The sequence below is a fragment of the Miscanthus floridulus genome, chromosome 9 (assembly GCF_019320115.1).
Source record: "Miscanthus floridulus cultivar M001 chromosome 9, ASM1932011v1, whole genome shotgun sequence".
Lineage (NCBI taxonomy): Eukaryota > Viridiplantae > Streptophyta > Magnoliopsida > Poales > Poaceae > Miscanthus > Miscanthus floridulus.
In genome coordinates this window covers 63,920,476-63,991,313 of record NC_089588.1, presented here as the reverse complement: position 1 = coordinate 63,991,313, position 70,838 = coordinate 63,920,476, and the positions used below count along the sequence as shown (strand labels likewise).

The window sequence follows — 70,838 nt, the reverse complement described above, 5'->3', positions numbered from 1 at the left end:
GGGTGCGGCACGACTTCGCCAGCAATGGCGGAAAAAAACTACCCAGCAGCCAGCCATGGAGGAACCTATGGAAGAAAATCCACCGGCACCTCAGCAGACGAGTGGCCAGACGATAGTCCCCGAGCAGCTGGTCGAGAAGAGAGCCGAGCCAAGTACAAGTGCTCCGAGCACTAACCCTGCTGAGGGGGACACTTTGGCGCCAAGGGGACCAGACCAAGCCGAGGAACAGCAGCTGGAGGTGGCACAGAACACGCTTGTCGACGCTACGGCTCGTGGGAAGGCCATAGTGGTCGTAGAGACTATAGACTCTAGACCAGCGCCACCTCCTGGACAAGAGGCCGAAGAGGACGAAGTAGAAGAGGTCCTGGGCCGTCCCCAAGACAGGCGACAACATGTATATGTGTCGTGCTGGCGGAACGACGAGTGGGTCATGCATGAGGAAATCCCAAAGGTCGAAGAGACCCTAAAAGTTGAACGAGCGGCAAAACGTTTGGTGACAGAAGTCCAGGTATGTTTTGCTTGACCACTTGACTCTACTATGTAGTCGAACTGTCTGACTTAGCTTGTTTATATGCAGGACTTGATGAAGACCGCAAAGTACCGAAAGAGGTGCTTCGACCAGATTGAGGGAATTACGGCCAACAATAGAGAACTAGCGGCCGAGGTGGAACGCTTGCGCCGCCAACTTGAAGCCGTCGACCAGGAGAGGACGGAGCAAGAGGCACAGAACTAGAACCTGGTCGGCCAGCTCAGTAACAAAGAGCAGGAAAAAACAAGTAAGTTTTCATTTTATCATAGCAATTGCATGACACGTGTTGTTGCATTGTTGGTAGTGACAGCTGTAGTGCAGGTTTAGAAGCCGAAGTAACCCGCCTCCAAGAGGAGAATAGTCGTGTGACTGCCGAGTGTGGTCGGCTGAAGGAGGACAATGAAAAACTGGCGCGCAACTAGTCTCAACTTCAGGACCGCACAACCAAGATGAAGGAGGAACTGAAAAGTGAGTATTCCAGACCACCTTTCTCATTCTGTTGCTCACCTTACCTTGTCGTGCCGTCACATTTTGATGTCTTGTATGATTTGCAGTTTTAAAAGTCAATGCCTAGAAACATCTAGAAGCCATGATGAAAGAGCGTGACGGCTGGAAGGCACGATGCCTAGAGACCACCGAGGATCGGGACACATAGAAGAACCGGTGCCAGGAAGTGGCAACTGGCATTTTGCCCGTCCTCGACCTTATCGACCCGGCGCTCACAGAGGAAGAGCCAAGGACGCCCCAGCTCGGGCTGGTCGAGAGATGCAGAAAAGCATGGGGATGGTTCCAAGAGTTCGTGAAGGAGGCGGGTGAGTACACGGGTGCACATGTGCTAAGCATGGTGCGTGCCCACTACCCCCTGATCGATCTCAAGCGCCTGGAGGGTGGATACCCAAAAGAGGTAGACCCAGACAAGGCTGAGGAACTTTGGATGACCCAGCTGGACCTGTCGTCAAAGATAATTGGCGACATTAACCTGTGCGGAGGCGGGACAGCACCTGTACAGGGTACGCCATCGACACGTCAGCTGGGAACGCCATCAATTGCAAGCCAACCAACGAAGCCTGTGGTCTCGACCAGCCAGGCATCGGCGGGGCCATCCCCTTCAGCTCGACCAACACAAGAGTCCCCGAGACTCGAGTAGGATATCGGAAGCAGCGAGCAGTAGGTGCCGCGTGCCCCGACCAGCCAATGTAATAGGCTTAGAGCTGTAGAAGGAGGACATAGTTGTGTTATTGTAAACTTGGACCTCTTCAGGCAAGCTTGTAATAACGTAACTGTATATCATCATAAGCTTGTTTGCTTTGTATAAAACGTATTTAAGCTTGAAACTCATGTTGCTGTAACTAAGTGAGAACATGTTAACGTTATGTTTAGTTGTACCATTTTGCTCGACACATCATCCTGAAAAGTTTGTGCGGCCCTAGTTTGCCATGTGGTCGAAGTGTGAGGTGCGTGACCTGTGCACACGTAGACGCGGACAAGTCAAACCAAGGGAGACCTGCCGATCACCCGTAACGTAGAGAGCGGATCCCATGCACGTGTTGGGAGGAACTGGAGACAGGGCCTGCTTTGAAAACCTTAGAAGTAGTGGTGGTTGGCTTTTACTGGCTAAGTTAGAATAACCATAAAATTCGAAGTGACACATTAGAGTTGTCTGAGGAATCATAATAGCTTTATTGAAGTAAATCGAAAGTACAAGAGGAGTACATATCTTAGTAGTTAAGCATAGAAACGTCTAAGCTTGTCGATGTGCCACGAGTTTGGTACGTCCGTACCGTCCAGGTGAGCTAACCTGTAAGACGTTGGTCGTGTGACTTCCTTGATCATGAAGGGCCCCTCCCATGGGGTTGCGAGTTTATGGACACCAGCCTGGTTCGTCTTCCACTTTAGGACCAGGTCTCCGACCACAAAGAATCGCTCTTTAACGTTCTTGTTGTAGTACCTACGCAAAACAGCAAGGTATTTGGCCGTACGTACACAAGAATCAAGCCGCTTCTCTTCTGCGCTATTCACTTGTAGCTCTCGTACTTCATTGACCTTGCCTTCGTCGAAATTCTCTACCCATGCTGATCTGAAAGCTATATCTGCTGGGAGGACTGCCTCAGCGCCGTAAACCATAAAGTATGGTGAGACGTCGGTGTTACGACTGGGCTGAGTTCTGAGGCCCCAGACCACGGCTGGTAACTCTTTGAGCCATCTTTCGAGAGCTTTGCCATTTTCTCGATACATCCTCTTCTTCAATGCGTCCAAGATCATGCCATTTGCCCGCTTGACTTGTCCATTAGCTCTAGGGTGCGCCACCGAGACGTATTTTACTACTATGCTCCTTTCATCGCAGAAGTCCCAAAAAGCGTTCCCGGTGAACTGAGTACCCAGATCAGTGATGATGCTGTTGGGTATGTCGAAACGGTGGATGACCTGGTCAAGGAACATGACATCCTTTTTTGAGGATGCCTGTACCAAAGGCATGTATTCTATCCACTTAGAAAATTTGTCGATCAGCACAAAGACGCATGTAAATTTCCCTAGAGCCGGTTTGAAGGGCCCGATCATATCCAGTCCCCAGCATGCAAAGGGCCAAGAGGCTGGTATTGTCTAGATCTCATGTGCTGGTACATGGATTCTCTTGGCGAAGAACTGACAACCCTCATAGTTGTGGACTAGCTTCTCTGCGTCGGCTACTGCTGATGGCCAATAGAACCCTGCTCGGAAAGCCTTACCGACCAGCGTTCTTGAGGTCGCGTGGTTGCCGCAGGAGCCAGAGTGGATTTGGTCCAGGAGATGTTTGCCATCCTCCTGGGTTATACATTTCATCAAGATTTCCTCCTTTGCGTTCTTGCGCCATAGCTTGCCATCGACGAGCAGGTATTGCTTACTGCGACGCATCAGGCGCTGGTTTTCTGTCCGATCAGTGTAACCGCTGCCATCTATTAGGTATTTGATGAAAGGTATTCTCCAGTCGGGCTCATGAGTGGTCGGAGGCGGCTCGGTGGTGCTCGACGCCGGAACCGTAGCCACCAATTGCTGGTCTGGAGGCTTGTCTGCCATGGAATCTTCCTCTTCGATGGAAGGCGTGAGCAGGTCTTGGACGAATACGCCATGTGGGATTTTGGCTCGGGATGATCCTAACTTGGACAGCGCATCCGCTGCTTGATTCTTGTCCCGGACCACGTGTATGTACTCGATGCCATAGAACCTGCCTTCTAGCTTTCTGATAGACTTGCAATATGCATCCATCTTTTCGCTGGTCGTGTCCCAGTCCTTATTAAGTTGGTTGATGACCAGAGCCGAGTCTCCGTAGACATAGAGACGCTTAACGCCAAGCTCAACCACAAAGCGCAGACCATGTAGGCATGCTTCGTACTCGGCGGCATTATTAGATGCTGGGAAATAAATCCTGACAGCGTACCAGAGCTGCTCCTTGGATGGTGAAACGAAAAGGACTCCTCCTCCTGCACCATCAATGTTGAGAGAGCCATCGAAGTACATCATCCAATACTCGTCGGATCCCGGAGAGGTAGGCGTGCTTAAGTCTATCCACTCGACGATGAAGTCGACAAGTGCCTGAGACTTGATTGTAGTACGGCTTGCAAATTCCAAGGAGAAGGGGCATAGCTCCATTTCCCATTTAACGATGCGCCCGTTCGCATCCTTGTTGCTAATGATGTCTCGCAGCGGGTACTCAGTCATGACCACCACACGATATCCGTCGAAGTAGTGTTTCAACTTTCGGGATGTTATCAGTATGGCGTATATCAACTTCTGAATCTGTGGGTACCTGGTCTTGGACTCATTGAGTACCTCACTGATGAAATAGATTGGCCGCTGTACCCTGTAGAGGTAGCCGGGCTCGTCGCACTCGACCACCATGGCCGTGGAGACCACTCGATTAGTAGCCGCAATGTAAAGCAGGAGTGTTTTGTCTTCTCTTGGAGCAGTGAGGACCGGAGGTGACGTAAGGTATTGTTTCAGCTGTGTGAAGGCAGCGTCTGCTTCCTCCGACCACTAAAACTTTTCAGATGCTTTGAGTAGTTTAAAGAACGGTAATCCTTTTTCGCCTAATCTTGATATGAAACGGCTGAGGGCGGCCATGCATCCGGTAAGCTTCTGAACATCCTTCACCTTTTTGGGCGGCTTCATGTCCAAGACAGCTTTGACTTTCTCCGGGTTAAGGCGTATGCCGTCGTGACTAACGACGTTGCCTAGTAGTATTGCCAGAAGGAACACCAAAGATGCACTTCTTTGGGTTTAACTTCCACTGAAATGTGTTAAGGGCTGCAAAGGTGCGTTCCAGGTTGTCAACAAGGGTATGTGCTTCCTTGGTTTTGACAACTATATCATCAACATAAGCCTCGACGAGGTCGTCTTTTATCTCGTCTTTGAGGCAAGCTTGTATAGCGCGTTGGTAGGTAGCCCCGGCGTTCTTGAGCCCGAACGACATGGTCTTGTAGCAGTAGGCGCCGAAGGGCGTGATAAAAGATGTCTTGATCTAGTCATCCTTTTTTAGAGCGATCTGGTGATAACCAGAGTAACAATCGAGAAAGGAAAGCAGCTCGCAACCGGCGGTTGAATCTACGACCTCGTCTATGCGAGGTAAGCCGAAGGGGTCCTTAGGGCAGTGTTTGTTGAGATCAGTGTAATCAACACACATTCTCCATTCATTATTCTTTTTGCGTACAAGAACCAGGTTGGCTAACCACTCCGGATGATACACTTCTTTGATAAATCCGGCTGCCAAAAGCCGTGTAACTTCTACCCTAATCGCCTCCTTTTTGTCACGAGCGAAACGTCGTAGCTTCTGCTTGATAGGTTTGGCCTTGCCGTTGACATTCAAGGAGTGCTCGATCAAGTTCCGAGGTACACCGGGCATGTCAGCAGGTTTCCATGCGAACACATTCACGTTGCTCCTCAAGAACCTGATGAGCGCGTCTTCCTATTTGGGATCCAGGTTGTGATGAGGACATCATCAAGATGGAGTCGAGGACGACTCCAATTCGAGAAGGGGAGGATGATGAGGACATCGCCACGCTGGACACACCGATGCCATGGTCTTCCCCAAGTTGCAATTCGTTCCCAACTCAGCTGCCACGTCGCCCTCGGATTCAGCAGACACGTCGTCACTGTTTCGGTCATAACTTTCTCATACGACATCGAAACGGGCCGTTCTTGGATGCGTTGGAAAGGGGACGACGACGCCGTCGTTTTGGATCTAGTCCCAGCTCCAGAAGGTCTGTGGATCATTCTGTGTGACCACGGCAAGGTGCTGCATCACCTATTTGGGCCAACTTGGCCATGTATCGTGTCGGGCCTTAAGCCCAAGTTGTGGGCGCCCAACCCCTGGCCGTCCCCAACCCTAGGTCGAGTCTTAGACTATAAACACAGCCGCCGCCGTTGCTACACAATTGGGTTTTATTTAGAGTTTAGTTTTCCATCGAGAAACTAAATCGTTCATTGTAACTGTGGTGACAAATCCTTTTACAGTGATCCAGGGCCCCCGTTCTTGATCTCCTCCACTGTGTCGATTAGTCCTTTGGAACCGAGTTCTTGAATCCTCTATTGATATTCGTGTCATTCATATTTGCAATTTCAGATTGCGTGTTTTACCTTCTTGCTTGTGCTCTTCGATTCGCTTGCAGGAAAAGCCTTCTTGGCGAGGTCAATCAAGTTGTGCTTGGTTGATAACCAACGGAGCAGTGGTGTAACGGTTGCAGGGTTCGAATCGCGTCTGATTTGAAGCCGGATCGCCAACGTCGAGATCTCCACAAATTGAACTTACCGGCTACCTCTCGGAAGATCGGGCCTGTACTTATCAATTGGTATCAGATATTTTAGGTTTACCGCGAGGTATAATCTTGTTTGCCTTAGATTCATATTTGTTCATTACCTAGAGTCCACAAAAAGCCCAAAAATATTTCAATTTCCGCTGTCCTATCGCCCTTTGTGCCTTTGCAATTTCGTTTCAGATTCGTGTTGTTGAGTTTGTGTCCGTGGTCGAGTCTTGTTGCTGGTTTAGGATTGTGTTCGTGGTCGTAGTTCAATCGCCCGTTGCTGTGATTTTTGTTTTCCACCGCTATCCCATCCACCGTTCCCAAACAACAAGTCGAAGCCACCACATTACTCGAATTGTCCCGCTAGCCGCCTTGTGTAACTTCTCGCCGCCGCGCAAACCCTAGATAGGTTGCCAGCCGCTCTTATTTTGCCTACGTCGCAGCCCTCCTTACTAACCACTCCGGATGATACACTTCTTTGATAAATCCGGCTGCCAAAAGCCGTGTAACTTCTACCCTAATCGCCTCCTTTTTGTCACGAGCGAAACGTCGTAGCTTCTGCTTGATAGGTTTGGCCTTGCCGTTGACATTCAAGGAGTGCTCGATCAAGTTCCGAGGTACACCGGGCATGTCAGCAGGTTTCCATGCGAACACATTCACGTTGCTCCTCAAGAACCTGATGAGCGCGTCTTCCTATTTGGGATCCAGGTTGTGATGAGGACATCATCAAGATGGAGTCGAGGACGACTCCAATTCGAGAAGGGGAGGATGATGAGGACATCGCCACGCTGGACACACCGATGCCATGGTCTTCCCCAAGTTGCAATTCGTTCCCAACTCAGCTGCCACGTCGCCCTCGGATTCAGCAGACACGTCGTCACTGTTTCGGTCATAACTTTCTCATACGACATCGAAACGGGCCGTTCTTGGATGCGTTGGAAAGGGGACGACGACGCCGTCGTTTTGGATCTAGTCCCAGCTCCAGAAGGTCTGTGGATCATTCTGTGTGACCACGGCAAGGTGCTGCATCACCTATTTGGGCCAACTTGGCCATGTATCGTGTCGGGCCTTAAGCCCAAGTTGTGGGCGCCCAACCCCTGGCCGTCCCCAACCCTAGGTCGAGTCTTAGACTATAAACACAGCCGCCGCCGTTGCTACACAATTGGGTTTTATTTAGAGTTTAGTTTTCCATCGAGAAACTAAATCGTTCATTGTAACTGTGGTGACAAATCCTTTTACAGTGATCCAGGGCCCCCGTTCTTGATCTCCTCCACTGTGTCGATTAGTCCTTTGGAACCGAGTTCTTGAATCCTCTATTGATATTCGTGTCATTCATATTTGCAATTTCAGATTGCGTGTTTTACCTTCTTGCTTGTGCTCTTCGATTCGCTTGCAGGAAAAGCCTTCTTGGCGAGGTCAATCAAGTTGTGCTTGGTTGATAACCAACGGAGCAGTGGTGTAACGGTTGCAGGGTTCGAATCGCGTCTGATTTGAAGCCGGATCGCCAACGTCGAGATCTCCACAAATTGAACTTACCGGCTACCTCTCGGAAGATCGGGCCTGTACTTATCAATTGGTATCAGATATTTTAGGTTTACCGCGAGGTATAATCTTGTTTGCCTTAGATTCATATTTGTTCATTACCTAGAGTCCACAAAAAGCCCAAAAATATTTCAATTTCCGCTGTCCTATCGCCCTTTGTGCCTTTGCAATTTCGTTTCAGATTCGTGTTGTTGAGTTTGTGTCCGTGGTCGAGTCTTGTTGCTGGTTTAGGATTGTGTTCGTGGTCGTAGTTCAATCGCCCGTTGCTGTGATTTTTGTTTTCCACCGCTATCCCATCCACCGTTCCCAAACAACAAGTCGAAGCCACCACATTACTCGAATTGTCCCGCTAGCCGCCTTGTGTAACTTCTCGCCGCCGCGCAAACCCTAGATAGGTTGCCAGCCGCTCTTATTTTGCCTACGTCGCAGCCCTCCTTACATCATCAGGCGAATACCTACTGCTGTTAGTCACAGTGACGATCCTGTGATCGGTGTTAGAGTTTAGGGACGCTTTGCCCTAACTGCAGCCGCCGTGTTGTGCCTTCCGGAAAACATACCTTGAGATACCTTCGGTAAAACAGGCATAACTTTTCGCTCGTTTATCAGAAAAATCTGAAATTTTTTTAGCAGCTTCTTGACATCATTTGGAGCCGACCCAAACTCGGCTACGCCCTATTTGGTTTCATCAGAATTGCCAAAAAAATTCGGGAAAATATAGAAAAAAAATTGTCAAAGTTTTTGCACGCTTTTCAAAGAACGTGCTGAATTTCTGTAGACCACATCCCACCTCAGTTGTAGGTGCTAATTTTTGTGGTTGCATCTTTTGTGATCCTTGTTCAGAGAAAAGTATATAAAAAAATAGTGAAAAAAATAAAAAAGTTTGTTTCCTACTAGTGCCTTTTGGAAAAATCCGGAAAAAAAATTCAGGAAAAAAGGAGAAGTCCAGGCTATTTGCTTGTTCTGTGAGTTCTTTCGATCGTCCTTTGTTTTCACCTTGTTGCACTACGTCTCGACACATCTTAGCTAGCACCTGTGATTTGTACTTTGGATCCGGATTGAACAATCGTTACTCTGCACTCGTTAATAGCTAATCCTTGTTGTCATATTGTGTGCCTACCCATAGCTCCACATATTCTTCTGTCAGCACAGGTTCATCTTGCAACTGTTACCCACGCTCAACAACAGATTGCTTCGCCACTTTGGTTTTGCTCCTGTTTGGCGTTGGTAAGAATACAGGCAAGACGGTGGTAAGCCGCTTGTGATTTTGCATTCCACTTTCACCACCACCACCACTTATTTCCTTTTAGTTGATAGGGATAATACTTTGGTGTTGTCTTTTTCTATCTTCTAACCATGGCAGGAACTCCGACGGACTTCAATGAGTGCGTGTCCAAGGGCGAGCATACAACGTTCATGACTGAACAACGCAATCTTATGACCGAGCTAACGCGCAACGTGAACAATCTAGTCACCCGCATTGAACAGCTTGAGCAATGCCCTCCACCTTATCGTGCTGATGATGAAGATATGGATGCTTTTGGTGATGAAGATGCGTATGCTGACGGTGGTGCCCGTCGCCGCCTCAACTTCAATCGTCGCGGTATGGAAAGCAATAATCATGGTAATAATGATCCTTTTGCTAAAATTAAATTTAGTCTACCTCCTTTTGCTGGTAATGTTGATCCAGAGGCATATTTAGATTGGGAGCTTGCTGTTCAAAAAAAATTTGATTCTCATAATGTTCCTGCTGAGCATAGAGTTAGACTTGCTACTAGTGAGTTTACTAATTTTGCTTTGTTCTGGTGGAGTGATCTTTGCAATGCCAATAATGCTGCTGCTGTGCCTCAAACTTGGAATGTTTTAAAGCAACGTATGAAATCTCATTTTGTTCCTCCTTATTACCAACGTGATTTACGTTTGAAACTACAAACTTTAAAACAAGGTGATAAAGGAGTAGAAGCATACTATCAAGAATTGCTTATTAGTTTAGCACGTTGTGGTATAAATGAAGATGATCATGATGCTAGTGCTAGATTTTTTGGTGGTTTAAACCATGATATATAGAACATACTTGATTACAAAGAATGGCGCAATTTTTCCCAATTGTATCATCTTGCTATTAAGGCAGAACGAGAAGTACAGGGACGCAAACAACACCAGCCTTTCAGGTCTAACAATGGGAGGAATTTTCAGCAGCGTTCCGAGCCGGAGACGCCCAAGCTTCCTGTTGCACCACAGCCATCTACACCTTCATTTTCTTCCGGGGTAAGTAAATTGTCTAATGTGCAGTTTCCACAGCTGAAGAAAGGTGGCACTCCGGGTGCTTCTACTAGCTCCTCCTCGTCCAGCTCTAAAATCATTTGCCACCGATGCAAAGGCATGGGACATGTCATGAAGGATTGCCCCAGTCGTCGCGCTTTTATTGCTACCGAGGATGGATATGTAAGTGCTAGTGATGTTGAAGATGATTTAGCCCTTGTTTCTAACATTGATGCAGATCCCACCGAGGGCGATCAAGACAAGGAGGCCATCACCATTGACTCCGTGGCTGCTGCCACGGACTACCCTAGCCTTCTTGTGCAGCGTGTGTTGAGTACACATGTGGGACATGAAGAAGAGATGAAGATCCAACGCCACAATTTGTTCCACATGTATCTCATTGTGCAGGGTTGTCGTGTTCTCACTATCATTGATAGCGGGAGTTGCAACAACTTGGTGAGTTCAAATTTGGTTGACAAGCTTGGCTTGACCACACGACAACATTCGTATCCATATAAACTTCAATGGTTCAATAATAGTGGTAAGACTAAGGTAACTAAATCAGCACGCATTAGCTTTTTCACAGGTTCTTATCATGATACTGCTGATTTTGATGTTGTCCCTATGCAAGCTTGTTCCATTTTGTTAGGTCGCCCATGGGAATTTGATAATGATGCTTTACACCATGGTAGAACTAATACATACACTATCATACATAAGGACAAGAAAATTATATTGCTGCCTTTGTCTCCTACGGATATTATTAAACATGCTAATGAGATTAAAAATAAACCTCCAACAGACATTGCTAAAAATAATGGGATTAAGTTAAAAGGAGGTGCTTTTCTTGCTACAACTTCTGCTACTACTGAGTTATGTGATAATCCTGATGCACCATGTTATACTATGTTTTGTCAACCTTTTATGTCTGGTGCATTGCCTGCTGTCACTAACCTTTTGCAGGAGTTCGCTGATGATGGGATGGAGTCGAGGACGACTCCAATTCTAGAAGGAGGGGATGATGAGGACATCGCCAACATGGAGTTGAGGACGACTCCAATTCGAGATGGGGAGGATGATGAGGACATCGCCACGCTGGACACACCGATGCCATGGTCTTCCCCAAGTTGCAATTCGTTCCCAACTCAGCTGCCACGTCGCCCTCGGATTCAGCAGACACGTCGTCACTGTTTCGGTCATAACTTTCTCATACGACATCGAAACGGGCCGTTCTTGGATGCGTTGGAAAGGGGACGACGACACCGTCGTTTTGGATCTGGTCCCAGCTCCAGAAGGTCCGTGGATCATTCTGTGTGACCACGGCAAGGTGCTGCATCACCTATTTGGGCCAACTTGGCCATGTATCGTGTCGGGCCTTAAGCCCAAGTTGTGGGCGCCCAACCCCTGGCCGTCCCCAACCCTAGGTCGAGTCTTAGACTATAAACACAGCCGCCGCCGCTGCTACACAATTGGGTTTTGTTTAGAGTTTAGTTTTCCATCAAGAAACTGAATCGTTCATTGTAACTGTGGTGACATCCTTTTACAGTGATCCAGGGCCCCCGTTCTTGATCTCCTCCACTGTGTCGATTAGTCCTTTGGAACCAAGTTCTTGAATCCTCTATTGATATTCGCGTCATTCATATTTGCAATTTCAGATTGCGTGTTTTACCTTCTTGCTTGTGCTCTTCGATTCGCTTGCAGGAAAAGCCTTCTTGGCGAGGTCAATCAAGTTGTGCTTGGTTGATAACCAATGGAGCAGTGGTGTAACGGTTGCAGGGTTCGAATCGTGTCTGATTTGAAGCCGGATCGCCAACGTCGAGATCTCCACAAATCGAACTTACCGGCTACCTCTCGGAAGATTGGGCCTGTACTTATCAGGTTGGCCTCGATAAGGGCCGTTTTGCTGGGATCACCGTCGACCAGCTAGATCACCTTGTGCTCCTTGGACTTGATGTTCTTGCGTAGAGCCTCGAGCTCTGGGATCTCTAGGTGGTCGGTCGAGGTCTTATTGGCATCAAGCATGGTCTCGGTCATGCGAATAGAGAGGTCGTGAGCCTCTGCTATTTTGAAACTATCGTCTTCGCAGGTATAAGCTGCGTACACGTTGCCTCGGAGGGTTAGAATTCCTTTCTCGGTAGGCATCTTGATTACCAGATACCTGTAATGAGGTATGGCCATGAACTTGGTGAGCGACGGTCGACCAAGAATAGCATGGTTAGTGCCGTCAAAGTCAGCGACCACGAAGTTGACGTAGTCGGTGCGGAAGTGGTTCGGGGTCCCAAACTGCACAGGTAGCGTGATCTGCTCGAGAGATGTAGAGCTCTGTCCGAGGAGAACACCCTAGAACTATGCCTCGTACGGCTTGAGGTCCGCCTGAGCTATCTTTAGGGTGGGCAGACTGTTCTTGAACAGTATATCGATGGAGCTGCCGCTGTCGATCAGTACTCTGTCGAACTGAACCTTGTTGATACAAGGATCGAGGACCAGGGGAAAACGTCCTGGCTCAGGTATTGCGGCCCATTGGTCCTTTCTGCTGAAGGAGATTTTGCGGTGAGACCACGGAGGGAGCCAGGGATCAGCGAGGAGGTTGTTGGTGTTGGCCACGTTCAAGCAAGCGCGGGCGAGCAGCTTGCGTTCTCGTTTGGTCTCGATGGACACTTTGCCACCGATGATGGTGTGTATGTGATCGGTTGGCTTGACGTACTTGTGACGAGGGTCTGCATCGTCATCGTCGTTATCCTCGTTGTGCTGTTCCCCTGCGTCGTTAGGCTTGTCGGATGTATCCGGGGCCTGTTGGCGCGTGTAGATAGACTTGAGAACGCGACAATTCTCCATGGTATGGTTTGACTTAGGATAGAGCTGGCAGGGCCCTTTCAATGCTTTGGCGTAGTCATCTTCGTAGTTACGACGTCCGCCACCCTTTTTAATGGTGTTGACCTCGCCGTCGTCTTCCCGAGCACGCTTGCTCCTGTAATCATCACGGCGGTTACACCGCTGATTACGTTGGTCGCGGTGGTCGCGGGAGTCGTTGCGCTGGTTGCGGCGGTCAAAATTGTCGTTCCGACCACGGTTGTCGCGGTAGTCGTCGCGGTGTGGGGGGTGGTCGGAGCGTGGAACCCTTGCTGCTTCTTCAATAATTATCTTTTTAGTGTCGTCGGTGTCCGCATATTTCTTAGCGGTGGCCAGGAGCGCTGTGACCGATTCAGGTCTCTTGCGGAGGAGCTTGTCCCTTAGGGCGTCATGGAAGCAGAGGCCAGTGATGAAAGCCTCGATTGCCTCGTTGTCGGAGATTGATGGGACCTTGATGTGCATCTCCGAGAAACGCCGGACGTACTCGCACAGTGGCTCATCTTTTCGATCTCGAATCCGTTGCAGATTGTATTTGTTGCCTGGTTGTTCACAAGTAGCAATGAAGTTGTCGATGAAGGCTTGCTTGAGCTCCTGCCAAGAGTCAAAATAGTTCGCCGGCAAGCTGACCAGCCATTGGTGACCTACATGACCAACAGCGACTGGGAAATAGTTAGACATGATGTGCTCGTCAGCCATGGCTGATCTGCACGCAGTTTCGTAGAGCATGGCCCATAATTTGGGGTTTCCTTGCCGTCGTACTTCTAAAGTTTCTCGAGCTTGAAATTCTTGGGCCATATGACTTGGTGAAGGTGTGGAGTAAACTGCTTCAAACCCGGTGGGCCGTGGGCAGTGTCATATTCCATACGGCGATAACTTTCGTGGGATGCTCGATTGTCGGCTCTCTGGTTGATGCGAGCGCAGAGATCGCGTCCACCGAGGTAATGGTGGAGATCGTTATTGCCATCGCAGTGATCTCGATTGCCATCTGGATTAGCCCTGCGACCGTGGTTATCGTGGCGATTGTCGTGGTTGTCTCGGTAGTTATCATCCCGGACATCGCGGCGGTTGTCGTCCCGATGGCGGTTGTCATACTGTCCACCATCATGGCCACCGTTTCTGCCTTGACGGTTGTCTGATGGGTCGTTGTTGCGCGAGCCACGTTGGTTGAGTGGCTGTGAGTGACTTGGGTGCTAGCGGCTGTGGCTTGACTCGACTGAGACGGATGGAGCCCGGGCTTGGTTTATAATCTCTGCGGTCTGGGCCATAGCAGCCGTTAGATAGGCTTGTATTTCATCACGAACTGCTTGGGTTCTCGGGGTGTTGGGTAGCCGTTGCATTATCGCCATAGCGACGGCTATGTTGGCGCTTGGAGTCCTGAAGACCTGTTTGTCCCCCACCCTGTCGAAAGCATCGTTGAGGTCACGTGGCTGGACCCTTATGCGTCGTGCCTCCTGGTCTGCTTCGGCTTCGATTTGTCGGCGATTAAACCGGTCAATATTGCGTGCTTCACGTGCAGTCCTTTCTTGTTCTGTTTCGCCAACTGCTGGCGGCTCGTCATTGCTGACAACATGGATCAAATCCCCTCGTCTTGGCGGGAAAGATGGGAATTGTGAGAACCCTGGGGCGTGGTCTGGGATATCCAGATCGTATTTGATGCCTTCATCTTTTTGATGCTGAAGCTCGGTGTGGATAGATGCATTAGATGCGATGCCAGACGAGGAGCTGGAGTCGCCCTCTTGGACTGTGTGGATGGATCCTTCTTGATAATCTTCAATCCGGATCATGTTGATGAAGTTGCGTGGCTTCGGCCGAGGTCGGTGCATAACACACAGATCCAAGCGGCGTTGTAGGTTATACGCGTAGCTGGAGGCAGCGTTTCGCAGGCCGTAGGGCTAGACCTGGTGGTTCTTCGTCGAGGCTTCATACTCGGAGAGCCGAAGACCCGTCGCGAAGGCTGGCCGGCGACGAGCGAAGCGCCTTTCAGGAGTAGATATGACCACGAGATCTGTACCAAGTCGTGCAGGATGACTGGTCCGAGCTGGTCGGATAGATCTGTTGTGGGGAGCGGTTACCTGCTCATTAGGTTGACTTTGAATCGTACTTACCAGAGCTAGGGTTTTAGCGAGTTTGGTGCCGACCTGATCGATGGAGTCGAGCAGGTCGGTGTTGTCGATCTGCTGCCCTTTGTAGCGGGGAAGCGGATGATGAGTTGTCGGCGTGGCTGAAGATGATGCAGGCGTGGTCGGAGCTAGATGTACCATGGTCGGAGCCGTATCCATCGTGGTCGAAGCCGTATCCACCGTGGTCGGAGCCATATCTGCCATGGTCGGAGCCGTAGCCAATGCAGGTGAAGCAGTGGTCGGCGCAGACTGAATCCATGCCTCCTCCGAGGTCATGGCGATGAAGTCATCGGAGCCGGTGGTCCAGGTGATCTGGCCAGCGGTGAACGTGAGGTCGTTCGGCGTAGCCATGGAGCCGGAGATGATGACCATCTTGTTTGCTTGGAGAGCAGTACGCACACCCCCTACCTGGCGCGCCACTATCGATGAAATATGGTCGGCAGTCTACCTAGGGGTATGCCCAAGGTAGTAGATTGTCGGCAGACAGATGTGCAAGCCACAAACAAGATGATGACGCAAGACAGACACGAGGTTTTATCCAGGTTCGGCCGCCAAGAAGGCGTAATACCTACGTCCTGCGTCTGATTTGTATTGCTGTATGTCAATGAGAGGTGTTTTTTAGAGGGGTCCGCTGCCCGCCTTATATAATTCGGAGGGCAGGGTTACAGATCTGGAAACTAATCCTAGCCAGTTACAATTGCCATATGTGGCCGGATAAGGATTCCTATTCTAACCGACCAGGATCTTGCTTGATCGCCAAATTTGCCTTGACTCCTTGCGCGGGACTCCGATCAGGTTGGCCGGGCCGCGCGTCGTCTTTTGGTGGACCGGACCCACTGATCCGGGCCAGCCCAAGCCCAGCCGTAAGGGTATAGGGGTTAATACCCCCACAGCCGTGAAGACATGGCCAGAAGTGTGCGTCGAGAGGACGTTCCCTAGCCCGTGGATGGCACAGAGCCTAGGTTGGAGGTGGACATCGCCCCGGCTTCGACCGAGCCGAATGTCATCCCGCCGGTGAGTGAGTCGCCCGTGCCTTCGCCGGTCACACCGACAGCAGATGCCGCCGAGTCGACCCAATAGCTTATAAAATATAAGTAGTTTAGTAAACGTAAAAAATTTAAGTTTGTGGGGGAGCCCCATGTAAATGTTCTTGTGTACTTAATGACTACAATTGGTTTTGTTTTTGTGGTGGAGTCACTCCGTTCGGGGAAGCTTGTCCCTTTCATTCCTTAGTTTTTTCCTTAGCATAATTTTGTTTGTTATTCTTTATTTCTTGTACTTACCCGTTTGTCCTGTAGGCTACAACCTTAGGAGCCCAGGGCGTGGCCTGAAAGGCTTAGCTGCTCGTAACCGTAGGTAGAGGCGAGGTGCGATCGGTCGGAACGTTTTAAAGCAAAGCTACGGAAGGCAAATTAAAGGAATGAACTACCCTTTTGTTTGGGTAAGAAGGAGCTTCACCATGTGATAGTAAACGAAAAAGAGAGGTAGTAGTGCATCCTCATGGAGGCAACGAGTGACCCCTGCCGAAAAGTGTTCGGGTCGGGGTGCACTTATAGGAGCAAATGCTAAGTAAACAATGGTAAGACTGAAAATTAGGGGAAGAAAAAATGACATAGTTGTTCCAAGCTTTCGGTGAGAATGTCGTCATTGTTGTCCTTCAGTCGGTAGGCGTCCCATCAGATCACTTCAACCTTTAGCCGTCCGGATCCTTGCCCGCTACGCCCCCTTTCTCAGTCGCTGCTTCTTCATATTTTTCTTCCTTTGGCCCGTCGGCCTACCGCAGAAGGTGCTTGAGGAGCTCATAGTCCTTGTAGAGGTGTTTGACGGGGTAGTCATGGTTGGTGCATGGGCTCTCCATGAGCTCATGGAAGTGGCCTAAAGGGTCCTGCTGGGGCTGCTTGCCCGTGTGATCAGCCGTGGTGACCAACGCAGAGTTGGCCGGTCAGTGGTGATCTTTTTGGTTCTTTTTCCCCTTCTGCATGGAGGGGCCCTCGTCCTGATCCTAGTGCTTGGCCTTGCCTTTGCCTCGGCCTCCGTTGGAGCATGGTGGGAGCGGCTCTCGCTGGAGGCATTGGACAAAGTTCTATGGTCCTAGGATATCAGGGCTGAGACTGGTCGCCGCTGCGCATGTCTTGGTTCGACCTGAGCCACGTGTATGCAGGCGGTCAGTGCGGAGCATTCGTCAAGTCAAGACGAGGTGCGAGTGCGACCTCTTGTGCCACACTCGGCAGTTGTAGTGGTGAGCTGGTGGAGCGACTCATCTGTTGTGTCCCTATTCCCTGGTGGGGAGAGAGGCCGTGAGTCGGTGTCGCGATACGGAGCTCTCCGCCTGTTGAACGGTGGCGGTCTCCACTAGTGCCCGGAGGTTTCGGTGGATCGCCTGTTCCTGAGGGTCATTTGGCTTAGGGAGGCCGCGCAGAAGCATTGCTGCGGTGGCGATGTTCTGATTGGCCCGAGCGAACTGTGGGGGATCGTTCCACCTGTCCATGGTGTTGCGCTGGACCCGACGGGCATGACCCTAGGCGTCGCTCGCCGGTCTATGCGCACGGGGCGCCATGTGGTGCGCCGAGCACGCTGGCGCAGTCGGTGGCTGGTGTAGCCACAGTTGTCGTGGTTCCTCACCGTGCTCCCGTGCGAGCTCGGGGGTCTCCGCATGAGGATCCGAAGGGCCGTGAGTCTACAAGGACTACGTTACCACCGGTGGCTGTCCTGGAGCGTCCGCCATAGCGCACTCCCGGGGCGAATGGTGGCTAGGCACCATGTCGCTGATGCTAGAGCCGTCACTCTCAACATCGTCATCCATGAGGTCGAGGAAACAAGTGGGAGCATAGCTCGCCATCCCCACGAATTTGGACGTGAGAGGGGGTGGTGCCGGCATCCTTTGGAGCCCCCGGGCGTATGTGTCCACGAGAGACGTGAGGCCGTAGGGGAACCAGTCATATGGCGGTCGTGACGAGGACAACAGCGTCCCTCTGGGTAATTGGCGGAAAATTGAAAATAGCAAGTAAATAACAGCATGTAAATTACTCATAGCGGGGATTGAGCAGAGAGTTTGCTTGGAATGAAGCGTGGAATCCGCGTCGTCGAAGTCGTGCATCCCAGAGTCGATGGCGGGAGCCCCTCCGATGGGTGCCGGAACGAGTGGCTCCTTGCGGAGGTGTAGTACGCCGAGCCGGTCGGCGATGAAGTCCAAGCTTCTGAGGAGGAAGGCCTAGGATGGCTCAAAGACAGGCAGAACCCACGTCCCAATAGGTGGGAGCACGGGAAACTCTAGTGAGCCGAAGTGAATCGCATTGTCAGAGCCCTCTATGGTGAAGGTGGTGGAAAAGTGGGCCATCCGATGACCAAAAAGTGTTGAACGTACAGCGTCCTCCCCATGGACGGCGTCAACTATCGATGCAAAAAATGACCAACAAGTAAATATTTGTAGTTTTTCCGTACGTTGTGATCGGAGGTGGCCTAGCACTCAATGACACATGGTTTATACTAGTTCAGGCAACGTGCCCTACGTCCAGTTTGAGTCGGTCGGTGACTTTATTTCTGAGCCCAAATACTCGAAGTTTGCAGTGGTGTTACAAACGAGAAGGAGAAAGATGGGATGTACAAGAGGTCCGGTCGGCTCTGGTCGGAATGGCCGAGAGCGACAGGGGCTCCGCTATGAGCTAAGTGTTCAAGCGAGTGTTTGAGGTCTGAACCTGGCGGTTCTGTGGTTGTGAGCTAGTGAACTTGATCGATCTGGATTAACTTTTCTAAACTGGCTTAACCCTCAATGTTGGGACAGAGCACATCCCCTTTTATAGATGAAGGGTATGGCCTTACAAGTGAGAGAGAGAGAGTACGTATGCTTCTAAACCTTGTTGCCCACGCCGGTAGGTACATGATGATGGTAGGTGCCCACAACACTGTTGAATGTCAGATGCACGTGAGAGGCTGTGTCATTTAGTTTGGGTATGGCAGATGTCGGTACCTGCTATACTGTTGATGCCCAGAGGCATGTGAGGAGTTTCACCATGTTCACTCGGTACGGTAAATGCCGGTGCCCACAACACTGTCGATGCCCAGAGGCATGTGGGGGCCTTACCGTATGGGAGTTAATGGCGCCCACAATACTATAGAGTAAAATGTCGGCGCCTACAACACTGTTTGTGTCAGGGAGGTTGCAGAATATAGTTTTTGCAGGTGTACAGGGTACAGTCCCTGGTATTGTGGTTTGACTTGTGCGCCTTGCCTTGCTTTCTCCGTCTGTTCCCTAGTCTTTTCTGAGCGGGCATCCCCGGTCGGTTGGTCCCAGTCGGCTCTGGTTGCGCCAGTCGGAGAAGAGCAGTGAGCAGGGTCTTTGCATACCCCTCGGTCGGAGACATGGGGTCGGAGTCAGAGGTAGTGCTTTGCCAGGCCTTTCGGTCAGAGAGACCGTCCGGAGGCAGGCTGGAGACTGAAATGGGCGCTCTGGTCAGAGAGGTGGGCCGGAGTCGAAAGGCAGGTGCTGTTCCTCCTTGGCCAGACCTTTTGGTCGGTGATTTGGATTGCCCTTCTAGCCTATCATTCAAATACTTGGGCCAGCCCATGAGTTGCACATTTGTCTCTTGGGCCGAGCCTTTGTTAGGAAGCCAGTCCGTAAGGGACCTTGGGTTTATGAACCCAACAGTTTGCCTAGGAGAAAGGAGCCTATAGCCATTTTGCCACGACCATGATGAAATTCGGTTGGAAGGACACAGGGCTTAATGAAGGAATTAAAGATTGCAGCCGCCGTCTCGTCCAAACAACCTGATTCAAATCAAAATTTGAATGGGAAAATCAACTCATTGTTCTCATCCTCATCATATGGTAGCCAAGTCAGGATATCTGCATCAAACCCTCTGTAAAACTTTTTGAAGAGATGGCCAACATCAATATCGATTGTTATGGCCGATGCAGCCTCACCATAGCTTATACACTGATGGGTTCTTCCTTCTTCGCCTCTATATTCCTTATCAAAGTTGGAGGAAGGGAAACTCAAGTTTCTGAGATCAAGCCTTACAATCTTGTGCATGTACAGGTTAAGCCACAGTTGTATCAGCCACCAAGTGCTACTAATAGTATGCATTGGTTCATTCTTCAGTAATTGGGCGGCTACTTGGTACATCAGATAATAAGTAGATCCTAACAGATACTTTCCAAGAGGGATATCCTTGCCTAATGCTAAATGCTCTGCCATGAGTTTATGATTGTATGTCGGACCACAAGATGACTCACATAAAATGAATCTTTCTAACCACATGTTCAGAAAGGCCACATATTCTCTTTCGCTGATAGCTAATCCATCTCCAATGTGGTTTAGAATGTAACTAGCCCATCCTGTGCAGTCTGATATTTTGGCTAATTTCTTGGAACCGGCAGTCAAATACTCATAAGACTGCATTAATCCAGCAATTCTAAGGCCGGTCAACATGTAAACATCGGCCAGAGTGATGGTCATTGGACCGTGACCAAATACAAAGGCATTCAGGGCATTGGACCAAAAATAAGATGCGGAAATCAGGAGTGAATCAATCCTCTCTATCCCGGACAATGAGAGTGTCAGTCAAGCACTGATTCAAAGCATAAAGCTTCCAATCTCCACCCTTTTTCTCAGACACCCTATGGAACCAATTTCTCCATCCCTTAGGCATTTTGGGCCAATTTCTGAAGGGAGTTTTGTTATTCTAAGAGGACAAATCCACTGTAGACTATTTAAAGGGGATTTGGTTGGTTTCTTGATGGATGAAATCAGATGGATCAGGATCACCAATAGGCCCAAGAAAATAAACATTGGAAGTAACAGCTGATGGAATCAAGATTTGGAGAGAAGAACACGGGAACTCGAAGCTTCCAAAATTATGTCGATCAAGGACTTGATTGCATGAAGATTGATATCAACTGATTCAGAGGAGACACTGGAATTGGCTTTCTTTGAATGGCGTCAGCAAGTAACGATAAAAGGCTATGGTTGGCGTCGGGAGATGCATATCGGACTCTACAAAAAGGAAAAGATTAGGGTCTAAGTTATCTTAAGATTAGGAATATTCTCTTTTATACCAAAGATTGTAATGAGTCGTACTCGAATAGGATTCAAGTTTAGGCTCCGGGTATAAATATTGGACCCCGACTATTATAAAGGACACACAATCAATCAAATACAAGTTACTTACTTTTTTTGCTCCGGCCACCCCTTAGGAGCAGGAGTAGAGTAGATCTCGACGAGTTCTTTAGCGAGCAGGGCTGCATCGGTCCGGCCAACCTTTGGCTTGTCTGTAAGTACCGTCATGGTTTATACTTCTATTCGTACGGCTGCATCGATCCGGTCGACCTCCACTGCGACTTTGGTATAGGCTAGTTATCGACTCTTGTCTAGTTCAAGTATGGCTGCATCGATCCGGTCGACCTCCACTGCTCAAACTAGATTAAGGTCAAGTTATCGGCTCTATCTAAGGGTGGCGTCCTTCAGGTAGATTCATTAAGTTACCGATATTGCTTATTGCTTTCATTATTTATTTAATTACAGCAATATCACTTCGCCCGATTGGGATTGATCTAGATCGGCTTTATATCCTATTTAATCCATCGTTTATTAATCTAAACTGATCTAATATGTACCTTAAACGACGAGTTATGTTTTATTGGTTGTTTTATGTCAATCTTGATCGTGCATAGTGTGCGATTAAGGCATGTCGGGTCTTGAATAGATCTATCAGCTACCGAAAACCATTCCATGGCCCGTTATCTCAGTGAAGTGAAAAGCTTCAGTAATGTGTGGCACCCTATTGAGGGTTAGACATGTGATGCCTATTAGCGTGTGAACCTCTAAGTGGGTGAATCACTACAACAGGGACTAGCTTGCCGATAAGCAAGTGAACCTTGGAGAAAATCATTGTGTCACATTATCTTTGTGGATTTCATTAGCATTCATTGATTAATCTCATGCCCGACTTGATATATTCATTCCTACCACTTGTATCTATAGAAGTTCAAAACAAGCAAACAAGAAACGTCTACTTTAGATCTAGCCATTAAGACTCAACTAAACAATTACTCACTCCGTCTGTCGGGTTTGTAAACCCAAGGTCCCCAATGGACCCACTTCCCTATAAAAAAACTCAGCATAGCAGATGGCGTTGCGACAACGCATGCTTCTTGGGCCGGCCCAGATATATAATGATAGGCTAGGGCAATGATCCGGTCCCCAACTAGAAGGCCTGGCCAAGGTGGGGACACAGTCTGGCTCCGACCTCCTTTCTCGACCGGGGATACACTAGACCTCTGCTCATGATTCTTCCCCAACCAACATGGTCGGGGCCAACTAGGGACGCCCGCTCAGTGACGGCCCAGGGATCAGGCACTGACCGACTAAAACTGGACATAGGGCATGTTGCCTAAACTGGTATAAATCATATGTCATTGAGTGCTAGGCCACATCCGATCATAGCGCATGGCAAAACTATAAATATTTACTTGTTGGTCACTTTTCACACTGACAGTTGGCGCCGTCCATGGGGAGGACGCCATGCGTTCATGCTTTTGGTCATCGGATGACCCACATTTCCACCATCTTCAGCATGGCGGGCTCAAGTGATACGATTCACTTTGGCTCACTGGAGTTTCCTGGGCTCTCACCTATTGGGATGTGGGTTCCTCCCATCTTCCAGTCGCTCTAGACTTTTCTCTTTGGGAGTCTAGACTTCGTCGTCGACCGGCTTAGCGTACTGCGCCTCCACGAAGAGGCGCTCATCTCGGCATCCACTAGAGGAGGAGCGCTCTCCACCGGCCTCGGGCCACTTGATGACCCCAACGTCGAGACACTCGCGCTTCGCCTTGAGCCCATACCGGGCTCAAACTCCACGGTGAGTAATGTACATGTTGTTCTTTCCTCGTTGTTTAATACCGTTCGCCGACCCTCTAGAGGGACCCCATTATCCCCACCGCGATCGTTGTGCGACCAGTTCCCCAATGGCTTCGTGTCGCCCGTGGATGCATACGCGTGGGGGCTCCGAAGGATGCTGACACCGCCCCCTCTCACATCCGAATTCATGGGGATGGCGGGCTACGCTCCCGCCTCCTTTCATCACCTCGTGGATGACGAGGTCAAAAGCGACGGCTCTAGCACCGGTGACGTCGTGGCACCTGGCCACCCTCTATCTTGGGAGTGCACTATGGCGGATGCTCTAGGATAGGCACTGGTGGTAGCAGAGTCTCTATAGACTCACACCCCTCTGGACCCTCGTGCGGAGGCCCCCGCACATGCACAGAAGCATGGCAATGAGTTATGACAAAGACGGTAGAGCCAGCCGCAACTTGCACTAGTGCGCTTGGCGCAGCACGCTGCGCCACGAGCGCGTGACCCAGCGAGCGGCTCCTAGGGTCATGCCCATCAGGTGCAACGCAACATCCTAGATGGAGGGAACAACCCCCCTTAGTTCGCTCGAGCTGGCCAGAACATCGCTGCTGCGGCGATGCTTCTACGCGGCCTCCCTGAGCCGACCGACCCCTAGGAACAAGCAATCCACCAGAACCTCTGGGCGCTGGTGGAGACCGCCACCGTTCAATAGGCGGAGAGCTCCACGTCATGACACCGGCTCATGGCCTCTTGCCCAACCGGAGGACTAGGGCCGCACCAGTCGAATCACTCCATCCACTCACCACTGTTGTTGCTGGGGGTGGGGCAGGAGGCCGTGGCTACACCATAGCCTGACCCGGCACCTGCTCCACACCAACCACCTGTGCGCAAATGCCTCGGGCCAAACCGTGATGCTCGCAACGTCATCAATAATCAACACCATGCCTGGCACGATGATGACGCCTATCGAGTGGCGGCGAGAGTAGGCAATACAGGCCCCGACCAGACCATCGAGGAGTGCGAGGACACGCACCCTAGGTATGGTGGCCGACCAAACGACCAGAGTCCTAGTCTGGATGGCTCGGGACCATGGGCCTTTGGTCATCGTATCTAGAAAGCACTGTTCCCACACCGCTTCCGACCACCCACCAACATCACCAGATACATCAGGGAAACGAACCCCAGTATATGGCTTGAAGACTTCCAGCTCGCCTGTCAAGCCGGAGAAGTGGATGATGACCATTTCATCATCTAGTATCTTCTAATCTACGTGGGGGAGCATGTTCGAGCATGGCTCGAATTCCTTCTGCCTGATAGCATCCGTGACTAGGCAGATCTCAAGAGGGTCTTCATTGGGATTTTCTAGGGGACATATGTTCGTCCTGGGAATTCCTAGGACCTCAAAAGCTACTAGCAGGAGCCCAGCGAGTCCCTACGGGATTACATCCGTAGGTTCTCCAAGCGGTGCAACTCCCTTCCTGATGTCGTTGATGTAGACATCATCAGCGCGTTCGTCTCTAGGACAACCTGTGAGTCCTTGATACACAAGCTTGGTTGTGTGAAGCCCCGTACTACCCACGACCTGCTCGACATCGCCACGAACCATACCTCCAACGTGGAGGTGGTCAGAGCGGTCTTTGGCAGCGGCCGGGATAGGGGCAAGGCCAAGCGCGAGAACCAAGGCGAAGGCCCCTCCACACAAAAGGCCAAGAAGAATAAGAAGGATCGGCGACGACCGGCTAACCCAGCCTTGGTCACCACGACTAATCGTGCGGGCAAGCAGCCCCAATAGGGCCAGCCCGACCACTTCAACAAGCTCATGGAGAGTCCATCCACTAACCATGCCTACCTCGTCAAGCACCTCTACAAGGACTACGAGCTCCTCAAGCACTTTCTGTGGCACGCCAGCAAGCCGAAGGAAGGGAAAGGCAAGGAGGAGGAGGCCAAGAAAGGAGGCATGGTGGGAAAGGATGATGATGGCTTCCCCGACCCTGAGGAATGCCTCATGATCTTTGGGGGATCCGATGCCATCCACTCCAAGCGCCAGCACAAGGTACGCTATAGAGAGGCATGCGCTGCTGAGTCGGCCATCCCCTCTTTCCTTAGCTAGTCGGACTCCCCGATCACTTTTGATCAGAGAGACCATCCTTCCCACGTCGCACGACCGGGCCGCTACCTGCTTGTTGTCGACCCCATCATCCGTAAGAAGCACCTCACCAAGGTGCTGATGGACGGAGGCAGCGACCTCAACATTCTCTACGTCGACACCCTCGACGCCATGCGCATCCCCAGTCAGAGCTCCACCCAGTGAGCTCTCCCTTCCACGGCGTGATTCTGGGGACGTAGGCGTACCCACTCAGGCAAATCGACCTGCCCGTCACATTTGGCGACCGAGCCAACTTCCGCTCGGAGGTCCTCACCTTTGAGGTGGTGGACTTTCTAGGGTCCTACCATGCCATCTTGGGGCAGCCATGCGACGCCAAGTTCATGGCAATCCTCAACTACACCTACCTCAAGTTGAAGATGCCGAGACCGAACGGCGCCATCAATGTGGGTAGCACCTTTTCGCACGCCTACACGTGCGACCACGAGCATTACGAGCTTGCCACTACCGTCATCAACTCCGCCGAGCTCCCAGAGCTCGGGAATCGTCGACTCCAACAGTACTAGACTGCAATGAGCCAACCTCATCGAGTGCCTTCCACTTGATCAAGGAAACCAAGGTGGTGGGGATCGACCCCACTGACCCAACTAAGATGGTGCGGATTAGGACCAAGCTCCTGGCCAAATAGGAGAGCAAGCTCGCCGACTTCCTACGCGTCAATCACGATGTCTTCGTGTGGAAACCTTCTGACATGCCGGGCGTACCAAGGGAGGTCACCTAGCATGCATTACGTCTCATCCTGGGCTCAAAGCCTACCAAGCAACGCCTATGTGGGTACCATAGGTGAGGAGATCGTCAAACTCTTGGCAGCCAGATTCATCAAAGAGGTATACCACTCTGACTAGCTAGCTAATCATGTTCTTGTGAAAAAAGAAGACTGGGAAATAGTGAATGTGTGTTGATTATACTAGCCTCAATAAGCATGTCCAAAGGACCATTTTCCTTTGCCATGCATAGACCTAATAGTCGACTCCACCTCAGGATGTGACATCCTCTCCTTTAAGGATGCCTACTCAGGCTATCACCAGATCGTATGGTTTGTACTACTATGTAATCATGCCTTTCAGTCTAAAGAACGCTGGCGCCACCTATCCATGGTGCGTGCAGTGATGCTTCGCTGACCAAATCGACCCGCCTAACTAGCCTGACCAAGTTGAGCGGCTGAAACCAACAATCGCCGTCTATGTAGATGACATAGTGGTGAAAACGGCTCAAGCTAGCGACCTGATCGCAAACTTGGCCGCGACATTCGCAAACCTCCGAAGGTTCAGCATCAAATTGAATCTTGAAAAATGTGTTTTTGGGGTTCCAAAGGAGAAGCTGCTTAGATACATCATGTCCAAACATGGCATTGAAGCTAACCCTAAAAAAATCATGGCCATCTCCAACATGGGCCCCATACGCAATGTCAAGGGCGTACAGAGGCTCACCGGCTGTTTGGCCACCCTGAGCTGGTTCTTCTCTCGACTAGGCGAGCGGGGGATGCCTCTCTATAAACTTCTCAAGAAGACAGACACATTCATCTGGACTGAGGAGGCACAGTAGACTTTGGAAAGCCTCAAAGCATCACTGACATCAGCCCCAATCCTCATCGCTCCTGAATAGGAAGAACCCCTCCTCCTCTACACCATGGCAAACAACCACGTTGTGAGCGCCACCCTAGTCGTCAAAAGGGAGGAGCTAGGACACCCTCTGAAGGTCCAATGACCAGTGTACTTCATTGGTGAGGTACTCACCGACGCCAAGGTTCGATACCCCCAGGTTTTGAAGCTTCTATACACCGTGCTAATGGCGACCCGAAAGCTCCTGCACTACTTCACCGACCACAAAGTCATGGTTGTCACTTCATACCCACTGGGAGACATCATCCATAATCGTGATGCCATGGGATGGATCTCTAAGTGGGCTCTCGAGCTCATGGGCCACGACATCAGGTATATCCCCCGCACTACTATTAAGTCTCAGGCTCTTGCCGAATTCATCACCGAATGGACGAAAGTCTAGCTCCTGACCCCAGACGTCACCTACGAGTACTGGATGATGTACTTCGACGGGTTGGTCATGGCGCTCGGCTTGGGGCATGGAGTGGTTCTGATCTCCACGGATGAGAGCAGGCTCTGCTACGCGACCTGTCTCCATTTTTAGCCTCAAACAACGCCGTGGAATATGAGGCCCTCACCAACAGACTGTGCGTCGCCGTCGAGCTCGGCGCCACGCGGCTATATGTCTGCGGTGACTCAGAGTTGGTCATCGACCAAGTCATGAAGGAGTCCTCCTGTAAGAGCCCTCTCATGGCAGCATATTGCCAGGAGGTGCGCAAGCTCGAGGACAAATTCCAAGGGATTGAACTGCATCATGTCCCCCGAAAGGACAACGATGCCGCCGATTTCCTCACAAAATTGGCTACTAGGCGGGTGTCGTCTCTAGATGGGGTCTTCATCAATGATCTCCATGAGCCATCTACCCACGTTCTGGAGGATCCGACCTCCCGACGTGCCCTGACCCTGACCAAGTGCTCGGTGGCTCTGACTTGGGTGCCTTCATGGCAACATCACCCACCGACATCGCCATAATGACGCTCGATCCGGTTGACTGGAGAGCACCACTGCTCACCTACCTCCTCGAGGAGGTTCTCCCACCAGAAAGGACTAAAGCGCGATGAATCGCTTGACACGCCAAGATGTTCGTCGCCATTGATGACAAACTTACAAGCGGAGCCCGTCGGGAATACTCATGAAGTGCTTCCCGACCAACCAAGGGAAATAGCTTCTCCTCGATGCCAAAATTTGCGAACATCACGTAGCCCCGAGGTCGTTGGTCGGGAAAGCCTTTCGCCAAGGTTTTTACAGGCCCACCGCGCTGCGAGATGCATAGGAGGTTGTCCGCAGGTGTGAAGGATGCAGTTCTATGCTCAGCAAACTCATCTACTGGCACAGGAGCTTCAGACCATCTCCATCACCTGGCCATTCATGGTCTGGGGCCTCGACATGGTCGGACCCCTCAAAAAGGCCCTAGGTGGCTTCACTCACCTACTCGTAGCAGTGGACAAATTCACCAAGTGGATAGAGGTGAAGCCCATCACCAACATCCGCTCGGTAGAGGCGGTTAAGTTCTTCCTTGACATCATCTATCGTTTTGGTGTTCCTAACTGTATCATCATCGACCACAGAACAAACTTCACCGAGAAGAAGATCCTGGACTTCTATGATGGATACGGCATCAGGATCGACTGGGCCTCGGTCGGACATTCGCGTACTAATGGTCAGGTCGAGCGAGCCAATGGCATGGTCCTCCAAGGAATCAAGCCCTGCATCTTTGACCAACTTAATAAGTATGTCATGCGATGGGTTGTAGAAGTCCTAGCGATCCTCTGGAGCCTGAGAATGACCCCGAGCCAATCCACAGGGTTCACACCTTTTTCCTAGCCTACAGAGCTGAAGCAGTGTTGCCCTCCGACCTTGATCACGGTGGCCCAAGAGTGAAGGCCTTTGACCGAGACCGAGCCATAGAGGCTCAGAAGGACGCGGTCAACCTACTCGAGGAGGCTCGTGAGATGACCATCATTCCCTTCGCTTGCTACCAGCAAACTCTCCATAGGTACCATGAAAGAAAAATCATGGGGAGTATCCTCGAGGTCAGTGATCTCGTACTTAGGAGGACCCAGTCCACCAAGGATAAACATAAGCTCTCTCCACCATGGGAAGGACCCTACATGGTGACCGAGGTGATCCGACCAGGTGCCTACCGGCTAAACAACGACAATGGCAATGTTCTCACCAACACATGGAACATCAAAAGTTATGTCGTTTCTTTTCCTAAAGCTCGGTCTTTCCGTTTCTTTTCATTTAACGTTTGCTCCTACAGCACCCCAGCCCAAGCACTCTCGCCCTGGGTCGCTCGGGGCTCCATGGGGGTGCGACACCACCCTCCTTTTTACTATCATAATAGTAATACTTTTCGCCCAAACGAAAGGGCGTCACCCAAACGAAAGGGCATTCCGTTCCTTTGATTACCCTGCGTAACTTGTGTTTTGAACTCCTGACCAATCACACCCCGCCACAACCTACAGTTATGAGCAGCTGAGCCTCATGGGCCATGCCTAGGTTCTTAAGGTTGCAGCCTATGGGTCAATGGGCAGGTGCGAAAAAAAAAGGACAAAAAAAACAAAATTACGCTAGGGTAAAAAAAGGGCGGATGGGACAAGCTTCCCCTCACAAGTGATTTTCATCACAAAATGAAATTGAAATATTCACGAATGTAAAATTGTTCACATGGGGGCTTCCCCATAAAATCGTCTTTTACATGTACTGACTATTTCTACTCTAAACTCTACTATGGCTCCCCGGCGGCATCGCCTGACGGTACGGTCAACGAGGACGAATGCAGCTCGCTTCTAGTCGGCACGATGTTCGGCTCGGTCGGGGGTAGGATGACGCTTGCCTCTGACCCGGTCTCCACTCCCTCCATAGGCTGGACGACATCCTCCCGGTGCACATCTTTAGTCATGGTCAAACAGCGAGCCTCCATCACTCACTACGCGGTGACCTGCTCGGTGACCATCTGTGCATATAGCACCAAACTCTCTCCCAACGCATGGATTTCATCTGCGCTCCACCTATCGGCATACACTCTACAGATAGCCGCAAAGTCCAGATCGGGGTGATGGGTCACCACCGAGGTCAGCACCCCTGACGTCCCATAGAACATGTCATCGGAGATAAGCACCCAAACTTTGTTTGGGACCTCCGCCAGCTGGATGGCGAGCGTACTAGTGCTTGGTCCCGACCCAAACACTTCGGAGACGACCACCTGTGTGATGTTGCAAATCTGGTCGAGCTATCCCTCGAGAGTGCGTCACTCCTCTAGGGACTGGGATAGCGCCTCCATGCCTCGATCGACCGCTGCTTTGGCCGTCTCTAGCTCTTGCTCTAGAGAGTCGATCTTTCCACCCAGTTCTAGAAAAAGACAACAAATTCAGAAGCAAAGGAAAGAAAAAATCAAGGCATCAACCGAAGGCAGAACAGATACATACCAAGATGGATGCTTTTGAGAATGGCGAGCCCATCCTCTTGCCGGGTCACCCTCTCGAGCAGTCGAGCGTTTGACTCCTCTACGTCGAGCATCTACCCTTGGAGCGTAACCACTTCTTGTTCAGCGTCCGATCGGCCCTTTCGCTCTGCCTCTAGAGCCACTAAGGACTTTTGAAGCGCCGCTTTGGTCTCCACCAAGTGGACCTTTGCCACATCAAGTTACTGCTCGGCAGCAGTCACCCGCTCGACCGAACACAGTTCCGCAGCCCGCGCTCCTGTCGCCTCGGTCGCCCGATCTTAGGACTCACAGTGGGTGGACTCCAGCTAGTGCTTGAGATCGTCGACCCACCGTGACGCCGTTGCTTCCTACTCCATCCAACCGTGTTTCTCCCAAAGAAATCTAGACTTACAGATCGACATCATCTCCAGATCCTGTGAGACAAGAAGTGGGCATGCTGAGACAACCATTGAAAGGCCAAAGAGTCAAGGACAACAACAAAAACGCAGAGAGCTTACCTCTACAACGCACGACAGGTCGACTATCATGGCATGATGGACGACCTCAACCCTCTCTAAAGCCTCCTTGAGCCTCGCCTTGGTAAGGGCGAGGTTGGACTCTATAGACAGTCCTCTCTCTCTAAGCAAGTGCCACAGCTTCACCTCCTCCTCGTCATGAAGGACGAACCGGGCCTTTCTCGGCTCTCCCTAGCATGGCTACACCAGCTCATGGCTCACCCCCGACCCACTAGAAGATCCAGCCACCACAGTATCTTGCGACAACCAGATCATTACCAGCTCTTGGGATGGTGGGACGGCCGACGGCTCCATCTCGGTGTCTTCCTCGCTGGAGAGGGGGATCTCCACAGCCTGGACTCCATGGCCCACCGGTGGATGCACTACCTCTAGCCTGGTCGTGGCTCCTTCAAACCCCTCTAGCTCCAACCAGGTGAGCGAACCATGCACTCCTCCGTCGGGTGAGGCAGGGAGCCCAGTTTCCCTCTCCTCCTCCGCAGCCGTTGGGGGAGGGACCACAAGAGTCACCTTCGACCTGACCTCCACCATCACCATGGGGATCGCCGCCATCACCGCTGCTGCTGCTTCTGCCATGCTCTCAACCAACCAGGAAGACGCAACCCCCAGTAAGGAAGGTTGCACGCAGCGCCAGCCTGCTTCCTCCGCCGCTCGTCGCGACCCGCTACAGGCTAGGTCTCCACTCTTCTATTACGAGAGGTGGGGAGATTCCTAGTCCCGCCAGCCCCTGGCTACTGTCAAACAAGCGCGGGTTAGTCACACTCAAAAACTCAACTATGAGAACAGGAGGGAATATGATTACATACCTAGACGACAGCGGCAAAGCCCTAAAGCCCCGACCGGCTGACGATGAGCCGATCGGATGAGGACCGCTCATAGGTCGCAACCCGTGCCCTCTCGTATCGGCCGAGGAAGGAGCTGATCTAGCTGGTCACCGATCGGTTTGAGAACGGCCGTGACCGCCAGCTTGTGGCGAAACCACCGGAGTAACTAGCGGGGCATCTCTCCGTTGGGGGTCGCGCACACGCACCGACCCCGATGACGCAGGGGAACGATCACGTCCCCCCGACCGACCAGCATGATCCACCACACTCGGAGCTGGGGGCATGGAGCCGATGATGCATCCGAAGGGCGCGGCGACCGCGCCCGCTTCGCCTCTCATTTGAGGGCGGCATCTTGGCTCGCGGTGCGCTTCCTTGACTTAGGAACATTGTCACGCGTCTCTATATTATGCCCGCCACCGACGGATGCGGCTGTGGGCTCATGATGCTCCACTAAGGTCACAATAGCGCCCCTGTCTCCTTTGTCCTCGGAGGCACTCACATCGCCACCCATCTCTAGGGGCTCCTTCGACTCGAGCTCTGCCTCCATGTCGCTCCGGCTCTCGCCCGCCCGGACCCACCGGCTGATATCTTTCTCCTTTTCAAACCTCCTCCGGGCCTTCTCGGCTTTCTTTTTCTTCTTGGCAAGCACCGCCTCCCTCTAGGCAGCTTGCCGAGCTGCACCCTCTGGCCCCCTCGAAAGATGCGGCTAGGATTTATAGCTCGAGAGTCCCTTCAAAATGGGCAACTCAAAATCAATCACAACACCAAAAACAAGGAGGAAAAGGTCATGGGAAAAGGGGACATACTAGATTGGATAGCTTCACGGTGTGAAGAGGTCTAGGTGTCCCTTCGAGGGAGTCTTTATCTCTCAGTTGCAGCACCCGATCGAGTTAACTCCAGACTTTGTCCTTTGGAAACTCCTCCGACGACGCGTGGTCAGGATCCATTAGGCCGGAGTACTCCCACATCGGTCGCCTTCTCTCTGCCAATGGGGTGACCCAACGGCAGAATAAGGTATCGAAGACCCGCAACCCATCGAGGCCATGCTGCATAAGCCTCTGAAGCTCTGACTCGATAACCTCCAATTTGTTCTGCCGACCGGTGGGACCCCACGACCAACTCTCCCTCCTCTCTGGCCTTCGTCCGATAAATGTCAGGAATGGTGCCTCCGTCGGGTTCCTGATGTCATAGTTGGAGTGATGACCGACTCGTCGTGCCACCCCCGGTTGGAGTCACAGGGGGAGTACGCAGGATAGGGGGCTAATGGCTTTGGCTTCTTCTACAAGCAAACCCCCAACTAGCGTGATTCTAGGCGGCTTCCCCTCGGACAGGGCTCACCCACTAAAGATCCACCAAAAGAGGTCCATGTGCAGCTCCGTTCTAAGGAAGGCCTCGTAGACGGTGACGAAGCCGGAGATGTGCAGCACCCCAGTTGGGTTGAGGTGCTACAACTCTAAACCCCACTCATTGAGGAGCCCGCACAGGAACCAGTGCACAGGATACCCGAGCCCACACTCGTGGAAGGTGAGGAAGGTTACGACCTCGCCGGCATGGGGTTGCGGAACAACCTCCCCCGACGTAGGAGCTCTCCAATGCGCCACATCCTTCGACGGGAGCAACCCATTCTCAGTGAAGGCGGCCAGCACCTCTTCATCCATGGTGGAAGGCCTCTAGTTCGCCATCGCACCTCGGATTTACGGATGAATCTATGAGTTTTTTCTCTCCCTCGCTTTACCCTCCTCTCTCCTAGAAACCGTCATGGCGCACGAACAGGCTTGGCGAAAAAAAGGAAGGAGAAGAGGCAGCAGTTGGAGAGAGGCGAAAGAATGGGAGGAAAACCCTCTCCCTTCCACCTATTTAATAAGGGAAGGTGTGTGGCGGGACGTGGCCCCTAGCTGATGGGACGTGCCTGCCCGGCAAAACGTCGCCTGGTTAAACGGGACGTGGCTTGGGTAGGGCCCACCACTACCGCAACCCGGGTGCATGAAATAAGGTGCAACCACATGCAAACGACTCTCCGTCTTCCTAGGCAGGGTTTGGAAGGTCCACCAATGGAATCTCCATCGAGGAGAGACCAACGGGTCACCTGAGTCAATCGGATGGCTTGAGCGGCTGTCGACAGATAGGTAAGGAGCAGGGGGATGCCCCATGTGGGCTATGTTGACTCCGTCATGAACGATAGACTCGGATTCCATTTGGACATATCCAACAAGAGCTCCCCGAACCAGTCACTCAAGCCATCGAGGTAACTTTACCAAAACCCCTTTTTATTTTCTAGTGCATGATGATTCATTCATCCTTTCCCATGCATGCATTCATACATTCATCCCATATATCCAAACATTGCATATGCAATTGATACATCACAATGCTTCACGTTGCGTCATGAAGTGGTAGTCGCCTCATTCAATATGAGTGACGACCGACTTGGGTTTGAAGGCTGCCCCATGAAGGGCTCGAGGCCACCTCGTGTCAAATAGAGCCAGGGGAGAAAACGCAGATGAGCCCCATCGGTCCTTGCTCGATCCGCTCCGAAGCGGACAGGGTCATCTTGACCTTCTTGTTCGATCATAACCTCGAGCCATGCCCATAGAATCTCCATCGAGGGGAGGCCAGCGGGCCACCTAAGTCGATCTCTGGAACGGCTCAGGCATCTACCGGGAGGCGGGTTAAGGAGCAGTGGAATGCCACAATAGGGCTATGCCGACCCCATTATGAATGACGGACCCAGATTCCACTCGAACGTACCTGTTATTAAGCTCACCGAGCACGTCACTCGAGCCAACGAGGCATGCGACATTAGCTCAACCCCTCCGGTTGTGAAAACCACGGACGGGGTAATGCACGAAATTAGACCAACCCCTCGACCGTGCCCTGACACCTCGGGTAGGCGCTCCGCCTCACCCAACCCCTTGGCCACGCCCAAAGCTTAGGTTGGCGCTCCGCCTCACCCGACCCCTCGGTCACGCCCGACGCTTGGGTTGGCCCAACACTTGGGTAGGCGCTCCGCCTCACCCGACTCCTCAGCCACACCCGACGCTTGGGTTGGCCCAATGCTTGGGTAGGCGCTCTACCTCACTCGACCCCTCGGCCACGCCCGACACTTGGGTAGGCGCTCCGCCTCGCCCGACCCCACGGCTGCGCCCGATGCTTGGGTTGGCGCCCCGACACCTCGCCCGACCCCTCGGCCACGCCCGACGCTTGGGTAGGCGCTCTGCCTCGCTTGGCCCCTCGACCACGCCTGACGCTTGGGTTGGCGCTCTGCCTCGCCTGACCCCTCGGTCGCGCCCAACACTTGGGTTGGCACTCCGTCTCGTTCGACGGCAACCCACGATCTTACACCCACTGGGCGCGCTCGTGAAACAAGTATAAACGGCCCCTTCACAACTTCACAGAAGTCCCAAAAGGGCTCAGGGGCTCCTATCGGGTTCGTAAACCCGGGGTCCCCGACGAACCCGCTTCCCTACAAAAAAAACTCAGCCCAGCAGACGGCGTTGCGACAACACGTGCTTCCCGGGTCGGCCCAGATACATAATGATAGGCCAGGGCAACGATCCGGTCCCTGACCAGAAGGCCTGGCCAAGGTGGGGACATAGTCCGGCTTCGACCTTCTTTTCCGACAGGTGATACGCTGGACCTCTGCTCGTGATTCTTCTCCGACCAACATGATCGGGGCCAACTAGGGACGATCGACCGGGGACGCCCGCTCGGTGAGGGCACAGGGATCAGGCAAAGCAGATAAGGTAAGGCGCTCAAAGTCAACCGCAATACCAAGGACTGTACCCTACCATGCCCTGCGCACCATCAGGACGGTGCCACCAGGCCATGCCAGATGGGCACTATGCAACCTTCTAGGCGTGTCAGAGTACAAACAATATTGTAGGCACCGATGTTTGCCGTACCAGGCGAACATGACAGAACCTGCCACACACGTCTGACATAAACAGTATTGTGGGCGCCGACGACCATCTTGTACCCGACAACGTGGGCAACAAGACTAGGTAGCACATGTATCCATTCTCCCTTTCTCTGACTTGTAAGGCCATCCCCTTTAATTATAAAATGGGATGCGCTCTCTCCTCTCTGAGGACGTTCTCTTGGCTCTCGAAAGAAAAGAGGTTGCACGTTCTCTTAAGCTCTAGGCAACCTAAGCACTCGAACAGCTCAACGGTTCTAGAACCCCACAGCTACATAGAACATACGCTTCAATACTTAGCGCATGTTAGAGCACCCGTCACTCTCGCCCATTCACAGAAGCCGTAACACACTGTACTATAGAAACATGTACTGAACCACACAAAACTGTCAATTACGATCCATCAGAGCATTAGCAAGCGAATCACGGATGGCATTCATGCATGACCACTCCTCATCCTCCACTACCTCGAGTTCAGGTTGATTTTCATAAGCTTGTCTCGGCACAAAGTTCTCATTTCGGTCACACCTACCGAAATGCTTATCTGCTAAGCCACTAGTCCTCATAAAATTATGAAGAGCCATACATGCACAAATGATTTGGGCTTGCTTCTCAGGTGAATAAGGAGGGATCTTTTGCAAGATCCGCCACTTCATTTTCAGTACCCCGAATGACCTCTCAATAACATTCCTAAGAGAAGAGTGTGTGTAATTGAAGAGCTCTTCTTTACGTTGTGGCTCGGGCCCATCGCGGAACTCCTAGAGATGGTACTTGGTTCCCTTGTATGGAGCAAGATAACCTAGCCGGTTAGGATACCCGGAGTCCACTAGATAGTATTTGCCTACAGCAGCAAACAAATTATAAGCAACAGGTACATAACCAACAAGGAACAATTGCACTCATGTGTACCTACGTATCATTTGGTGGATGTGGAAAGACTGCGGAGTATGTTGTTGTTGAATCATTGAACACTCTCATGTCATGAACAGATCTAGGCCAGCCAGCATTAACAAATGTAAACCTCATGTCGAAGTCACAACAGGCCATTACATTTTGTGTAGTGATGCTCTTGCGGCACAAGTGCTGAATAAACAAATGGTTTGGCACGACACAAGGGATATGAGTCCCATCTATAGCCCCTATGCAGTTCTTGAAGTAGGGATAACATCTAGTACTTCTTAGTCTAGGATGCATTGTTCTGAACTGTGGATCTACTGGCTTAATAATGTCTGCAGCAAGCCTGACCAGACACCTCAAAACTTTGGTAAACATTGTTGAAACAGTGCCCAATGACCTCTCAAACCTGTCCTCTGCTTGCCTAACAGACTGTGGTGCTCCTACCATCCAAAGAAACATCCCTAAAGCCTCAACAGATGTGGACTTAGTGGTAGACTTGAGCCCATATTTGTCCACTAACAAGTTATGAAGGCTATGGAATATTGTTGGGGTCATTCTAAACATGTTATAACAAGACTTAATGTTGTCAAGCTTATCATGCACCCACTGCAAACCACTAACTCTTGGAGTCCTATACTGAGCCCTATTCATATACTTGTCAATGTGCACAGCAAACTGGTACATACCATGGAGAAACTCATCATCCTCCTCATCATTCATTAGCTCTTCCATCAACTCATCATCATCATTATCCAATATCATCTGCAGCAAATGTTGTCTTCTTGCATCTTGATCATCATCACCAACCTATCATGGACAGAGACAAGAGCAAGTCAGTCATTTGATCAAACAGCCCATGAATCCCATGCATCACTCCCTGTCATCCCACATGATCAAGTTTCAAAACAGCACATATATCCATTCCACAAGTTAATATAGGAAAACAGCAAATAAACCCATCATACTGCATAACAAGTTCAAATTTAACTAACACACCACAACAGGACACAACAAGTTCATACGCCCTCCACCAAATGCCCTACATGCAAATAAGGCTAAGTTTTCTAGTTGTCCACTAGGCCAGTCTACGGGATATTCAGCTCGATGACGTGTATCTTCCCTTCCTTAGTGTCCTAGGCAAGGAAGAAGTCCATTTCAGTTTCTGATTGCACTAGCTTATGCAACCCAGAAAACAAAGTCTTTGTTGTAGTACTGATGCCCAACTCTTGTAGAGCTATCCTGGTGCACTCTGTTATCTTCCAGGACTTGTCCTTAACTAATCTCTGTAGCACTTCCTCCTTTCTACTCTCTCTCTCCTTCAAGAACTGTAGCCTCTCTCTGCTTAAGTCATTGTGTGTGGTCATTTGGATAGTCATTGACCTCACTGCTGGGCTCTTTAACCTCTTGCTAGGGCTGGATGCAGTTGTGCTTGTACTGCTGGTCCTCTTATTTCCAACACTCATAGAGGTCAGTTTATCCTCCTGCTTCTTCATCAGAATCATCATCATTCAAGTCAATGGTCTCTCTTGCAGCAGGAACAAAGGAGGTTGTCCTATCAACTGTGTTTCCTTTGAACATGCCATGCAGCTGGTCCAAGTATGTAGGCACACCATCCCTTCTAATCTTCAGCAAATCATTGTCACCCTGTACAATATAGACCGATGTAGTTGTCAAGCAATTAGGGAATTAACATTTGTTAATAACAGAGCAACCTATAGAACAAATTACCTGAGCATTGTCATTCCACCATTGGTCAAAAGCATGAATCTTTCCATCTGCATCTATACCTAAGCCAGTGTGGTTTTGTGCTTTGTCACACAATGTCCATATTTTCCTGAGTGTCCTTAGCTTGCCTTGAAGCTATTCTCTGTCATGCATCAAGCCTGATGCTAAATAGTACCTCCGAGCGACGTTCTTCCACCCAAATTTGTTCATCTGTCCTCCTGTACAGTTCCCAACATGTATCTCGGCAAGGTAGGAGTCATAGAACTTCTCTATGTTCTCTGGTAACCAATTTGCTTTATGCTTCTGAACCTAAATGGTGAAGAGGGACAGCAATATTGAACAATAAACACTGACAAGCTTTAACAATAGACATGCAACTAACACTAACAAGCAGACAAGAATAATTCATAAACTGAGCTTCTAACAGATCAATATACATGAACATACTTAAACAATACACATGCAGCTAACACTAACAAGCATACAAGAACAATTCAGAAACTGAGCTTCTAACACATCAGCATACATGAACAATTCATAAACTGAGCTTCTAATAGATGAACATACATCAACGTACTTGAACAATACACATGCATCTAACTGAGCTTGTAACACATCAACATACATCATTATACTTGAACAATACACATGATCTAACTGAGCTTGTAACATATCAACATACATCATCATACTTGAACAATAGACATGCATCAAAGAAGGTGCTTGCCGGGTTAGGGACAGCGTAGGAGCCGTCGAAATTGTCGCCGTGGATGGCTGGCCCCGGTCCCCGTGCACGCGGGCGCCCGGCCCGCCGACGGATTGAACCGCTTCCTGGACGCGGCAGAGGAGAGACGAAGCCACCTCCGACGGATGCGGACGGACCGTCGAAGGCAGCACCTTCTGCAGCTCCACCTACTCCGACGTGGCTAGGCGGCCAGAAACTGAGGCTCCGAGACACGCCGCCCCTCGGAATGCGAACGGGAGGCAAGACGTCCTGGGCTCCTTGAATGTGGTCCGCGTACTGCTGGTAAACGCCGGCAAAGCCGCCGTTTAGGTCAAGCCGGCCCATCTGCTCGTTGGGGTTCTGGTGCCTGCTGGACCTGACGAAGGCGTGGAACGTGTTGGAGCCCGGAGCGTCGTTGTAGACGAGGCTCACTCCGACATTACCCAAGAAATCCAGGGTAAAGCTGGCGTCGGCGTCCCCGTATGCGGCGGGTTCGCCATTGAAGTCGTCGCCATGTCCTGCCATCGAATCCGCGCAAAGGAACTTGTCGATCCGGACGACGGCGGGGTAGATCTACAGGTGGAGGCGGTGGATCTGAATGCCGGCGGTGGAATGGAGCGAGTGCGGCGGCGCTGGGATGGCGAGGACGAGAGCGGCGGCGTTGCGATGGAGACGATGAGAGAGGCGCGGATAGGGTTGGGCGAGCAAGCTGAATGGATAGGGTTCGGCGTCAGCTGCGGGACGGAGGGATAGGGTTGGGCAGGCCGAATTCGCAAAATTTTTTGGCCTGAAATTTTTCGGGCCTGTTTAGTTCCCAAATGCCAAAACGTCGAAAATTTTGCTTTTGGAAAAAAATAATAATTTGTGAACTAAACGCAGCTTGGTAGGCCACCTGCACGGCAGGCCACACGGTCTGGCCCAGACCCGACCGCGCACGAAACGATCCATGTTCTAACAGGGTGCAGAGCACTACAGGGGCCTCCGCCTTTCCTCCCCCGCCTGCCACCGCGCGCCAGATCCCGATCTCGCCGCGATCCATGGCGTCGTCGCCGCCGCCGCCGTTCGCCGCGCAAAACCCTACCGCGCAGGGCCCGGTCCAGGGGCCGTCAGGCTCGGGGGCGGGGGCTCTCCCCGGGGCGTTCGCCAACCTCCAGATCTCCCGCGGCGCGGCCCCGCCGCCCGGCGCTCCACGGGGGCTCAAGCCGCAGCAGGCACCGCCCGCCTTCGCCGCGCGTCCGGGCCCTCCACCGGCCGCTGCCCGTCCCGCCTTCCCTGGCAGCCCGCCCGCACCGCCGTTTGTGCGGGCGCCGACGGCGGCGACTTCCGCCTCGCCGCCCTTTGTCGGACAACCGGGCTTAGTGTCCCAGCCGCCGCCACCGTTTGGAGGGCCTCCAGGCGCGGCGTCTCAGCCGCCGCCGTCGTTTGGTGTTCCTCCCGGGGTGGTGTCCCAGGCGCCGCCTCCGTTCGGGGGCCCTCCTGCTGCGGCGTCGCAGGCCCCTCCCCCGTTTGGAGGCCCTCCTGCCACGGCATCGCAGGCGCCTTCGCCCTTTGTTGGTCACACTGTTGCTGCATCTCAGGCGGCACCGTTCGGTGGCCCCCCTGTTGCGGGGTCACATCCTCCGCCGTTCGGTGGGCCTCCTGTAGCGGGGTCGCAGCCAGCAGTGCCACTGCGGCCGACATTCCCTGGCCAGTCTGGGCCAATGGCGGCAGCTGCAGCTTGGACGCAGCCAACTCCACCTAGCTTTGGAGCCCCGCAGCAGCCTCCACCGCCATTCGGTTCGCATCCAGTTGGGCAGCCGCCCTTTGCTACACAATCAGCGCCTGTGGCACAGCAGCTGCCATTCATGGGGCCACCCAGGGCAAATGCCCCAGCGTTTGGTCCTCCATCTTGGCAAGCTCAGGTGATTGCTAGTTCTACTGCGAAAGTTTAGTTTTTTTTTTTTATAAAGTTTTTCTTTTTTTGGTGTTTCCAATCTCAGATACCCAAGGAATTTGTTTGAATGTTTGTCTGCTAGGTATTTTAAATTTCTCACTGGGTTGTGTTAGATGACATATGAGCCTTATGTTGATTGATTTTACCTGTAACCATGTGTGATAGATATTAGATTTGGTATTAAAATATATTCTAATGGCCCATAATTTTTTAAGGATTCCAAAAGTTTTGTGTTGCTTATGTGTCTGTAATTGATATTTGTTTGGTCTAAATAGCATATATGTGGATTTTTGTCATACATGGTTGTTGTGATTACTAGCTTAGAAGTAATACTCTTGTCATTGTCAGTATGATGTGAAAAATTAGAAACTTATTTATTTAAGTGTATGGTTTCAAAGTGTGTGAGCAGCGAATAACTGAAACTTAAACTCCTGTGATTCTAGGAACCATAGAAGTTTGACTTCTGACATGCTCTATGAAATTATTTGTAGGGAGTTGGGTCTGGTGCTATGCAGCCACCTATGAGAATGCCAGGAATTCCTGGTAGCATGCAGCCAAACACACTAGGACCCCCTGGCACCCCGACTATACCTTATTCTCCACATGCTGGAACCCAGGTCTCAACCCCATCCAAAATTGATCCTAATCAAATTCCACGGCCAATGCCTGAATCATCAGTCATCATCTATGAGACCCGACAAGGTGGCCAAGCAACCATTCCCCCGGTATGTCTTAAAGCTATAATTGTGTAAATGGTGTCCATTTTCATTCATATTTTGTTGCATGCCAAAACTGTTCCTGCCTCTCATATAAGAGTAACTTATTGATCACAGGCTGCATCTAGTGAATTTATTGTGAAAGACACTGGGAACTGTAGTCCTCGTTTAATGCGCTGCACTGTGAATCAGGTAATTTTGTTTAATTATTGCCTGTAATTCTATGGTGTCTTTGTTTCTTTGTAATCTGCTGCTAATACACGTTCTATCAGATACCTTGTACTGGTGATCTCTTGACGACTTCGGGTATGCCTTTAGCTCTGATGGTTCAACCTTTTTCTCTTCCTCACCCATCTGAGGAACCTATTCAGGTACTTTTTTTTTGTAATTTGTTGCACCTAGATAAACGCTGCACATGTTCAGTAAGCTGTATTTGTACTAGAAGCCAATAGCAGATGTAGAGAAGCTTTTACTGGCAATTGGGGCGCTGTTTTGCACATGTTCAGGAAGCTGTATTTGTACTAGAGGCCAATAGCAGGTGTAGAGAAGCTTTTACTGGCAATTGGGGCGCTGTTTCGAGGGGTATCACACATATTACATGTTCCATTAATTCAAAAGCAAATTCACAAATACAGCCATTTTAACTTTTCAGGCAGCCATAGAAGCCAGATTTGATAAGCAGAGGCCCAAACAAACAGTCCTAAGTAATCCACCGTTAATTGTCCCTCATTCTGGCACATTCACCCAGGGCGCGTTTGCGACCCTGGCCCGGACGGTGGCTCGCGCTCCCCAGCTGCAGCGGCCCGTGTTTGCCGTCCGTGGCCCGCTCCCTGGCCTGGCTCGCACGCTGCTCAAAGCAGCCTGCAGCCTGGCTCCCAGGAAACGACCAAGGGGTTCGTTTCTTGGCGGCCCGGCTCGGCGGAGCGAGACGGAGCACACGGTGCGCGAGCTCGTCACCTCCCGGCCTCACCTCCTCTCTTCTCCGTTCGCTTCTCCTTCACCGTCGCGCGGCTTCCTCCTTTCGCCTGCCGGTGACGTGCCCACCGCCCCACCACACACCTCCTCTTCTGTGCCGCCGTCCTCACGGCCTCCCCGGAGTACCTCGACGCGGACTCCTCGGCGGCGCCGCGGCAGCAGCAGCTGCTGGAGGAGGTGGTGGGATGCCATGCGATGGGGCCAAGGACGCGAACCAATTCGAGCGGCTCCACGACGCGGTGCTGCTCGTCGTCCTCAACCGCGAGGCCGGTAAGGAGGACCTGAGCGCGCGGCCGGCAAGGAGGACCTGGGTGTCGGAGCTCGTGGCCGCCGCTCTGCCTCGTCCAAGCAGACCCGCAGTGTGTTCGATGAAATGACTACAAGGATAGAGAAGGGAAGGATTGTGTGGTAATGCTACCACTTCTTGGATGCAAGGTGAGCATAACACGTGGTACAGGGAAACAAACACAATCCCTGTTTGGCCTGGCTCATTTGATTCAATGGAGCAAACAAGAGTGCTTGCACCATGTCAGCCGGGCCTAGGCTGGCCACGACCAGGCCAGCCGGCCATGCCGGGCAGAGACAGGTGAGCAAACACGCCCCCAGTGTTCCACAGCTTATCACAAAGACAAGAAAACTTGTGAGACTATTACTATAATTGGTCAACTTTGTTCTTCTTTTTTTCGAATAATGCGAGTTGATCAGTTTTGGTCTTTTTTCTTCTTTCTCGAGCATGAATTGGTCGATTTTGGTCTTAATCTCACTATTTAATCCCATGCTTTGAATTTGAATGCTATATTAGGTTAATAAATTGGATCATACACAGTCCGACATTTAAACACACTGATGCATGATGTTACATTTTTTTTGTTTATGCCCAATTGTTTTTCCTATTGATGCATAGAAGTGTTCATTGCAATCACTTTTCAAGGTAGTCTGCCTATGAGCTACTTGTTTCTTTTATGGGTTTCCTTATTGCTGGTTTCTTTATAATTGTCAATTCGAAGTGCAATCTTATTTTATGGAGCTGTAATGTAGTATCAGCAGCACACTCCACCAGTTTCATGATTGTAAACTTTGATGTAATTTAGTCACAATTCTATTCAGCAGAATAATACGCTGAATATGTTTATTTTTCGTTCCTACTTGCTAGTTGGAAAATTAACTCGTTTCCTTGTATTTTAGCTTGTGGACTTTGGAGAGATGGGACCCATTCGGTGTTCTCGTTGCAAAGCGTACATAAATCCTTTCATGAAATTTGTTGATCAAGGGAGGCATTTCATCTGTAACTTATGTGGTGAGGGCTTAAGCTGCATCGTTTCCAGCCTTATGATAATTCATTAGCATTCTTTGTCAAAGCTTATGCTACAGTAGCTACTACTTACTGCTGTTTTTTGAATTTTGCTACCTGCCTATGCTTTTAAATGAGTAAAAATTTGGCATTCTGTGAACATACCTATATGAACTTCTCAGTGTGTCAGTGCTACCTTTCTTGTTTTTGCTGTTACTTTATTATCCTTGCCAGTCATTATATTTTGTTTGTTTTCATGTTACTATAGAATCTAATTTATAATGATCACCAAACTCTGTAGGATTCAGAAATGATACTCCTAGAGACTACATGTGCAACTTAGGGCCTGATGGTAGGCGACGTGATGCTGATGACAGGCCTGAATTGTCTAGAGGAACAGTTGAATTTGTTGCTACAAAGGAATTTCTGGTTTGTCTAATCCCATGAAGTCCTTGTAACATCTTCATAGTTTATGCATTAAACAGTTTTGTAGAACTTGTATCTTCTATACACTGCAATTTTATTTATGTTTCCTCATGCCACTATTCAGACTTAAAACTGGCAAATTTACGGAACATGGATTGGTAGGCTTTATTAACTTTAAAAAAAAGAGTTCATTGGCCAATCCAGTGCCCTGTTGTATTTTTGGTATCTTATTTACTTTGCCTTTTGCTTATACTATTCAGTGAGAATCCATCATAATAATTTTTCAGGTTCGTGATCCAATGCCTGCTGTATACTTCTTCCTAATTGATGTCTCCATGAATGCTATACAAACTGGTGCAACTGCTGCAGCTTGCAGTGCTATTGCCCAGGCTATTTCAGATCTGCCGGTAAGTTCTGTGTACTGAACTCTTTAGTCCGTGTTGGAGTATGAGAGCATGAGTATATTAGGCCCATGAGGCCCATGTATGACTAAGATATATTGCTACCCTTCTAGGGTTAGCCTAAGGAATAGACTCTCACAACTCTAGCATGGTATCAGACTAGATTTTCTTCTTCCCAACCAGCCGCCAGGCGCCGCCGCCGGCCGGCCTCTTGCCGCCGCCATGGCTGGCCGCCCTCCCCCTCCCTCCCCCACCTACTTCCAGGCCTTCCCCTCCCTTCCCTACCCCTCCTCCTGGGCCCAGCGCGCGGGCGGCCGGCCCGCCCCGCCGCCGCGCGCCGGCGGCCTCCTTGCCGCGGGCGCGGATGGCCCGGCCGCCGCTGCTGCTGCTGCGGGCGCAGGCGCGGGTGGCCCGGCCGCTGCCCCGGGCGCGGCGCGGCTGGGTGGCCCGCGCCGCTGCGGCTCGCGCAGGCGGCCCCCCTCCGCCGGGCGCGGCCTGCCTGCTGCCACCTGCCGCCCGGCCGCCGCTCTAGCTGCGGGGCGCTCGCGCAGGCCGCCCCCGCCGCTGCCGCTGCTGCTGCGGGCGCGGGGGAGAACCTGGAGCCTTTCTTCTTCCCCGCTCCTCCTCTGTCGCCCCCTGCCCCTCTCCAACGGCAGGGGCCAACTCCGCTCTCGCAGCCGCCCTCGTGGCTGCTCGGGCTGCTGCTGCGGACAGCCAGGCCCGGGTGCGGGCTGCCGCCCTCGCTTGGGAGCGCGAGCGCGACGCGGCTGATGCTCTGGCCCGCCAGATCGCTGAGGCGGAGCAGCTCCTCGTCCTCCCTACCTCCTACGACACCGCGGCCACCTCCTCAGGCTCGACGGGTCACCGCGCGTCTCACACCGCGGTCATCTGGCACGACCCGGCCGACCCGCACGTGGCTCAGCTCCACTACCAGGCCGGGGGTGTCCAGAACATCCGACTCCTCGTCCCGGTCGTCCTCGAGCCTGAGTCGCCCTCTTACGCCCGCTGGAGGGACCTGGTCCTCACCCTCCGCCGCTACGCCATCGACGACCACGTCCTAGTCGACGCCTCGGTCGCGGCCCAGAACCCATCGTGGCTGCGCCTTGACAGCGTCGTCCTCTCCTGGATCCTCGGGACAATCTCCTTGGACCTCCACGACCTCGTCCGCAACTCTGCTGACGCTCGCCGGGCCTGGCTTGCGCTCGAGGGCCAGTTTCTGGGCAATGCAGAAGCCCGGGCCCTGCGTCTCGATGCGAGCTTCCGCACCTTCGTTCAGGGTGACCTCTCCGTTGGCGAGTTCTGCCGGCGCATGAAGAGCATGGCGGACTCCCTCGGCGACCTTGGCTGGCCCGTGGAGGACCGCATTCTGGTCCTCAACGTCCTCCGCGGGCTCAGTGACCGCTACGCCCACCTCCGGACGTGGATCACTCGGCAGAGGCCCTTTCCCTCCTTCCTGCAGGTCCGTGACGACCTTGTCATGGAGGAGCTCACTCAGGGCGTCCAGCCAGGGTCCACCTCCGCGCCAGGGTCCTCGTCTTCCTCGACTGCCCTGGCCGCTACTCCTCCGGCGCGTTCGTTCGCTCCACCGCCGTCGTCGCTTCTTGGTTCTCCTCCCCCCGGGCCGAGCGGGGGTGGGGGGGGGGGGGGGGGGGCGTGGCGGCCGCCGTCGCCGCGGAGGGGGACGTGGGGGCCGCGGGAGCCACCAGTCGCCCGTGACTCCACGGGGTGCACCCTGGCCCTCTTTCCACAACCCGTGGTCGGGGCGCATCTCCATGTGGCCCTTCCCGGCTCCAGGCGGAGAGCCTCGCCCACCAGCGGCCTTGCTCACTGGAGCTCCTCCGGGGCTTCACTTCCCGTCTGCGTGGGCTCCACCTCCCGGCGCATCTTCGTGGGTGACACCTCCCGACACCTCGCCCGGGCCTGTCGGTTGGAACCCGGCGGCCTTGGCCAGATCCTTCAGCACCATGGCCCTGACACCACCTGCCGGTCCAGACTGGATCGCCGACTCGGGTGCCACTTACCACACTACTCCAGACCCTGGTATACTCTCCTCTATTTACCCTCCTTCCTCTCATCCTTCGTCCATCATGGTCGCGAATGGTTCGTGTCTTCCAGTTACGTCTGTGGGTGCCGCCGGCACTCATGGTTCCTTTCGTCTTCCTGACATTCTTGTTGCACCCTCTATGGTTCACAACCTTCTTTCTATTCGTCGTTTTACAGCTGACAATTCCTGTTCTGTTGAATTTGACTCTTCTGGTCTTACTGTAAAGGATTTGGCTTCCCGGCGTCCTCTTCTCCGATGTGACAGCACGGGACCCCTTTACACCCTTCGGTTTCCGGCGTCTGCTTTCTCTTCGTCGCCGTCTACTTTGTCAGCTGCCTTCGCCGCCACTCCTTCCTCCACCACTTGGCACCGTCGCCTCGGCCATCCTGGACGTGATGCTCTGACGCAGCTTAGTCGCAGTTCCGACATTGGTTGTACTCGGGCTCACAATGAGCACTTGTGTCATGCGTGCCAGCTGGGCCGTCATGTTCGTCTCCCTTTTTGTTCTTCTTCTTCACATACTACGCATGTGTTTGATCTTGTACACTGCGACCTATGGACATCTCCTGTCATCAGCATTTCTGGGTATAAATACTATCTTGTGGTGGTTGACGATTTCTCGCATTATTCGTGGACTTTCCCTTTGCGTGCAAAGTCGGATACCTTCACCACTCTTCTCCACTTTTTCGCCTGGGTGTCTACTCAGTTCGGCCTTACCATCAAGGCCGTCCAGTGTGACAATGGCCGTGAGTTCGATAACGGCACCTCCCGTGCCTTCTTCCTCTCTCAAGGTGTCCAGCTGCGCATGTCTTGCCCGTATACCTCCTCCCAGAACGGCAAGGCCGAGCGCATGATTCGCACCACGAACGACACCATGCGCACCCTTCTGCTCCAGGCGTCGCTTCCTGCTCGCTTCTGGGCAGAGAGTCTGCACACCTCCACCTATCTCCTTAACCGCCTACCTTCCGCTGCCTGCCCGGCTCCCACACCACACCACGCTCTCTTCAGTACCCCTCCTCGGTATGACCACCTTCGTGTCTTCGGGTGTGCATGTTACCCTAACACCACTGCCACCGCTCCCCACAAGCTGGCTCCCCGTTCAGCTCTGTGTGTCTTCCTTGGGTACTCCCCGGATCACAAGGGGTACCGGTGCTTTGACCTCACATCCCGTCGGGTCCTCATCTCTCGCCATGTGGTGTTTGATGAGTCTGTCTTCCCCTTCTCCACCACCACCACACCACCTCCCACCCCCGATCCTGACACCTTCTCTCTGTTTCCCACTGACACGGTGGTCCAGCCACTTTTACCGCTGTCTCCTGCAGGTGCTGCTTCCCCGTGCCCCTCGCCGGGCCCGTGCCCCCGCTCGCCGCCCACCAGTGACGCCCCTGGCCCTGCGCCCTACACGGGTCCGGAGGCGTCGCCCTCCGGAGCTGCCCCTGCCCCTACGTCCGCCGCGAGTCCGGGGACGCCGCCTGTCGCACCTCCTGCGCGTTTCGCCCAGCCGGTGCACGTCTACCAGCGCCGTGTGCAGGCGGCACCGCTGCCTCCGGCATCACCGGGGGCCCCCTCTCCACTGGTGACGCCTACACCACCGGTGGCCCCTTCTCCGCCGGCGACCCCTACACCGCCGTCGCCGCCTCAAGCTGCCCGTGTCGTGTCGCCGGTGTACCACCCGCCACTCCTTCACCGACACCCGCGGCATGTTCACCCTATGGTGACGCGACACGCGGCTGGTACCCTGCGGCCCCGGGCTCTCGCGACGATGCCCGACGACCCGCAGATCTCTCCTGTACCCTCTTCCGTTCGCGACGCCTTGTCGGACCCTCATTGGCGCCGCGCGATGGAAGAGGAGTACGCGGCTCTCCTCGTCAACCAGACATGGGATCTGGTGCCCCGTCCACCCGGATCCAACGTCGTCACTGGCAAGTGGATCTGGACACACAAGCGGCGGGCTGATGGTACCCTTGAGAGGTACAAGGCTCGCTGGGTTCTCCGGGGTTTCACTCAGCGCCCTGGAGTCGATTATGATGAGACTTTCAGTCCCGTGGTGAAGCCGGCCACCGTACGCACAGTGCTCTCCCTGGCTCTCAGTCGCTCTTGGCCCGTGCATCAGCTGGACGTCAAGAATGCTTTTCTCCACGGGACTCTCACCGAGACAGTCTACTGCAGCCAGCCAGCGGGGTTTGTTGACTCTTCTCGTCCGGACATGGTCTGCCGGCTCAACAAGTCTCTCTACGGCCTCAAGCAGGCCCCCCGGGCGTGGTACTCTCGGTTTGCTGCTTTCCTGCTGACCCTGGGGTTTGTGGAGGCCAAGTCAGATACGTCCCTGTTTATCTATCATCATGGAGCTGAGACTTCCTATCTGCTGCTCTACGTTGATGATATTGTCCTCACAGCCTCCAGTCCGTCCTTACTCAGCCGTGTCATCGCCTCTCTTCAGCAGGAGTTTGCTATGAAGGATCTTGGTGTGCTCCACCACTTCCTCGGGGTCACTGTTGAGCCTCGCCCCACCGGCCTTCTCCTTCACCAGCGGCAGTACACTCTTGATATCCTCGACCGTGCTGGGATGACTAACTGCAAGCCCTGCTCTACTCCAGTTGACACACAGGGCAAGCTGTCAGAGGCCGTGGGAACCACCGTAGCAGACCCCACTGCTTACCGGAGTCTTGCAGGTGCCCTTCAGTACCTCACCTTCACCAGGCCAGACATCACCTATGCAGTGCAGCAGATATGCCTTCACATGCATGATCCCCGAGAGCCTCACCTCACTGCGCTCAAGCGCCTCCTCCGCTACCTCCGCGGCACTGTCGACTACGGCTTACTCCTTCAGCGGTCTTCCTCCACCGAGCTCGTCGTCTACACTGACGCTGACTGGGCCGGGTGTCCGGACACTCGGCGCTCTACCTCCGGCTACGCTGTCTTTCTGGGTGGCAACCTGGTGTCCTGGTCGTCCAAGCGCTAGCCGGTGGTCTCCCGATCCAGTGCCGAGGCGGAGTACCGAGCTGTCGCTAACGGCGTGGCTGAGGCCTCCTGGCTCCGACAGCTCCTTAACGAGCTCCACAGCCCTCTCTCCCGGAGCACGCTGGTCTACTGCGACAACGTCAGTGCGGTGTACCTCTCCACCAACCCCGTGCAGCACCAACGGACCAAGCATGTGGAGATCGACCTACACTTTGTCCGTGATCGGGTTGCCATCGGCGATGTTCGGGTCCTCCACGTCCCGACCACCTCCCAGTTTGCCGACATCTTCACCAAGGGCCTCCCGTCATCGACCTTCACCGAGTTTCGCTCCAGCCTCAACATCATTGGTGGCTAGTTGCGTCTGTGGGGGGGCTCGTGTGTGTGCTTCTTTTCATGTCCAGTCTGTAACTCCGCTGCGCCGGTAGTTCAGACTGTGGGGGGGTGTTGGAGTATGAGAGCATGAGTATATTAGGCCCATGAGGCCCATGTATGACTAAGATATATTGCTACCCTTCTAGGGTTAGCCTAAGGAATAGACTCTCACAACTCTAGCAGTCCGGTTAAAAAAAAACTCGGTCAACTTGGGAAAGCCTCCCTGGGGCATTGCATATAGGTAGAACCTCAACCATGCTAGTTGAGAAATCCCCAAACTCTGGCTTCACCTTGTACAGCACAAGAGGCAGCCAGGCATCACAGGCTGGCACCACATGAGCAGCCAGGATTTCCAAGCTGATGCTCCCCTATACTTTTGGGTTGACGGTGAGGAATTTATTTTTGGCACGAACCAGGAGTCAAACTGCTGACCGTCAGCTAGCAGCTGCACTCCACTACTGTTAGGCTACACGCATGTTCGCCTTTAGTCTTATTCAGAAACACATATACTCCACACTACTATGGTATTAACTATATGGTTTTTTTGTAATCAATTATTGCAAACTGACTGCCATCAGTGATAAGTTGACCCACTATCATAGTGAAATAGTGAACTTCAGCAGAAGCTACAATATGAATTTTCTTCCTTTGAAATTTCTTATATGCTTTCATTTGTGTTGTGTATAAATAAACGTAGCTTTAAGAATGCCTGAGTGAACATTATAGTTTTGACCATTAGCTGTCTTGTATCTGTTTTGAGTATTATTAGATAGGTAATAAGTTTATGGTGCTACTTTAAGTTCAGTGCTCTTTTTTTCCCTTCTAGGAACTGTTGAGTATCTAGTTGAATTTTGACATCTCCATTATGGCCCAATGACTGAACAAGAATATAGATGAACATTTTTTGATGGTTTGACATGTCTTAAATAAAAAATATTAAAGGAGATCATGCATTCGTCCATATGGAATGGACATCATTGGTCCAATTCCAAAATTGATCACATGTAATTGAATAATTTTTTACTTGATGGATTGGTTTTCTTTACATAATATTTCAAGGGATGGTATTTGATTTGTGACATTAACTGTTTTTCTGTCTTATTTAGGAAGGTCCTCGGACAATGGTTGGAATTGCAACATTTGATTCTGCTATTCACTTCTACAGTCTTAAACGTGCTCAGCAGCAGGTATTGCACACTTGAGTTTTTTGTTTTTCATTTACTCAGCCTTATCAGCAGTGGTTGGCAGGCACACTAGACGTTGTATTGTAAATTGCACTCTCTGTAAACTTATCCTCAGCATGACTTAGGCTTGTGTTGCCGTAGCTTTTCCTGTAGAACCATCCTTTTTGGATTCACAACATCAATTTGTTACTGGGAAGTTACTCCCTTAACAAGGGGATTCTGCTGTGGAGTGCAGCAGAGCACATTAACTGCGTTCTGACTTTTTCTTTCTGACACATTACTATGTGGATTCTGAAACTTACAGTGGGAATGTTAGATTGTCTCAGTTTTCCTTTTTACTTTTGGGAGTGAAACTTCTGAATTAGTCAGCAACTCTGTTTCTCTGTTTGGCCATATTTGAGTTTAGAATAGAGCCATATGGATTTTTTTTGGTTGTTTGAGAGTATATAATACATTTATGTATGCAGAAACAGCATCTAAAAATTTTCTTGTCTTTTATGCCATCTTCTCTCTCTCTCTCTCTCAATACAGTTTGTTTCTTCATGAATCTTATTTTATCTTATTTTAATATATGAATCATCTATGCAACCTTTTTTTCCCTTGCAGCCTTTGATGCTCATCGTTCCTGATGTTCAAGATGTATATACACCTCTTCAGACAGATCTTATTCTTCCAGTTTCTGAGGTTTGTATTTGAACTGAAATTTGGCAGTAATTTCTATTTCATGTCATGTCATTATCAAGATTTAAGAGACAGCTGTTGTGCTTGATTTTTTTGAATGATTCCAATGTTTACTTCGTGTTTTTAGTGCCGCGAGAATCTGGAGCAGTTGCTAGAAAGTATCCCAAACATGTTTGAGAATAATAGGGTTGCTGATTCTGCTTTTGGAGCAGCAATGAAGGTACTTGGCCTTATGTTTTATGGGTGCTAATTCTATTTTCTTTTGGTGTGAGGTCTTGCGGAGCTACAGATCAAATTCAACATTTTATTCATTCAAGTATTCTTTTTCCATAGTTCCATTCTCATGGTTGATTGGATAACTTTGTGCTCATTGTTCTGTTCTGTAGGCTGGCTTCCTGGCGATGAAATCTACTGGTGGAAAACTTCTGGTTTTCCAATCAGGTATGCTTGTTAACTTATTAGAGATAATATTTATGCTGACTCTGTTAAGTGGTTCCTTAGTTTACTTGGGCACTTTTTTCTCAACTAGGTAAATGCCCGTGCGTTGCAACGGGAGCAAAATATTGCAATACAACTGTAACAGACATGGACAATTGTGATGCAAATCAAATCAATCATGACCGAAAGGAGCCTTTTGAAGCATACAACTGGTGATAATGACTTTGTTAAAAGACATTAATGGCCAAAAGAACATCAATGTGAAATTTGAATGTCATATTAAGTCATTACATTTATATTTCAAAGTGCAATAATTCATTTTTACAAATAATCCAACGTAGGGCAAACCCAATTTTTGTATCTTGGTGAATATCACAGGATAGTGTATCCACCAAGGAACTGATCACCAAGCACTTGCATCATACAATACAGGAGACATTCAATCCTTTTAGTGCATAAGGTCGAGTGCCTTGTCGCATGACTTCTTCTCTCTTCTAAACTCTCTTCTCAGGCAACACAAATAAGTACCTCAAGAAACGATAGCAAACAGGGGTTAGCCTCGTTGATCGCCTCAAATTCCAGCGCTAGCGGTCTACAAGGTCTATACACCAACACAAAAATAACTGAATTCACACATTTTATTAGGCCCAAAAACATGCAACATCATAATAGCAGTCTCAAATGTACAGATCAAATTGTCAGGCAAAGACATAAGTTCAAAGGTGTTTGTCACCATTGCAGTCATAGTTAAGTATGTTTAATAGTGTAATATACAACAGGGACATACCTTTATTTGTCTTGATTTCTACTTTCTCATTAAGCTTGCAAAACCAAAGCAAAATATAAATTGATACTCCCTCCTTTCCAAATTATAAGTCGTTTTGACTTTTTTGGTTCATCCATTTTGCTATGTATCTAGACATATTATTTATCTAGATGCATAGCAAAATAGATGTACCGAAAAAGTCAAAGCGACTTATAATTTGAAATGGAGGAAGTACATATTTACTCAAAGTATGTGCAGAACAATAAAACTAAAATAAAACATAACACGATGAGTCGATGACTCATCGAGTGGTAGTTAGGTTCTGCGCATAAAAGTGAACTGTTTTTAAATTCATAAACCATGCAAAAGAAATACAACTTGCACTCCACAAAGAAAAGGCATTCACAAATCTTGTTCTTAGGTCAACAAAGATGAAGCATTCAAAAGTGCTCGATCTGAAGTTCTGAATGAGGGCAAGTCCTTCAAGAAAAATACTACTCACAGGTCGCGGTGCTACCATTCAATCTTTCAGTTATACTAACAGTTCAGGGTGAACATAGCAGATGAGAGGGAATGGAGGGAAAGGGTCTCCTCTAAATTCTAAGCAACATTTATTACGTTGCAGGAAAAGGGAATCCACACACACAAGCGCACGCACGCACACACCTTATTGGAACAAGCACCAAAGCAGTCAGAACCCCATTCCATGTCCTTATTACCTGCATGTTCATTATGATGAAATTACAGGATTAGTGACTATTTTAGTCTCATTGAGTTAATAATAATATATCTGAGAGCCAGAGTAGGTGAAAGGTGCATGTGTTTCCACAATGCAGGAAAAGAAAAGCAACCTGGTAGTATTTTAGATAACTCTCCAAACAAAAAAAGTCTTCACTTTATGTCTTTATCTTCTGTAATAGCAAATCTGTTTGCCCTTAAACTTGTGGCACCACTTTATTTGCAAATGAAAGAAAAAATTGGTCTTGGGACAAGTTAAGTTTCTGGAAGATCATATAGCATAAAAAAAAGTCCAGATTGATCTTATACTTGTATGCAAGATAAAGTACATGTCTACGTAGTCAAAAGGTTGAACAAATCAAATTGTTCTGTAACAAGCTCATATATCATTCTGCTATTATGAGCATTTGCTATTATGGAATTCTACCCTTCAAACAGCCTGTACCTAAGAGCATTTGCTATTATGGCCCTAGGAGACGTGTTCCACATACTGGAGAGTATAATCACCAAACTGATCACCAAGCCTATACCTAAGGCCTAGAATGTTTTCACCACCACTGCGTCAACTGGAAGTTTGATATCCAAGGAGGGGAAACAGAAAAATAAATGCCAATATTTTTATAAAAAAAAAGCCTCCATGCATCACATTAGACCCGTTTCAAATTGAATATCATGTATCCACAGAACAAATCTATGAACATGGTCTGCAATTTTACAAAAATCAAGCAGACCTCTCGGAAAAATTCGACATATAGCCGTCACCTACATTTATGGACAAATAGCACATAATGTTCCCTAGGAAGCATTTCATCAAGCAGTTTAGGTGCAGTCGACAAATAGCACATAAGAATCAGTATATGCATCATAGTAACATCATCAAGGTAGGCGAATAGTACCCAGTAGAAAGGGTATATAAAATCAGATCTGTGAGGAGCGAATAGGAGCAGGATGTACCTTGAGTTGCCAAATACACCCCACATCATTATCGGATTAGGCAAACAAAACGACAAAAGGAGCTAAGGAGGGCAGAAGAAAAGGCAACCTCGGATGATGAGAGCCTGCATCTCCAAGAAGCCCTTCCAATTCAAATACAGATAATGCAGAGAGTAAATCTGAGTGTGAGGATGGCGAAAAGCCTGAATATATACCTGTTTCTGCGAGCCCCACTGGGCGACTGCTCGGAATTGGCACCTGAGTCGGTGCCGCTGCTAGCTGGAGAGGTAGAACGGCTGTAAGTGGAAGCGTTCGAATCACATGGACGTGTGTGGGACTCATCGTCGGGGACTCACCTGCGTCCGCAGTACGGATGGAGGGAAGGGGTCGAATCGCATGATTCCAAGGGCTGAACTGCGTGTCCGCGGAGGACGGGTCGGATCGGGAGAGCAGGGAGCGGGCGGCGGCGCTGAGGCCGTGGTGTCGTACAGATGGAGGGAAGGGGCCGCCGCAGCCGCCGACGTCGTAGCTTGGCTCGTTGGGACTTGAAAACAAATTGGGGATCTATAGTGGCAGCGATGTGGATGGCTAGGAAGGCCGTGATGGTGGACGAGCAGCGGCGGGCGCCAGGAGCGAGAATCCCAGCGGCAACGGCCGAGCTGCGTGGCTGCGGCGGCCGGATTGGTTTTGGAGAGCAGGGGAGCGGGCGGCGGCGCTGAGGCGGCGTTGCGGCGACGGGCCAGAAGACCGCAGGTTGGATCGGGAAAGCAGGGAGCGGGCGGCGGCGTTTTTCTCGGGAGGTTTTGATTTTGACGAGAGGGAATGCTGCGGCGCGGGGAGAGGATTTGATTTTTGACGGAAGTGAGGGCCGCGGCGTGGGGTACGAGAAATCGTCGGAGGGCTACGGAGTCGCGGTAACTTTCGTCCTGCCGGCAGACCTGGACATTTTCTGATTCTTAGTTGTAGAGCTATATATTCAATTTGTTAGAGTTTGATCTTTGTAGTGAGCATATTTGCATTCTACTTCAGGAAGTTTTGCCTGTTATTGGTACCAGATTGGAACGTCAGTGCTATATCAAATGACCTAGTGCTGTACACCTGCCACATAAGTTTATAGTTGGCCTTCATAAGCCATTTGGCATTTTTACTTTAAGTCTGGCAAGTGGACTCATGTCTATTTTTTATGCTTCCTAAAGCATTTGTTTCAATTCCTGCTAATTTACCCTGTATACTTCTGTGAGATTTTTCTGTTTTTTAAGTCTCAAATTTCGATGCTCTTTTGTTCATATAATGTACATTGTTGGCAGTGCTGCCATCACTTGGGATTGGTTCTTTATCTGCAAGGGAAGCTGAAGGCAGAGCAAACATTACAACTGGTGACAAGGTATGCATTGTTTCATATACTTATTTTGCCTTACTAACAGTGTAAATATGATCTAAATCCATATATTTGTTTCATGAGGAGCACATGTTCCTTTTATCAGGAATGCTCAATTAAAACACTAATAATCTTGTGTGATTCACAGGAAGCCCATAAACTTTTGCAGCCTGTTGACAATACTCTCAAGACAATGGCACTAGAATTTGCTGAGTATCAGGCATGATATGTTCAGTGCTTGAGGTTTTTTTCTGGGTTAAGTGCTTTCTTCTTGTTGTTACATCATCTTTTATTTTTTCCCCTTTTCAGGTCTGTGTAGATGTTTTCCTCACCACACAATCCTACGTTGATATTGCTTCTATATCCATTGTGCCTCAGACTACAGGTGGCCGGGTAGGCATTCTCCCTAAAACATATAAACCATGTTGATTGTCTTTAGTCTAGGAAGAGACCATTGTGGTAGGGCTTTGCATGAACGCTTTATATAAATACTCGTAGAAGTGCAAACATAATTATGTGTCCATAATCTGAAATATAGTCTTTTGATCTGAGTTTGCCATCTATGGTGTGGTTCATAGATAATTGATTCTGTTGGCTTGACGGTTTCTAAATTGTGAAGCGTTTAAGACCGTTAGGGTATTTTTGTTCTTTTTAGTGTTGGGAACTGGTCTACTAGGCGTGCTTGCCTAGGCAACCTAGAAAATGAAGGGAGGCAAGCTGTCTTACATGGGTAGCTTACAACTGAAATATGCTTTGAGAATGAGCTGAATATTTTGTAAATATTCGAGGGAAAACCATTGGTGCATATATGACTAGGTAGGTGAATTGTTGTTAAACTCCAGGAATTGTTTCAATGGTTTGAGGGAAAACCATTGGTGGCATATATGACTAGGTAGGTGAATTCTTGTTAAACTCCAGGAATTGTTCCAATGACAAAATATTGGCAGAAAATATTGTTGTACCTGGGACATAGAAAAAGACAAAAGGGAACAATATATTATCATTTTCATCTCAATGTTGTACTTTTGTTAAACTCTATTTTTTCTTATGATTATTTCTGACAGTTTATTGGGCATATTTTTTGCAGGTCTACTACTACTATCCATTTTCTGCTATTTCAGATCCAGCCAAGCTCTTCAATGATCTCAGATGGAATATCAGTAGACCCCAGGGTTTTGAGGCTGTTATGCGTGTGAGGTGCAGTCAGGTGGGTTTAATCTTAAGTCATTTCTTTTGGCACTTTATGTTAGGAGTCTGAATATGACTTATTTCCTTCTCGCCTCTTCATCAGGGTCTCCAAGTTCAGGATTATTTTGGCAATTTCTGCAAGCGTGTTCCCACTGACATTGATCTTCCAGCGGTCAGTAATTAATGCTGATGTACAGCAAAGTTTGTTAAAATTGTTGATGTCAACTTGTGATATGAAGCTTGCCTCTATGGTTGAATGTTAACATTAATTTACTTTGATAAATAATAGAAATGGGTATGGTGGTAGACGGAAGGACTTAAATTGCATTGGAGTTTTGTTTTGGATAATAATATATGCAAAGCATGTTCCTTGTATCTGATGCTTAGGATATTATATTAACTATTAATATTTTTGTGTATTCTGTTATTCATGCATGTTCGAGGTTTTTATCATCCTTTTCATTTCAATGTCGTGTTTTATACTTCCTTCGAATCCCTACAATAAAAGAGAATTTTTTGGGTGCAGATTGATTCTGACAAAACTGTGATGGTCACGTTTAAGCATGATGACAAGTTACCAGAAAATGTGGAATGTGGCTTCCAGGTAATAATGAGATGGAATGAATGTTTCTCTTTACTTTAGCTTGTGTCTGCCTTTTTTTTGTTCTGGATAAGTTTTTTCGCATTATAATTTTGCAATGCATTTCATGTCCCTGGTGTTGAAGTACTACATTAGCATCTTAGGTGGTCTGAGAATGCTCAGTCAAGAGAAATGCTTAGCAAAATCTTGGGCTTGAAAATAGTTGATATTTTTGATGAGACGCAAGAATTCAGCATGTACTAGCATTTGTCACCCTTTTTTGTGGGTTTGGTAAACTGGTTACTTGTATCTATTTGCCACTTGCTTTGCTAGTATCGGTCCAAGGCTCCCAGCTACTTTCTAACTCATTTATGAGACCCCGATTGGCCACTGGTGAAATGCTGGACTAGGACCTTGGCTGTGTTGTGTTATTATCTTCGTATAAGACATAGAATTGAGTCATTGACCCAGGAAAACAATCTACTCTAGAGAAAGTACCGACTACTAACTAGTCTGTAAGAAACATTTGCTTTTAAGCTTTGAAAATTACTTTTAAATTATCTGTTAGTTCAAAAAGAAAATTGAAGAAAATCTGGAACTTTCCTCAACAAATTTAAATAATTTATTCAAGTGCAATTTTATGGCAAATTATCAGAACATCAGCTTGCAATTTTTTGTATAGTGTTTTAGTACCACCCATTGTTAGTTATACAATTTGCTTGTAGATTCTGAAACTGTGCTATGTGCTTGGTTTAGTTTAAGAATACCATAATTTCTGTGTCACATTGAGGACTTATGCTTATCTTCAAAATTACAGATCTTGCCCTGTCTCGTTCTTATGTACATGTACTAATGATTTATTTATGAGTCATCTAGCATTGGTATTGAAATTATGTTTGATTAATTGCTAAAATGGTTAGTTTTCTATACATTTATGTTCTTGACATTCTTTTCCTGGCACTTTTCAGTGTGCACTTCTCTATACTACTGTATATGGACAAAGGAGGATCCGAGTCATAAACCTCTCACTTTCATGCACAAATTTGCTTGCCAATCTTTTCCGGTGTGCTGATTTGGAGACACAGTTTGCATGCTTCCTGAAGCAAGGTAAAACAATCAAGACAGTTCACTTTTTCTGGCTAGCAAAATTACCGTGAATGAAACTGTCTGCAATCTCATCGCCTGTGGTATCTGGATGATACTGACATTCTTGTACTATACAGCTGCTAATGGCATCCCGACATCTCCATTACCTCGTATTCGGGATGAAGCAACAAATACATGCATAAATATTCTTCAATCTTACCGCAAACACTGTGCATCTGTAACCTCATCGGGGCAGTTGATTCTCCCAGAGGCTCTAAAACTGCTGCCCTTATATACTTTGGGTATGATTCCTCCTGTGAGTGTTTTACTTGTTCCTTCCCTGTCCATTTACTCCACTAACATTTTCACTTTATTTTTCAGCACTGGTCAAAAGTGTAGGCTTGAGAACTGATGGGCGATTGGATGATCGTTCCTATTGGATATCTCTAGTCTCGTCAATTTCTGTAGTACTAGCTGTTCCTTTGGTGTTCCCTAGATTGATTCCTATCCATGATCTCATATCAAGGGTAATTTGCCATGTTAATCAAAGCTATAACAAATTCCCGATCTTCATTTCTTAAGGGAAACAAATTATCTAAACTTTGGACACTATTTTCAGGATGATGATGATTCCCTTGTACCCAGTCCCCTTATGCTCAATAGTGAAAATGTACAAGAGGATGGGGTCTATTTATTGGAGAATGGTGAGGATGGTCTAATTTATGTAGGAAATATGGTAAATCCAGCTACCCTGGAACAAATATTTGGTGTCTCTTCTTTGGCTGCATTACCAGTCCAGGCAAGTCTGTTTACAATTTCTCTTACTATCTTGAAGCTGTTGGGTTTATCATTCCTTGTGTGGCTAGAATATAACAATACGGAATATACTCTCTGGAAGTTAAGGTTATACAACATTACTATGTCTGTCATAGTTACTTGACAAATGAATTTCCTGCAGTTGGCATTGGATCAATTTGACAACGAACTCTCAAGGAAGGTTAACGATGTTGTAAATGAAATAAGACGCCAGAGGTGCTCATACTTGAGGTTAAGACTATGCAGAAGGGGTGAACCATCTGGTTAGTCTTCTTGGCAACTCATGAGCTGACTGTTATTAACCCCTAATTATTATTTGTACTGAATAAAGAAAAAAAAACCCCACTAGGTGTTACGTTTGATTAAATGAATATTTGGTTCCCTGCAGGTGATTTTTTCCGGTCATTTTTAATAGAGGACAAGGCGCCTGGCGTCTTCTCCTACGTGGAGTTCCTTGTGCATGTTCACAGGCAAATCCAGAGCAAGATGAGCTGAGGACCCAGGCAAATCCAGAGCAAGATGAGCTGAGGACCCAGGCAAATCCAAAGCAAGATGACCTGAGGGCCCAGATTCTGGTTGTAACATTTTGGTCAGTAGATGGATTGTAGGTACCAAAAGGAGTTTGATTTCTGCATAAGGAGACAGCAAAGTGGCGATTCAATATCAATGTGGAGCATAAACGTTTGCTCGGATAATAGAACTCATGAATAGAGGCTTGTGGTGTTTACAGCACCGTTTTTGGAGTGGGTGGTATATGTGTTGTATACAGGGGTGAGAGGCGTGGAGCTTTAGTTTTTTTTTTTGTTGTCTTTATCATTGTGCATCCTTCTTGTTTATCCCTTGTGCAAAAAGGGTTGGATTATGTTGAAAGGAAGGTTATAGAGGTTTTGCAATAAAATGCACCTAATTGATAGTATGAATCAGATATATTATGTTTGCCTATTCGCCTTCTACCCTGTGATGATGTTTTGTGATCTGTGACGTTTCAACACATTGTTTGACATCACTGCCCTTGAGTCATCGCAATCATACTAGCTGCCACTACTGCTGAGAGGCAAGTGTTATTGAGCCCCCCTGCTGCTGAGACGTTTCATTGCCTGGATACCTGGACTATTATATGCTGGCGCCCCTGCTTTGCCTGGGGAGACCTGGGGAGCTGCTGAGACGCTCATTGCTTCATTGCCTGGATACCTGGGCAAATTATATGCTGGCGCCCCTGCTTTGCCTGGGGAGACCTAAGAATTCTCAATCAACAATGAACATACGCTTATAAAAATTTCCAGAAACAACATGATAAACATGCGCATTTGCAAAATTAGTATATATTTTCAGGTCAGTACAACTGGAGATTGGGATTGCAGTTTTACAATCTAAAAACTTCATCATACAATTCTGCAGCTAAACCTTAGCTTCTGCCCACTGAATCATCATCATCAAATAAACTGGATGACACAGGGAAATTAAAAAATAATCTATAGTACATCAACTACCTCAGCCTAATAACACAGTAACACTACAGTCTGCCCACTGAATCATCATCACCATCAAATAAACTGGATGACACAGGGAAATTAAACAATAATTTATAGTACATCAACTACCTCAGTCTAATAACACAGTAAGACTACAGTCATGTTGGCGTCGCTCCAACATCTATCTGTCAATCATCCTTAGCTGCAAACCATAGCGTATTAAGCGCGGCATTGGCGGTGAGCCTGTCCTTGGGGTTTTTCTCCAACAGGCCTTGCAAATGGGACTCGAAACATCGGTCGTTTGCAGATTTGACACTGGACCCACGTTCATAGACACAGATGGACTCACTTATCATCCACCCAAGTGTCATCATAATCAAGCGTCAATCTTTTGAGTGTCATTTTTGCAATTTTTTCGCAGCGAGAAGAGACGGGTGGCTGGAATCGAGGTGTCCTTTTATAGGCGATAGTATATTGCCCGTGCTAACGCTACGGCGACATCTAGGGTAAGTGGGTAACACACATTATACAGGCATTCATCAAACTTGGTAAATCTAAAGCAATCTATTATACTTGATCAATGGTTATTACAGATGTGTCAGCCTGTCGCTACAGCTCCAGTAATCCCCAAACTGTTTTAAGATAAGAAGGGCCGCCTCCACCTGGCCATCCTGCTTCTTCCTCCTCCTCCTCCCCTCCCAGGCCCCATCCCAGACCTCAAGCGAGCGCTCCCGAACCTCAAGCTGCCCTACCTGGCAGACAACCGCCTAGACGGCCGCGTCCCGCCTAGCCTGGGCCTGCTACATCGCGCCACCGTCCTCGTCCTCTCCAGCAACCACCTGACAGGCAGATCCTCGGGTCCCTGCTGCCCCACCTCACATCGCTACCACCTTGACAACAATTCTGCGTACAAGCCAGTCGCTGCATCTGCAAGGGATTAGCAATGAATGAGGTGTAAGTTGGCCCAAAAGTTGAGCACACCTTGCCCTTCTGTTTGTAGAACTTCTAGTTCCTCAAGAAGCAATGGGAAACAATGTACCTGACATAATTCACCATCCCACAATAACTTGTGCTTATCATGCAGAACAGTCTTTTAGTGGATCAGGCATTGAAGCTTCATATTGAACATTGGTTTAGCTAAGGATATATCAAAGTCTACTTGTGCTATGTGATCTTGCATGTCTAAACGATGTCAGAAGTCAAAGATCCATATTTGGTTTAGGTAAAGGATATGTCAAAGTTTGTATGTGTAAAATAAAAATAATCCTATGTTCCAGAAATCCCAAATTGACAAGACAACACAGAGAATCATAAACCATTTCAAAAACACATCCAAATCCAAAGATTCAAAATAAGCAAAAAAAAATGAGCCTCTTTATCATTCGCAGGTTCACCAAAAGCATTGGTTAGTACTACTTCCAAAATGAAGTTTCTCCGGCAAAATGCCTGCTCAATAAATTTCCATAATTAGGATAGCCCTTGGTTATTTTGATTTAATCCATGATATGATACAAGTTATTATTTGCTACTAATTATTTTCTCCAACTCAAGTGCAATTTCTCAGGTTGCTTTTTACATGCCATATTTTACTGAAATTATCCTCTCAAAAAAAAAAAAAACTGAAACACATAATTCTGCCATCACGTATGAGTTATGGCATGACGGCATCTTGTTTACCTTCGCACCAACGATGCTCCAAATGCCGTCATCACCCTCTTCGGTTCCATCAGAGCATGAATAGTTAATAGACAACTAAAATGGTGGGTTCTGCAATTCAATGAGAATATCACAAAGTCTGCACTTACACAGGCACAAAATCCGCCATGCCATTAGCTTAGATGAATCACCTTTGTGTATTGTTCTTTTATAGTTCCTACTTCCTAGTCTACTTGAACATTACCAGCGCATTTGTATTCCTTAGATACTGAAAAATTTATTCCTAGTCTACTTGAATATTACCAGTGCATTTTTATTCCTTAGAAAAATTTAGACTTCGCTGATTGAAGGAGCCAGTAAACATATCATTCCAGGTCAGTCATACCTCACATATTCATGTTCCCATGAACCCATATCACCTTCAGAGCCCAACAAACGGTATTTCAGGCTCTCCTGAAACAAGAAGATGTCTCAGTTCCAGATTCACAGGAACAGCTGAAGATGTCCTTTTTTGTCAAACAAAAAATCTTGTAAATGACAGTAGGAAGAGAACTATTGCGAAAACACATTCTCTTTCTCCTTCAATGGACATTGTCAAAGCTAACACTCACAGTATGTCAGCCATGTACTTCTACAAAACAATAAAATGGTGTCATCAGCACTGCACCAAACCAATCTACAACATACCGAAGCTGGGTGATCCAAAGTGTTCACACATTTCTTGAGGTCGTACTTTGGTATTGTTTCAAAATAGGACTTGAGAGTTCCAAAGTGCGAGAAGAGGAATTTCAGTGGCTTTAGGATTGAAGTCATTGAGCTCGTGGCAGAGCGAATCTCCTGCCTGAAACAGATCAGTTTTAGTGGCAGCGAAAGGGTTAAGAAACAAGCCGTTGGTTGCACAAAACTACAGGACTGCAGCTGGAGCACTCAATTATCCTTGTCAGACACAAGAAAAATCATCTTAATTTTACACATTATATAGGCAATAAGAAGCATACAACACCACGACGTAGACCTGAACTGGGCTCGGGCAGATTTGCGAAGCGAGCACGGACAGGTACACTTCAGGAATTTCCATCTCGGCAAGCACATCGCTGTTAATCGCTATGGCCAACTTCAGTATCTAGTCTGCACAATCCCTGCTTTGCTACAGCTTCCTCCTCGCATCCACAGATAGACCCTTGGGCGGCATCCATGGGCAGGGCAATGACCACTTCGTCGGTGGACGAAGGCCCGATGCGCGGCGTCGACGGAGGGGTCGGGGTTGGCGGCGGTGTCGAACTCCCTGACCTGGCGGCTGGCGTGGGCGTTCTTCGTGCTGAGGCAGGGGTCTATGCCCTCCTCCGCGATCCGTAGGCACCACATCCTCCGATCTTGAAATGCACACCGGGGCAGGTGTAGGGGACCGTGACGCCTAAGAGGAGGGGACGCCTAAGAGAAGGGGGTGTGAATTAGGCAACTTAAAATTTTAACTCTAAATTATGGCATCTTTTTCCAACCTTAGCAAAACCTATACGAAAGATAAACTATCTAATGTGCAATTACGGTTTGGCTAGTGTGTAACTATCTCTACCGCAAAAGGAGTAAAACAATTAATGTAAATGCGGAAGCTAAAGAGCAAGGTAGAGATATGCAAACTCTCGTCGATGACTCCAGTATTTTTATCGAGGTATCGAGAAGCGTGCAAGCTTCCCCCTAGTCCTCGTTGAAGCCCCTCTCAAGGAATCCCTCGCAAGGGCCAAGCTCCCAGTCGGGTAACTCCATGGATAGCCTCGGGCCTTCCCCACGCACAAGTGGGTCTCCGACGTGCCTTCCGGCAATTCTCTCCTGGATGCTCCCCACCGTCTTCACTATCAAGCTTCTGGCTGAAACGCCGCGGGCCTTGTTCCCTCCGGTACACGGTGGCGGCCACACCACAAACGCGGTTGGTGTGATCTCGCAAGACTACAAGCCTCTCCGATGTACAACAATGGTGCGCGCAAGCACCGAGTTGTAACACCTCGGGTGTTACGAGCTTATTTAGCACCGCGATTTAGGTCTAAGTCAAAAAATTTCGAAACGAGTTTCTCGAATTTTTAATTTAAAACATACATGAAATGATAAGACTAATCTTACGGGGTTCGCTTTTGGGGTTGAAGGGAATCTAACGAATAAGTGGTGTTAACTGTTTGGCATGAAAAGCAAATTTTTGATAAACAAAGATAATACACTTGTGCATGTTACTTAAGTTAAGTTGATGGGGAAGATATGCAGAGGAATGTGTCACTTTAATCTTGGGTGGATAAATGTTGTTAGTTAGTTTTCTTGGAAGCTCGAAAATCAAATTGGAATTTAAATGCACTCTTTTCGGCTAAGTCGGCAAACAACGAGTTGTCTTGACAATGCTATCTTTGGCATTTAAATTCTAACAAAAATGATAAATACCCACATCATGTTTTTGCACTATTGGTTGTCACTAAGTGAGCCCATGAGCATGGTGTAGATTGAGGGGGTGTGTGAGGTCGCGATGCACTCTCCAAATTTGCCCTAATGCGCAGGGAAACAGATTGTGGAACCTTGTCCATGACTTCGGCACCCGGGTGACGAACTCAAGTTGGCAGTCCTTTATCTCCCTCTCTAGTTGCTCTCTGGTCATGAAGTTTCCTTCGCTAGATAGCTGTTAGTGCCGACTTTAGGTTGGTGGCTTCGGTTAGACCTCAATCAAAAAACTAAGTGGCTTTTGTTTCGCTTTAAAAAGCGTGCGTAGCACCGTTTCTAGCTGTTCGGGCTCAGGGCGTGGTCACCGCGCGCGCTACTGCCCTGGTTGGCGCTGTGGCTGCAGTCGTTGCCCCGCTGGTCGGCCCCGTGGCTGCCGGTCCCGTGCCGGGCTGGGCTAGCCAGCCGCTCCCCGCCGTACTGCCACCCCTGCGAGCCCACGCGCGTGCGCTGTCCGCTGTGTCGCGTGGGGTCGAGCCCGACGCCGCGGCCACTGTCGCTTGGCCGACATGGCGTTTGTCTCACCGTCCGCTCCACCAACCACGAATAGTACTAGGACATGCGCCAAGTCATCGCGACTGTGTCGTTGGCCTGGCCGCAGTTGCGACGGGACTCCTCCTTGCTCTGCCCTACCTGTCCACCCTGTCCCGCTAGCCGACGATGGCGAGCTCTATTCGAGCTTGGCTGTTTCATTCCGGATGCGTCGCGTCGAGACTTCACTCGCATGTGTGTACATGCTCGCATCGCTCCACCAACCGTGACCGCTCGCTTTAATTGTCGGCTCGCTATGTGCTTTTCACTCGGCCGCACCGCACCATGGCCGTGCCTTCTCCCTCCTACGCGACAGCGAGTTTCACAGCTCTTTTCCTCTCACCGGCATGTATCTTGGGAAGCTAGCTAGGCACCCTACCGCACTGAGCCTCAGCCGAGCAACGATGGCCACCAATTTGGCGTTTTCGCGCCGTCCGTCAGTCGCCGCTGGAACAGAGCATGATTTGGGGGTAAGGCTCAAAGCAACAGTAGCAGTTCGATTGAGTGCAATTTATAACTCGCCTTAGCCTACTTTTTGTGATGCTCATCTTGGCTTGGTCAGGAAGTTCACCGGCGATAAGCTGACGCGGCCGCGCCACACCCAGAGCGCCGCCGCCCTTCATCGTGCACGTGTCTGGTCCGCCTCAAGCCATTACTGCCCTAGACAACTCTTCTGGGGTGTTTGTGGTGAGGCACTGACCCTTCCCCGACTCCCCGTTTAGCCTCTGTCATAGTAGTCTCGCCGGCACGCGCGCGCCATTGCTGCCAGTCGTGTCTGCACGCGGGCAGACAGGCCCTTCATGCCACCATGGGCCGTCGAGGTCCTGTGTAGTCGCGCTAAACCCCCGGTAGCCCTACGCCTCTGGCGGTCACTCCTCCGGCGCCACCGTGCCCTTCCCGGCCGGTTTGGCCGCCGCCGGACCACACCCCTACTGATGCTCTGCTCTAGAGTCCTTCGTGGACCGCGGTTTGAAAATAGAGGTAAGGACAGGGCTTCTTGTGATAAGACAGAGAGAGAGAGTAAGAAATAGTGCAAATCGGGTTTGGCGATTAGACAATCGTAGAGGGGGTTTTCTGTAAAATTGCGCCCGCACCTTTGGTCTTCCCTCTTGGGCCGGCTTGCCTGGGCCACCGCGTCTTACAGCGCTGCTGGGCCGGTGGCCGCGTGCCGCCTGGGTCGGCGGGTCGCGCGCCCTGCTGGGCCACCGCCGCGTTGCGCTGGGCCACGCACTGCGCATGGGCCGCCCGCGCCTGTGCGTGCCCGCCCGCCTAGAGGCCTCACCGCTGGACCAGGCCGACCGGGTCACTGGGCCGGTTGATGGCCTTGGCCTTTAAATTCTCAAACCAGTAGCTAAATTAGTTTGGGAATAAATATGTAAAATCAATATAAATTTATGTAGCTGTCTAAAAATTGTGAAACTAATTTTGTTAGACTCCTAAAATTATGCTCTACCTATTAGTACATTTTGTTCACATAGTTCGATAATATGTTTAGGAGCTATATAATTAATCTAAGGTACTTAATATTGCAAAATATAAACTTGTAGAAATTTTCGTGATAAATTGATAATAGTATTGGATCTAAAATCTTTACAGTAGGTTTCTAGCAATATTAGTTGTTCACTGTAATTTTTGTAGTTCCAGAATAACTAGTTGCTAATTAGATAATGATGTTCTATTGCGAATAAAGATTAAATTGATGGAATAGGATAAAGAAACAACTTAGGTTTATATAACTAAAATAATTGTTGGAAAATACGCCTTATCCGACAACGTGAATATGTAGCCTAAGTACGGTCGTCGTTAGAACTAACTCGTTACTCGAGAGGCGTAAATCGTATTTTTATGAGTCATGATTGCAGTCAATTAATTACGTCTTTGCACTGCATCGCATTGCATGTCATATAGGTACGATGATGGATCAATGGATCAATGGAAGGATGATTGGGAATCCGAAGATGGTGTAATGGTATTATCTCCAGGAGATAATGCAATGGGCTTTCTATTCAGTTGATGGTGGATGATCTGAAGATGCAGATACTAACTTTTTAATATATCTTACCCAGACAAGCCCCGGTGCATAACCTCTACTTTTCTGCAGTTTAAATTATATTTGTACATTAAGTTTTAAGGAGTTGAATGAAACCCACTTGCATATATATCTTTATCCTATGAGTCTTACTAGTATGATAGGATCGTGTAGATTGCTATGCTGCAGGACTCCGGTAGAAGTCGAGTGATTGCCTGTCACTCGCGAGAGATAGGAAATATATTACTGTATTATTATCACTTGGAAAATATAAATGGGGGAAAGGAAAATGGTGACCGGGTAGGGATACGGTTTGGGTATTGGTGGGTGTAAGAGGTTGTGTCGCCGTGGATGCGGGGCATGGCTTGGTTACACTGATTTCCCTGTCTGGTCGGTTAAGGACCGATCGTTGCATAAGATTCTAGGCAAGTCACAGACTTATTATCCCGAGCACATACTTGTGTATGTATGCTTGGAAGACTTGTTGCTCTCTTGTCGCGGATCCGGCTCTTTTCGGACCGACTGTTAGGGTTTTATTTTGGTGGAGGAGGTCCTTGCACCGCACTGAGTCCGGGGCTCAGGGGCGGGGGCTTGGAGTCCCAGTTTGGACGGGGACCTAGACACCCAAGACAGGAGAGTGATGGGTTGGTCCTGCTTGTACCTAGGGTACAAGCGGGGCATGTGTTTTTGGGGTACCCAGCTGGGGGCATTGATTCACGAATCGCTGGGCGATCCGGTACGGCTTGTCTATGGTTTAGCATCGTAGTAAGAACTAAAAGATGCATGATGAAAGATATAAAAAGGAAATCTGATTGCTTATCACCTGCTTGAAAGTAGCAGAGGTGCTTATATAGAATGGTTAGTTAATGAACCAATGCGACTATTAATAAAAATCGAATATAAGGACGCACGCTTAGTAATGCTTCCTACAAATGCAACCCACTAGCCAGATAGCCTTGTATATCCTTAGAGTCTTTTCTTTTCTCCTGTCGGGTAAGTCTTGCTTAGTACAATTGAGTACTCAGGGTTTTATTCCCCCTGTTGCAAGTGACAGGTGAATGCTAGAGCTGACCCTTGTGTGTGGATACCTCCTGGTAGGCTCAGCGAGGATTCCTTACGCTGCAATCATAGTTGTTATTTATAACTCTCACCAAATGCTTTTATAAATGAAAGTTTCATAATCTATTGTCGTAGTTTATATACCCATACTTCATCATGTCTTGATTAGTACTCATTTCCGCTATAATTCTGATCACATTTTTATATTCCGCTGTTCAATTAAATTGTTCATAACTCTGATAATATGAATTCATTCCGCTGTTATATTAATAAATATTATACTCTGATGTTGTATTAAAAGTAATGTAAGAAATGGTTCAGAATGATGTAAGCTTTATTCTCTCGTTTGTGATCCTGATGGCAAAAATGTGGATTTTCGGGTTCTCCCCTGGGGTGTGCCCGACGGAACCGAGTAATTTAGTGTTCTCCTTCGAGTGCTTAGTGTCTAATAGAAGACAAGCACTCCTATGAGGCATTAGATTAGGCAGTTCTGCCACATGAGTGGTAAGAGGTTTGCAAACCGTACTAAACACTAGGCCTAAACCTAGAGCAAGTGCATAAGCGGTGGTCTAATCAAACTAAGCACTTCGCAAAGCACCTACGCTAATCACCTAATTAATCACTAAGCACTATGTAGATGGAGATCACTAAAATGGTGTATCAACACCCTTGATATGTTTTCTCAGCTCCACACTTCTCAAATGGCCGGTTGGGGGATCTATTTATAAGCCCCACTGCGAAAGTAACCGTTGGGGACGAAATTTCACTTTTCTGCTACTGACCGGACACTGATCACGTCCTGACCGGTCACCTGCCACCAGACGCATCCGGTCGTAGTTTCGCTGCTCTGGAACCTCTCTATACTCGACCGGACTCTGCTGTTTTGTGTCCGGTCGATCTGCCGCCAGCATCCGGTCCAGCGTCCGGTCATGCCTGTTGCCGAGCCTCTTGATCGGAGCATCCGGTCACTTACCTCCAGCATCCGGTCCAGCGTCCGGTCACCTCTGTGAGCTCGTTTCTTCACGATCTTGCGTACGGCTTGGTTTCTATCTTCGTGCTTGAACTTTGCTTGATATCTTGGGTCTTCTCTTGTGCTCCTAGGGTCTTGCTTATGGTGTTGATCATCAGATCATCACGTCGCCTTCGTCCAAGTCACGTCTTGCACCCTATTGAACTACAAAACAATCGCTTGCAAATTCATTAGTCCAATTTGGTTGTGTTGGTCATCAAACACCAAAATCCAAAGTAAATGGGCCTAGGGTCCATTTTCCTTACAATCTTCCCCTTTTTGGTGATTGATGACAACACAACCAAAGCAAGCAAATAATAAAAGTTTTAAAATTTGAAAACTACCTACTTGCTAGGATGCAATGCAAGGGGCAAGATTATTAGATGCTAAAAGATACTACTTGTAGGACTTAAAGATATTACATAAAAACTTATCTTGCCCTTGCAAATGTCCCCATGTGGCATTATGGATTTACGCCTTGCTTCCTACAAATTCTCCCCATTACATAGGTAATCCATAATCCACTATTCTCCCTTTCTCGGACCATTACCACTAGTAAATTATTAATGCTTGCTTTTGGTCCTCTAAATTCTCCCCCTTTGGAATCAAACACCGAAAAGGAAGACATTAGTAGCACAAGGAAGGGTCAAACTTTGTGAACCTTTATGTATAGAGTGGAATAGGTCATAAAATTTGACTATCACATTATATAGATTAAGCTCCCCCTAAATATATGCATACATATGGTAGAAAACAAGACATATGCATATTTGACAAATTATTGCTCAAGAGAATTTAATCTATATAATGCATGGAGAAAGCATATAAATATCAAAATGAAATCAACATGATGATATCGGTTTAGAAATACCACATGTGGAAACCAATTTGATTTCTACCATTGATAATAGGTGGTGGATATTTGAAGTATGATGCTTAACTTCGGGGACTCCATTTTTCTTGCAA

The 70,838-nt window shown here is 49.3% G+C and overlaps 3 protein-coding genes and 1 pseudogene across 5 annotated transcripts; 2 read left to right on the top strand and 2 right to left on the bottom strand.

Moving 5' to 3' along the window:
• Window positions 1-36,246: 36,246 nt before the first annotated feature.
• Window positions 36,247-37,313, bottom strand: LOC136482068 (uncharacterized). The gene has a single exon (XM_066479321.1). It carries the CDS (start codon window positions 37,045-37,047, stop codon window positions 36,298-36,300), a length of 750 nt encoding a protein of 249 aa, XP_066335418.1. The 5' UTR covers window positions 37,048-37,313; the 3' UTR covers window positions 36,247-36,297.
• A 2,330-nt stretch (window positions 37,314-39,643) lies between these two features.
• Window positions 39,644-60,566, top strand: LOC136483759 (protein transport protein SEC24 B-like). Of its 2 annotated transcripts, XM_066480919.1 has the most exons (24): window positions 39,644-40,635; window positions 41,159-41,392; window positions 41,501-41,575; window positions 41,656-41,754; window positions 43,544-43,655; window positions 43,951-44,078; window positions 44,363-44,482; window positions 50,960-51,040; window positions 51,644-51,721; window positions 51,846-51,938; window positions 52,105-52,159; window positions 55,901-55,977; window positions 56,120-56,191; window positions 56,281-56,364; window positions 57,059-57,178; window positions 57,263-57,331; window positions 57,686-57,763; window positions 58,708-58,846; window positions 58,963-59,127; window positions 59,207-59,352; window positions 59,445-59,624; window positions 59,784-59,904; window positions 60,030-60,147; window positions 60,189-60,566. In XM_066480919.1, the coding sequence occupies exons 1-23, from the start codon at window positions 39,772-39,774 to the stop codon at window positions 60,134-60,136; spliced, it is 3,297 nt and encodes a 1,098-aa protein (XP_066337016.1). In that variant the 5' UTR covers window positions 39,644-39,771; the 3' UTR covers window positions 60,137-60,147; window positions 60,189-60,566. The 2 variants fall into 2 exon arrangements, with proteins under 2 accessions (XP_066337016.1, XP_066337015.1); XM_066480918.1 differs by having other exon boundaries at window positions 39,645-40,635; window positions 60,030-60,566.
• On the top strand, window positions 44,699-47,949 carry LOC136483865 (uncharacterized; annotated as a pseudogene).
• A 1,020-nt stretch (window positions 60,567-61,586) lies between the features above and the next one.
• LOC136482067 (26S proteasome non-ATPase regulatory subunit 2 homolog A-like) lies at window positions 61,587-64,124 on the bottom strand. 2 transcript variants are annotated; one of them, XM_066479319.1, is made up of 5 exons: window positions 63,785-64,124; window positions 63,457-63,610; window positions 63,155-63,222; window positions 62,791-62,880; window positions 61,587-62,040 (listed from the first exon to the last, which is right to left on the bottom strand). In XM_066479319.1, exons 1-5 carry the CDS (start codon window positions 63,859-63,861, stop codon window positions 61,989-61,991), a joined length of 441 nt encoding a protein of 146 aa, XP_066335416.1. In that variant the 5' UTR covers window positions 63,862-64,124; the 3' UTR covers window positions 61,587-61,988. The 2 variants fall into 2 exon arrangements, 1 of the variants encoding a protein (XP_066335416.1); XR_010764947.1 differs by having other exon boundaries at window positions 62,791-63,400; window positions 63,503-63,610.
• Window positions 64,125-70,838: the final 6,714 nt, after the last annotated feature.

Coding starts and splice junctions, on each gene's coding strand:
- LOC136482068 (XM_066479321.1), bottom strand. CDS start 37,047: ATGATATTGGATAATGATGATGATGAGTTGATGGAAGAGCTAATGAAT.
- LOC136483759 (XM_066480919.1), top strand. CDS start 39,772: ATGGCGTCGTCGCCGCCGCCGCCGTTCGCCGCGCAAAACCCTACCGCG. Junction 41,576..41,655: donor TGCGCTGCACTGTGAATCAG/GTAATTTTGTTT, acceptor ACGTTCTATCAG/ATACCTTGTACTGGTGATCT. Junction 43,656..43,950: donor TTTCATCTGTAACTTATGTG/GTGAGGGCTTAA, acceptor CAAACTCTGTAG/GATTCAGAAATGATACTCCT.
- LOC136482067 (XM_066479319.1), bottom strand. CDS start 63,861: ATGTGCTTGCCGAGATGGAAATTCCTGAAGTGTACCTGTCCGTGCTCG. Junction 62,881..63,154: donor TGGGAACATGAATATGTGAG/GTATGACTGACC, acceptor ATTGAATTGCAG/AACCCACCATTTTAGTTGTC. Junction 62,041..62,790: donor GGAGCATCGTTGGTGCGAAG/GTAAACAAGATG, acceptor AATCCCTTGCAG/ATGCAGCGACTGGCTTGTAC.